Source organism: Theropithecus gelada, chromosome 14 (genome assembly GCF_003255815.1).
Source record: "Theropithecus gelada isolate Dixy chromosome 14, Tgel_1.0, whole genome shotgun sequence".
NCBI lineage: Eukaryota > Metazoa > Chordata > Mammalia > Primates > Cercopithecidae > Theropithecus > Theropithecus gelada.
The window spans coordinates 5,855,315-5,923,975 of NC_037682.1; the positions used below are offsets into that span (position 1 = coordinate 5,855,315).

General features: G+C 57.1%; 1 protein-coding gene across 1 annotated transcript; it reads right to left on the minus strand.

Moving 5' to 3' along the window:
- Positions 1 to 22,052: 22,052 nt before the first annotated feature.
- On the minus strand, positions 22,053 to 60,242 carry TPCN2 (two pore segment channel 2). The gene is made up of 25 exons (XM_025358397.1): positions 60,017 to 60,242; positions 54,728 to 54,792; positions 54,027 to 54,103; positions 53,472 to 53,649; positions 51,225 to 51,341; positions 45,951 to 46,057; positions 44,986 to 45,058; positions 40,960 to 41,062; positions 39,555 to 39,620; positions 39,026 to 39,090; positions 38,426 to 38,526; positions 37,755 to 37,836; positions 37,463 to 37,549; positions 32,677 to 32,796; positions 32,485 to 32,544; positions 32,259 to 32,387; positions 31,319 to 31,368; positions 29,805 to 29,904; positions 27,875 to 27,946; positions 26,610 to 26,686; positions 26,145 to 26,226; positions 25,967 to 26,049; positions 25,307 to 25,388; positions 24,776 to 24,870; positions 22,053 to 24,131 (listed from the first exon to the last, which is right to left on the minus strand). The coding sequence occupies exons 1-25, from the start codon at positions 60,123 to 60,125 to the stop codon at positions 24,053 to 24,055; spliced, it is 2,259 nt and encodes a 752-aa protein (XP_025214182.1). The 5' UTR covers positions 60,126 to 60,242; the 3' UTR covers positions 22,053 to 24,052.
- Between the last annotated feature and the right edge of the window lie 8,419 nt (positions 60,243 to 68,661).

Genomic DNA, 68,661 nt, shown 5'->3' on the forward strand with positions numbered 1-68,661 from the left:
TTTTATTGCTATTTTTCAGGTGGGGGTGGGTGGGGAGGAGTCGCACTCTTCGCCGAGGCTGGAGCGCAGTGGCGCGATCTCGGCTCACTGCAACCTCCGCCTCCTGAGTTCAAGCGATTCTCCTGCCTCAGCCTCCCGAGTAGCTGGGACTACAGGTACCCACCACACCTGGCTAATTTTTTGTATTTTTAGTAGAGACAGGGTTTCACCACGTTAGCCAGAATGGTCTCAATCTCCGGACCTCGTGATCTGCCTGCCTCAGCCTCCCAAAGTGCTGGGATTACAGGCATGAGCCACCATGCCCAGCCTGATTGCTATTTTATTCTGGGGGAAACACACCAAAGTAGGGATGTCAGAAATCATTTGTGCCTTTTTAGGGCAGACGCCCATAGTAGGCATGAAGACTTCATAGTGGAGGGTTCACAAGAGGATTGAACTCCCAGAAAAAATAATGAAGTGTTCACATCAGAGCCCGAGGGAGCCAGGGAGGCCTCCACAAGGGCCCGAGCCCTGGCATCAGGGGAATTCTCCCCACCCGCTGGGGAAGGCGGCGGCCCACCCAGCCATGGCCCAATGGCCAGGCGGAATCAGCACACTGGGCTGCGCTATCTGGGGCCAGAATTCGGAATGCCACACGTAGCAAACAGTTAATGATCAACTGGTCACCCCATCCAAAAGACCTAAAACTAATAGAGCTATAAAATGTGTAAAATATCTGCCCCCGACCAGACCAGACAAGACAGCTTAGGGCAGTAAGCATTTCTCTGCCTCCCCTTTCAATAACCTTGCACTGGGAGGCAGGCCATGGGGCCACTCCTGTGGGAAAATTTTCCCGAAGCAAGCCATTTGGCCAGAAACGCTTCCCATGCTCTCCTCAGCACCCCGTCCCTGGCCACGACCCCTCTCCCCTTGCAGCCACCGCCGAAGGGACAGATTCCTTCTCAAGTTGCACATTTTGGGAAAGCTGGAGTGTTTTAAATGGAGCATGTATTTACCCCTTGAAGGAGAAAGAAGGGCGCCAGGGGAGTGGACCTCCCATCCATGCACAGGCCTTCCCTCTCCTGTCCTGACACAGAGAGTGACTTCTGCTAGAGCTGCTGACTTCTGCCAATTTATATGCTAATTCCAGAAATGATTCTTCCTACATTAAATAAAAGCTGAGGAATGTTCCAAAGGTCTGAACAGATTGTACCATTAACAGACAGAGGAGAGCTGCGCAGGCCCTGCCCACAGGAGTTTTGAGCGTGTGAACTTGTGTGCAGCTCACACTCTTGCCTCATTTTAGGCGCACGTGCTCCTTAGGCTGACTTGCCAAAATAAAACTGCTTCGGCATCCAAAGCCTCCCCGTGCCCATCCTGACCTTGCGGTCCCCTTTCAGAGGAACCTGAGAAAGCAGAGACTGCAAAACAGAATTGGAAGGGGGCCACATTGAGTTCACACCCCGGAGTGATCACCTGACCCTAAGTGTGTCAGCATCGTCAGAGTATCGCCCCCCTGACCCAGTGCCTGAGCCCCCCGCCTCCTCCACAGCCTCTTCATGTTGCCCACCAACCCCTCCAGACACCAGTTTTCTTTCTGTTCTTCCCACTTCAACAAGCCCTTCCTTCTTCAGGCGCTTTGCACATTCTGTTCCTCCCACTGGGATTGCGCTTCTCTGCTCCTGACCAGGTCACCCTGGCTCATCCAATTCATCTCAGCTTACTTGCCAGAGAAGCCCACTCTGAGCACCAGGTGAGGGGGGCCTGGATACACACTCTTAGTGAGTGCTGTACCTTCCTTCCTGGTGGTCCTCACAATTCCAGTAGAATTATTTGTGTAATCATTTCTTCAGAGCTTCCCAGCCTCCTGAGAACAGGAACTAGGGTCCATCCTGTATCCCTAGTGCCAAGAAGAATGCTTGTCATAGACTACAAAGAGGGAAGTTTGGATAGATATTTGGGGAATGTTTGGATGGACGGATGTTTGGATGGATGATGGATGGATGATGGATGGATGTTTGGATGGATGGATGGATGTTTGGATGGATGAATGGATGAATAGATGGATGGATGGATGGATGGATGGATGGATGGATGGATGGATGGATGTTTGGATGGATGATGGATGGATGATGGATGGATGTTTGGATGGATGGATGGATGTTTGGATGGATGAATGGATGAATAGATGGATGGATGGATGGATGGATGGATGGATGGATGGATGGATGTTTGGATGGATGATAGATGGATGATGGATGGATGTTTGGATGGATGGATGGATGGATGGATGGACGGATGGATGGATGGATGTTTGGATGAATGGAATGGATGGATGGATGGATGTTTGGATGGATGGACGGACAGATGGATGGATGGATGGATGGATGGATGGATGGATGGATGTTTGGATGGATAAATGGATATTTGGATGGATGGATGGATGTTTGGATGGATGGATAAATGTTTAGATGGATGGATGGATGGATGGATGGATGGATGGATGGATGGATGGATGGATGGAAGGATGGACGTTTGGATGAATGTTTGGATGGATGGATGGATGTCTGGATGGATGGATGGATGGATGGAAGGATGGATGTTTGGATGAATGTTTGGATGGATGGATGGATGGATGTCTGGATGGATGGATGGATGTTTGGATGTACGGATGAATGGATGGATGGATGGATGGAAGGATGGATGTTTGGATGGATGTATGGATATATGGATGGATAGATGGATGGATGGCTGAATGGATGGATGAATAGATGGATGTCTGGATGGATGAATGGGTGTTTGGATGGATGGATAAATGTTTAGATGGATGGATGGATGGACGAATGGATGAATGTTTCGATGGATGGATGGATGAATGGATGGATGGATGAATGGATGGATGGATGGATGAAACGGATGGATGGATGGATGTTTGGATGGGTGATGGATGGATGGATGGATGGATGGGTGGGTGGATTGCTAGATGTTTGGATGAATGTTTGGATGTCTGGATGGAGGGACGGATGGACAGACGGACGGACGGACGGACGGACGGATGGATGGATGTTTGGATGGATGGATGGACTGACAGATGGATGAACGGATAGATGGATGGATGGATGGATGGATGGATGGATGGATGGATGGACGGATGGATGGATGGACAGATGGACGGATCAATGTTTGGATGGATGGATGGATGGATGGATGGATAGACGTATGGATGGATGAATAGATGGATGGATGGATGGATGGATGGATGGATGGATGGATGGATGGATGGATGGATGGATGGATGGATAGATCAATGGATCGATGAATGGATGGATGGATGTTTGGATGGATGGATGGATGGATGGATGGATGGTGGAGAAAATTGGTCATCCCCCAGAAAGACAATTGTCTTGGTAGAATAATTTATATTTTCTGCTTTTCTCCCCCTAGAACTCTACAAAGATCTCAGTCAGGGATCCCCACTGGCTGTGTCCCCCAGTCGTAGCCTCAGAGATAGAGAACTCCACCAGGCCAACCTCTTGGTCCCATGTTTTCCAGCACTGTGCACTGCTCACACAGTTCTCTCCTAGAACACCTGCACTTCCAGAAGCCCTCTCTCCCAAGGACCCCAACCTTTTCCTCCAAGTAGATGCTGGGGCGCTGCTTCTGCCAACTTCTCTCTCTTCCATGCCAGGACACACTGACCTCAGCCTCACACAGGCCTGAGCCCCAGGCCAGGGTCGGCCACTTCCTAGCTGATGACCCTGAAGCCACAGACTTTCCTCTCTGAGCCTCGGTTTCCTCATCTGTATAAACGGTCTCATGAGGGAAAGTGGGAAGGATTACATTTGATAATGTGTGCCAGATGCCAGTACTGTGACTGAAACAGGAGGTGATTAACAAAGTAACACGAGGATTGATGTATTGATTGATTGATCAGTTGATCAATTTGAGACTCTGAAGGGAGTGAGTGTTCTTCAAGGCAGCCAGGTGGGAGATGCCTTTAAACACGGCAGAGTCTGGCAAACAGTGGTGCTGCCCTGTCTTAATCTTGGTCAACACCAACACCTCAGCTATCTCCCACCTTAGAGTGAACAAGAAAATGGCCACATCTCCCAGGCCTTGATCTAAAGAGTTTGCAGTGCCCAATTAAAGTGATCAGTTGTCTCGCTTGCAGACTCAAAAACACCTGGAGCCACCCCTGCAGATCCTCACTTCTCCACTACACAGCTCAAAGGCCACGGACATCCCAGCCATCAGAACTCAGAACGAGCCTTAACAGAGTGCATTGGATCTCATCCTTCCTCCACTCGAACCCCCAGGAGTTCCTCTGCTCCACACAAGGCCCCTTCGGGGAACCTCGAGGAGCTGAGCATGCCCCACCTCAGGGCCTTGGCACATGCTGCTCTGTCCCGAGGTCTCCACTGGGATCCCTGCCTCCCTTTCCTTGGGTGTGTGTTCCTTCATCAACCAGACCTGCCCTGGCCTGGCCTAAACCTTCACTGGAGCCCACCACTACCTGATGCACCAGACACTTTGTCTGCTTCTCCTGGCCACCCCGACTAGAAGAGCCCACTAAGGCAAGCACTTGGGCCTGTCTTGTTCACAGCCGCATTCCCAGCCCCTGGCACCCAACAGCATTCAGTAAATGGTAGTTGAGTGGATAAATGAATGAATGAGGAGGTATCCGTTCATTCATTTCATACTAATACTAATTAACAATAATAATAGCAGGAGCTGGCTCTTCACAGATGCTGGGATTCAAAGGTAAACCAGACATAGTTCGCATTTTCAATAATCAACAAATGTGTAATTGGCCAATAAATAAGTTAAAAAGTGATCAGTAAATGCATGATCATAGACTGTGGTGAGACTCCCAAAGGGGCAGGGGCAGGTGCTTGGATGGGCACCAGGGAGCTCCTCCCCCAGGGAGTGGGTCTGAGACCTGAAAGGCGTGTGAGAATGAGAAAAGCATGTTGGCAGAACAAATGTGTACAAGTCTCCTGCAGCTGCTGTAACAAACCATCCCAAACTGGATGACAGAACAACAGAGACTTATTTTCTCAGTTCTTGGGACCAGAAGTGCAAGATCCAGGTGTCAGCAAGGCCGCCTTCCCTCTGAAAGTGCTAGGGGAGGGTCCTTCCTGACTCTTCCAGCTCCTGGGGGCTCCAGGTGTTCCTTAGCTGTGGCCGCATCACTCCAGTCTCTGCCTCTGTCTTCGTGCATCCTCCTCCTCCTCCTCTCCTTGTCTTCACCTCTTCTCTCATGAGACACCTGGCATTGGATTTTGAGCTCACACAGATAATCCAGGATGATCTCATCCCTTACCTTAATTTCACTTGCAAAGACCCTTATTTCCAAAAACGTCACATCCACAGGTTCTGAGTTAGGATTTGGACATATCTTAAAGGGGTCATCATTCAGCCCAATCCAAACATCCTGGACAAAGGCCCTGAGGCTGGGAGGTGTGGTGCTGGCCAGTGACATGGCAGGGGTGGCAGGCCCACAGGAGCCTGGACAGCGTGCAGGGGCTCGTGTACACAGGGCTGGGGGCCAGGGTGGAGGGCTGTGGACGGCCATGGCTGAGTTTCACAATGGGGAGGGACATGATCTGATAGCTGTTGTGGGGCAAAGATAGAGCAGAGAAGGCAGCAGTGGAGAAACAGGTGGACCATCAAGGACTGCTATAGTCCTCCAGGTGTGTTGGACGGGGGTGACTCAGGCAGGGGAGAGGGAACGAGGAGAGGCAGACCAAAAATGTTCTTGGAGGTTCAAATGGACTTTATTGATGACTGCAATGGGGTAGGGTGGGAGCATCAACGCTGAGCCCAGGACATGGGCATGAGCAGGGGTCATAGAGGCTTCTCCCAAGATGGGGAGGAGGGTGTGACCAGGTGTGATACTCTGGGCAATCCTGAGGTGTGATACTCTGGACAACCCTGAGGTGTGGGGGCCCTATCTCACAGAGCTGGGATAAGAAGAGGCTGAATCGTCTGAAGCAACATTCAGGCGGGGCTGTGCCTGCATTCACTGTGGCATCCCAGGCAGTATGGTAGTCAGCAAACCCCAGTGCTTAGCAAATCCCAGTGCTCAACAAATCCCAGTGTTCAGCAAACCCAGGTGCTTAGCAAACCCCAGTGTTCAGCAAGTCCTGGTGTTTAGCAAACCCTAGTGCTTAGCAAACCCAGGTGCTTGGCAAACCCCACTTCTCAGAAAATCCTGGTGCTCAGCAAACCCTAGTGCTTAGCAAACTCAGGTGCCTGGCAAACCCCACTGCTAAGAAAATCCTGGTGCTCAGCAAACCCTGGTGCTTGGCAAACCCCACTGCTCAGAAAATCCTGGTGCTCAGCAAACCCTAGTGCTTAGCAAACCCAGGTGATTGGCAAACCCCACTGCTCAGAAAATCCTGGTGCTCAGCAAACCCCACTGCTCAGAAAATCCTGGTGCTCAGCAAACCCTCACAGCACAGTCCCTGGATGGCAGAGCTTTTCTTGGTGTTTCTGGTATAAATACTGCATTCCAGGCCCTGGGGTTTGCACTGTGAGAGACCCATGGACCTGCCCCAGGTGAGATCTCAGTGCAGCAGCCACTGGTCCTCTCCCAGCAGTGTGGGCTGGGCCACTCCTGCCATGCCAGGTGTCAGCCTCCCCAACACCAGGGGGCCTGATGCCGAGGTCTCCACAGGGCCTTCCCACTTTAAAATTCTCCGACTCCCAAAAGATCAGGGACTTTCCAATCTAGAAAATACCCTCATTGGATGGCCCTACCCATCCAGCCATTAGCTCGTCAAGCAGGCCAGGCACTCCCTGGGCTGCCCAACTCTCCACAGACATCAGCCCCAATACCACCTCTTGGGTACGAAGCAGACACAGCATTACCCTCCTTACTCCTTCTCTGTCTGGACCAGTTCTTCCTCTTCCCTCCCCACATCCTGTTGCAATCATTCATGCTCGGGGATCCTCCTCTCCCCAGAAGCTGTGGCCTCTGGAAACCCCAGACGCTGCCATTTGTTGTCCCACCTGGCTCTCTGTGGCTGGGCCCCCACACAGCCAGATACAGATGCTGTCCCCTGCCCTGGTCACTCAGCAGGTGAGGGCTGGGCCCTGGGAGCCTGGCCTCTGTGTAGCCCTGAGTGGGAAGATGGTAGAAGACCTGTCCCCACTGGAGCAGTTCACCAAGGACAGGAGGCTGGGACAAGCTCCCTCCGTCCCCTGCCCACAGGATCAGAGAATCACCCAGAGGCACCTTCCCACAGCGCCTCACTGGGCAGCCGGGCCTGGGAGCCAAGGCCAGCAGGCCTCAGGGGACCTGGACAGTTTGGTTTTGCTTGGTGAATCTGGACAAACTGGAAATGTAAAGGACTGCACTGGACGTACCCAGCTGGGCAAACTGGAAGTGCTTCAAAGAGCTGGGAGCAGGGCCGGGCAGCCGGTTCACACAGCCACGGCCAAGCTCAGCCCATCACTCAGGCCACCTGCCGGAGGCCCATGCACCACCTTGCTGCTGCCCCTCCCCACCGCCAGTGGTCAGGGACCCTGCCCACAGAGCCCCTCGGCAGCAGAGAGCTCCGGGCCAGCCAAGTGCAGGCCTCCTCCGCCGTGAGATATTAATCAAACACATCCTGATAGTGATCAATGGAGGGCCCCTGGCAGCGCTGGGCTGGCCAGCCTCCAGGCTCACCCTCCAGAGGCAGGAACGCCGAGGATGGCAAATGTGATCTTTGGCAAGGGACAGCACATTGTCTCACCGCTGTGGGAAAATGCTTAATGCGCAAACATTTCCTTAAAACGAGCTGACAAGGAAACGTTCAAGATGGCCTTATTAAAGATAATCATCCTGGCTGAACAGGACAAAAATAGATTAAGTCGCTTCCGAACTCTGAGAGCAGGATACGTGGCCCAGCGGAGCATCTCTAAACCAAAGCGGGTGGCGGCGGGGAAAGATTCCACGGCTTTCCCTTGGGTTTCACCACTTGCAAAAAGCTTCCCAGTCAGCTGGTGGGGAAGCTCAGCCCCTCACCCCACCCCACCCCACCCCAAGTGCAGGGCAGGCGCTGAGCCCCAGGCTGGCAGAGGCAGGGAGTGGGCTGCAGGCGTGGAGGGGCAGGGGGGCCGGAGCTGCACACAGGAATGTCAGGGCCTGGCTTAATTTCTAAACCTGCCATATGGCCCTGCGTCCTGGGACCCAGGCTGGTGGCCAAGGAGGAGCCCTGGGGCTCGGTCCACAGCCCTCCAGGCCGGCTGCACAAAGCCATTTTTCAAAGGTGTTTCCCAACAGTCTCTCTCGAAGGAACTGCCCTTTGAGAAGCTGTCTTGGGCTCGAGCCAGGCAGGGATGTCTGGGGGCTCTTGGCAAACGTGGCAGCCGTCCCCAGATCAAAAGTGCCTTTCTTGGTTGCTCACTGCCTCTCTGTGCCAGGTGAATGAGCTGTGGGGGAACCCGGGGCCGGGCAAGGCTGGAGTTGTCTTACCCAGACTCAAAGATGGGGGCGGGGGGCTGACCACAGGTGCGGTGTGCCCCACCAATCCATGGAAACCCCAACCCACGGGGCAATGGCTCACATTACAAAAGACCCATGGCGAGGCCCCTTCAAACCGAAGCTCCCCAAGGACATGGCACTGTTTGTTCAGGGATCATTCGCCATGTGACAGAGAGAAGCCCAGACCAAGGAAATGTAAGGCCAGAGGGCTCACAGGCCCTGCCAGCTGACGTGGCCTCGGTCTAGACAGAGAGACGGGCAGAGTGGGCATAAGGGGGGTCCGTGAAACCAACCCAACCTTCATTCACCCACCACGGGGGCCTCCCTTCTGGGCAGAGGCAAGTGCTTTCAACCCAGCAGGTGGGCGCTGGCAGCTCCGCTGTCACACAAGCCCCTGACGTCTTCTCGCTGCAGACACACTGGTGGCAAGGGCTTGTGCGTGGACGCGCGTGACCCGACGTCCCATCAGCCAGTGTCCAAGAGAAAGAATCCAGGATGCCGCTTACGCAGAGAGCCCTGCACGCGCCACTCCCAGTTTCCCGTGCTGCCAGGCTGGGACCAAGTCCACCTTGGATATGTGGCTGGCAACTGTCATCGCTACCAGGTTCATCTCACTGGCACTCACTCCCTGCCGCCCGCCAATAATGCCAACAAAACCCACAGTGGAGCCAGGGTCTCGGGGGAAAGAAGGAAGATCTGCAAGGGCCTCCCCGACCACCTCCAGATGTCTGAGCCCCAGAGCCGACTTGCACGGAGAGGGATCAGCATCGAAGGCTGGCCCCAGGCCAGGCATTTGGGAGGGCTTTGGGCCCATCTCCCACCTGTCCTCGCCTTAAACCAACAGGGCAGGGACTGTGGTTATTCCCGTTCTGCAGATGAGGCACCCAAGGCACAAAGAGTCTGCACAGCCAGCGGGTGGAGGCAGAGCTGTGGCCGCCCCGGGAACATTTCTGAGGACACCATTCCTGGCCCCGTACAAACCCACTCTGTTGTCTCCATTGGCTTCAGAGAATCAGCAACTGATGGCCAGTGCAGCACAGAGAACTAATGGGCCCATTTTACAGATGGGGAAACTAAAGTTCAGGCAGGTCCAATAATTTGCCCAAACACCAAACAGCTGAAAATGGCAAGGCTGGGATCAGAAGGAAGACTCGATGCTGGAGCCTCCCCGGCCCCCATCCCTTCATTTCTGATACCTGCACCCCACTCTCTGGCCTTCACCCCTCCCAGTGCCTAGCAGGCGGCCATTCAAAGCAATGCTGGGTTCCGTCCCTCACCGTAAAAATCAAACAGCTGCCTGCTCATGAATGCTTGTGAGACAGAAAACACCTGGAAAGGTAGAATCGTGTGCCCCCAAAATTCACATCCACTTGCAATCTCAGATGTGACTTTATTTGGAAATAGGGTTCCTGCAGATGTAATTAAGTTGAGGTTATATTGGAGCAGGGGAGGCCCTGAATCCAATGTAATGGGTGTCCTTATAAGTAGAGAGAAATGTGGACAGAGACACACAGGGGAGAAGACACGTGAAGGGGAGACACAGAGACTGGAACGATGCAGCCACAAGCCAAGGAACGCCAGAGCCGCAAGAAGCCAGGAGCAGCAAGGAGGGACACTTCCCTCGGGCCTTCAAGAAGGCACACGGTCCTGCCAGCACCTGCACCTGGGACTTCCAGCCTCCAGAACTGCAAGACAGCACATTTCCATCGTCTAAAGCCACTCGGGCTGTGCTACTTTGCACAGAAGCCCCAGAAAATCAGTACAGCATCCAGCGCCCTGCAACTGAGCCACGGGGCTCAGCTCCCACCTGTTCCTACCACATTATTGGCCAACTGAGGATGGGAGTGAATTTTGTTCTGGAACAAATCATAATAATAAATGCCAGAACTCTCCACCGCGGTGCACACAGGTCCCCAGAGCCTGGAAGGGTGGCCTCTCTTGGGAGCATTCCTGCTTGCACCAGTCAAGTGGGTGGCCCCTCTGTAACCTCTACCAGATTCACTTTTCCCCCTTTCTCCCGTCCAGCCCGGAGTCCACCTCCTGGGGCCGCTGCCCCCGTGCAGGTGGGAGCAGAGCTCGCCATCCTGCCTGCCCCGTGGTCAGGTGGAGCCACTGACTTTCAGTTATGTGACAGGACTACTCGCCAGGTGGAAAGCAGGACCATCGGCCCCGGCGCCCCCAAACACATTCTTGGCAACTGAAACAAATGCCAGAGGTGGAGGAGCTGGGCAAGATTGCCTCCCAGAGGGGGCATGCTGCTGGGCGTGCGAACCCTTCATCAGACCACAAGGAGCCAGCGAACGTTTGATGAGGGCCACGGAGTCTCGGGCCCTTCTGCCTGGGCCGGTCCCATGTCCCGCTTGAGTGGTGTGGGTCAGCAGCTTTCCTCCAGCCCAGCCATGGCCATTGTTGCCCACCTGCCACTTCTCACGGGAGCAGGGCCCCCACTCCCCCTTCCCAGCACTGCTGAGAGGTCTCCTTGCCTCCAGCCACAGAGCCCCTGATGCGTCCCCGCCTCCTGGCCAGAGCGCAGGCTATGCACCGCCTGTCCCCACAGCTGAGCTAACACCGCCACCTTCGGGCACTCAGACCGAGACAATATCCCCCACCCATGTTCTCCTGTCCTAACTGGGTGACTCCTAACCTCAGACAGTCCCCAAAACAAATGCAATCCCTTTTGCCCATCAGAGTGGCCACCACCACCCTGGTGCCTGGAGGCAGCCAGCCCAGGTGTGCTCAGGGGTGAGCGTGTTCCAGGATGTTTTGAGCCCCAGCTCCCTCCTCTGTAAGTCAGAAGGGAGAATGCATGAGTGTGCACAACACACTTCTACCCAGAGTGTTCCCACTGCGGCCACCGACGGAGGTCCAGAGTCCCCCAGGCTCTGCTCTGATGCTGGCCCAGCACCCAGAGTTTTCTTTGATGATTTTTCCAGGGCTGTGCCAGAGGCTGGGTGGGCTATGTCAAGGAGAAAAATCAGGGAGGGGTTGGGGGCGGAGCTGACAGATGGGCAGGGCACCTGGGGCCCAAGCTGCTGCTGCACTCAAGGAACAGACACTGGCGTGACCTCAGCTACTGCCCGGCATGTCTGGGCCTCAGTTTCCCCTCTCAGTCCTCCCTGCCCTGTCCACTTCCAGGAGGAGGGGCTGTGGAGTTCAGGGGGAAAGGGGCAGCTGTCCAACTTGACCTCTGACAGCTCCCTACCTATTCCCCCTCCTGGGACTTTGGCCCTGTCTGCAAAGCACAACCCCCTTAACCGGTGGCCCACTGCGGTGGAATGAGTCGCATACCCACAGAATCGCAGTGTCTTTTGAGCACCTCACATACCTGGTGGGACTGACGTGCCCCACCCGGGGAGAAGGGAGTCTCAGTGTCCCCACAGTGGCCGGCAGGTGGACAGACCCAGGGGCGGCTCCAGCCCCACCCAGAGGGAACCCCACAGCCAGAGAAGGCTCCATCGGCGCCCTGCACTCCAGGCGGCCGGCTGGCCTGGTGACGGGAGCCAGCCGCCCACCTCATCACACCCTCTCCCCACTAAAAGCAAACTGCCCTCCCTCCTGGCTAGAATCTAACAAGTGTTGGTTGTCACTGCCACCATGCGGATTCCCCTAGGGTCCCTTAGGCAAGGACTGCAAGGTTCCCAGCACAGGCCCAGGAAGGCTGCCAGGAGGAGGAGTTCCTGCCGGGAGGGGACTCCCCCTGCCCTCCCAGGCCTGGTGCTGAGCGGTGCTAGGAGGGTACCAGGGCCTGGGCACCGGGTCTCCTGCCACTAGGCTCTGCTGCCCTCCGCTGGCTTACCCAGGAACTGCGTGTACCCAGGGTAGCATCTCCAGGTGTGTCTAGCCTACCTGCTCTACCTGGCCCTGCCTCTGGACATCCAGGGCTTCTGTCGCAGGCCCTCACCTGTATGCAAATTATGCTCTGAGGGCATCTTGTGGGTTACAAGGTGCCAGCGTCGCCAGCCTCCTGCCCCAGGTCCAGCTGGAACGGGCTCAGTCATGCCTGCCCTCCACTGCTAGGTCTGCAATGCAGATACTGCTTCCCTGGTGCACACTTGGGGTGGGGCTCGCTATTCAACATCACCTGGGGCTTCTCCAAAAGGTGATGACGTCACCCCTGAGACAAGGTGGGCATTGGGACCCAGCATCTATGTGGGACCCAGAGGGAGGAGGCTCGCAGCCCTGCCAGGAGCCCCTTCCCCTCACTTCCACCCCATCTCACACACCAGGAACCTGAGGCCAGTGGAGAGAAGGGGCCACAGTGCCCGTGCCCACAGAGCTGGGCTCATATCCAAGACTGTGTCCCCTCCAAGCCCAGCTCATCACTCTCTGGCCTGCCAGTGATTGACAAACCAGTGGACCAGCCGGCAGGCCTTCTCTGAGGTCTCCTGGACTGCCTGCTCCTGGAGCAATACCCAAGGTGACTGATGCCCCATGCGGCTGGAGCACTCCCCACCTGGGCAGGCGGTTTTGCACCAGCACCACCCTGCCACGCCTGTCCCATGGACCCCCCACCCTGGGCCCAAGAAAGGTTGTTCCCAAATGCCACAGCCCCCTGAGAGGTCACAGGGCATCCCTCTGCCCAGCTGGTACCCCCAACCCAGGCTCGGGCAGCATTTGAGGCCACCGCTCCAAACAAAACTGAGAGAGAGGGGGGCCCTGGGGACGGCCCCAGGCTGCAAGCCCTCCAGAGGCTCCCGGAACCCAGGGGCTCAGGCCTAGATGTGTTTCAGAAGCACCCCTGGGCCGCTTCATGGAGAAACAGCAGGGCACAGAAGCATAAAATCATTGCACTCGCTCCATGTAGCCTTGGCTGCCTGGAGGTCGCGATGTGAGGTCTTGTGGAGCTCGGCACCCGGAAGCAGCTGCTAATGAGCACAGTTCGGGGCTGTGCTGGTCTCCTCCATCCACCACAACAATCACCACCGACCAGTGCTCAGAACAGCAGAGGTTTCTTCTCCCACAGTTCCGGGGGTCAGAAGTCAGGGCATCGGTACGGCCGTGCTCCCACCAGGGGGCTCTAGAGGAGGGTCTTCCCTGCTTCTTCCAGCCCCGGAGGACTCCCAGCATTCCCTGGCTTGTGGCCACATCACTCCAGTCTCTGCCCTCTTTGTCTTCACGTGGCCTTTTCTGTGGTCTCTGCATTCTCCCTTCTTATAAGGCACCAGTCATTCTATCCAGGGCCACCCCAAATCCTGCATGGCCTCCCCTCAAGGCATTTAATCTAATTACATCTGCAAAGACCCTGTTACCCAAATAAGGTCTCATTCGAGGTACCAACGGTTAGGTCATACTTTGGGGGATCCCTGTTCAGCCCACTACAGTGATGCTAATGCTGAGAGGTGGTTCTCAGCGTGTGACCCCCAGCCGGCAGCATCAGCGTCACCAGGGAGCTGGTCAGGAGCGGAATTCCCAGGTCCTTCCCAGGCCTCACACTCGGAACCCTGGTGCGGGGCCCAGCGGCCTCTTCCATGAGCCCTCCAGGAATCCCGACGGACACTAACGTTTGGAAACCACCGGAACAATGCCGGAAAGCTCCCCCCCACCCCGCCTTCCATATGTACTGGTGAGTGTCAGCTTTGGGGGGATCGGGTGCCATGCTATCAGCTCATTTATTGTGACCAGGGCTTCCAGGACGTTCCATCCAGGAGCACTCACAGGCCCACAGCCAGCTGTGAGACAGGAGGGCGAGGTTGATGCTGGGACAGACAGAACAGGTGGTAGGAGCTGAGAGGGCGTTGCTCTGATGGGGGAGATCAGGAAAGGCCTCGTGGGGAGGGGGCTGGGCCGACCCCATGCACTCCCTGTCGCGGCTAAGCCACTAAACTACACCGGAGCTGAGGTGCAGCTGAGCTTGAAATCAGAACTAAGCTACCCCCGACATTACCCTCACAAAAGACAGGCAGGAGCCCTGTATGGACCAACAGAAGGCTCGCCCATCCCGGGCCTGGGAACTTCCTGGCACTCCCTCCAATACGAGCACACCACAGACCGCAGTCGTGTTCCTGAGGCCTCTGCCCCACCCCGAGCAGAAGGCACAGCTGCCTTCAAATCACACGGCCGCCGCAGCCGGCATCTCCACGCGTCCCTGCTCAGCCCTGCGCTGCAGCTGCACAGGCCTTGCTCTGTCACACCTCGGGGTCTGGGATATTCTGTTAACTGCTGCTCAATGTAATCATTTTCCTTGGATCTCCATGGATTTGGGGCTGATTTAAACACATTATGTGAGGCGGGGCGCAGTGGCGTGGCGCTTTGGGAGGCCGGGACAGCCAGATCCTTTGAGGCCAAGAGTTCAAGACCGGCCTGGCCAACACAGTGAAACCCCATCTCTACTAAAAATACAAAAAAAAAAAAGTCAGGCGTGGTGGTGCACACCTGAAATCCCAGCTACTCAGGAGGCTGAGGCAGGAGAATCGCTTGATCCCGGGAGGCGGAGGCTGCGGTGAGCCAAGATCACGCCACTGTACTCCAGCCTGGGTGACAAGAGCGAAACTCCGTCTCAAGCAATAATAAAATACTAAAAAGGACAATAAAAGGAGCAAATGCCCCACTGACCCACCATTCACAGGACACGTTCATATGTGTGCAGTGTTGCTGCTCTGCAAACACACCTGTAACGGGATTTAAAATGGGCATTTCCACCCGAAAACTGGAGATGTGACATCCCAAGGCAGGAGGCCTCTGGACATAAGAATTTACAGAGGAAATGAATAAAAACCAGCTCCCGACCTGTAGGTCTCTTCACCCTTCACCCACTGGAGATGAGAGAACACCCAGAGGGACCCAGAAAGTGGGGTTAGTGCAAAGGGTGTGGCCACTCCACCAGCCAACGCCCAGCCTGGTGACAGGGCTCAGGGCCACCTGGTGGCCCCCACATGGAGATGGTGCCTGATGCCACAGCAGCCCAGCCATGTGGGGGTGGGCTGGGGAGGGCACCTCTAGCCTCCAGCCAGTGGGCCCAAGAATAACTGAGGCTGCCGGGATCCAGGTGGGGACCACGCGGGAGGGGCAGAGGACCCTGGCATGAACTATTTGAAGACTGGCTTAAGGACCCATAGGAGGACCAGGGTCCCCAGTGCCTGAGGTGCTGGGCCAATGAAGGGCCCAGTAGAGGACTGACAGGAACCCAGGGAGCCCGATTCAGCTGGAGGCCACCCGCATCAACCGACGTCAGAACCCACCTCCATCGACCCAGGAAAGGAAGGCCCCTCGCCGCTGACCTCTCCTGCCAGTGCCTCGATCGGCAAATCTGGAAGGAAGAGGTGCCAGGAGAGAGGAAGGAAGTGGCCAGATCCCAGGACTCCCGTCCCAACAGAGTTCCCATGAGTTCCACGGCTGACCCACAGCCCCCTCCTTCCCAACATGCCTGGTGCCCCTCACCTGGCAATGGGAGGGCCCGGCTGCACCGGGGATGGGTCCTGCAAGCAGGCAGCAACCACGGCCTCGAGGGTCCCTCGCCCAGAGCATTGCTACCGGAAGCTCCGCCTGCTGCACCCCACACTGCTTCTCCCTCCCTCACTCTTCACTCCACTCTGCACTTACCAAGGTCATTACCACGGGACATGGGAAAGGAGAGGGGCCATATGCCCACCGCCATCCTGAACATTGAGAGCTAAGGACTTGAGTGTAGAGAGGCTGGTGGTCCACCCAGACCGCAGTCGCTATGGCTGAGCCCAGGCCTGGAAACCCAGGAGCCACCCCATGGGAAGTCCGTGGCCACAGCTTGGGGCTGCAGGCAGAGGGGCCCTGGGCTCACGCTCCACCTTGCCACCTGTCTGCATGGGCCCCTGAATCACCTTGTGCCTCAGTCTCCTCACCTGCGAAACGGGGACAATGACCCCACATGCAAGGGGCTCTAAGGGTTGAAGCCGGTGGTTGAAGCTCACAGCCCAGGTCGCTGGCTCGGCTTCCTCACTGCCATTCTCCCAACAAGCCCACTCGCCTCCTTTTCCAAAAGACAGGATAGGAGCCAGGGAAAGCCGATTTCAAGTCCAAGACCAAGGCCAGTAGCAGGCAGGACCCAGGCCAAGCCTCAGACTCTAGGCCGAGTGTCACCTGCTACCTTCCACGGTGACACACAGAGCCACTGGGACTGGCCACCCTGCCGTGGTGGGCAAAGGGCCGTCCTGGGAGTTGCATCTGATGCTGCAGCATTGATTCAGTGAGTGTTTATCTGGGGCTAGGAGAAGCCAGGCACACGGAGCTCACATTTCCACCCAGAGGTACCAGGTGGTCAAAAGCAGAGAAGGCTGGGGCCGGGAGGAGCAGCAGCAGCACCATTCGCCGGCCATGCCGTCTTGGCAGGTTATCCACCTTCTTTGAGCCTCAGTTTCCCTATCTGTCAGTGGGTGACTCTGTAGGATTAAACACATCCATCCGCCGGCCGGCAGGTAAAGGGCTCCGGAAAGCACCTAGAGGCCAGCAGGCCCCCAGCAACATGACTTCTGTCACTCCCAACCAATTATCACTATTATTACTCTCCTGAGATTCCTTTCAAGGGAACTAAAACACAATGGCCATGTGTTCCCTGCCTCCAAGACTAGAAAGTGCCTTCACCCCCTTCACCCCCTGGGCCTCCCGCCATGAGCCTTCAAAACACGCAGACGACCAAACCGAGGCTTCTGTGGGTCCTGGCTCACATCCCAATGTCTCCCAGCATGGTGCTGGGGTCACCAACGCCGGGTGGTGGCCTCCTCCAGGCCTAGCCCACCAGGCACGTCTCCGCCAGGAAGGGCCGGGCTGACCGACAAGAAGACCCGTGCCTCTTCAGGTAGAAACCTTTTCCCTTTTCCCAAAGGCCCTTAGGAAGCTCCAAGCTGGCTTGGAGTAACAGCAGGTCTTCACGCTTCATATCCAGCCTCTTCCTCCTCCTCCTGGTCCCAGCCTTTTCTCTGTCGTCCCCCTGGTACGTCCAGGTGAGAACGTGAGCGCCCCGTGCCTGGCTCACAGTAGCCCCAGACAAACACTGACTGCGTGCTACAGCACCAGATGTCAGCCACCTTCTGTTCTTTCTGGCATTCGATGGCACAAATAGCTACAGATTTCTCCACACCACAGGGCCTCGCAGGGGGAGTGGAGGGGCTCGAAAGCCCAGGAGCATGGAGCTGTAGGATTGGAGGCATCAGCCGGGAGCTACCAGACCCCACAGAGGCCGGGACCCCATTTCTGCTCTCTTCATGCCCAGGGGCTCTTGCTGGTGTCTGTGCCCCTGGGAGTGGCAGGGTCCGGTCAGGCTCTCCACATCCAGCCGTGCACCCTGCACACACTCCAGAGCCAAGGCAGACGGGCCAACGTCTTGCCTGGCTCCTGCCGGCCCAGCCACACGTCCACCAGTGTGGCCAGGGGCACCGCAGCACTGAGCAGCCAGCGCTCTTCCCTGATTCCCCCACCGAGACGCTGGGTTCATTCCAACCACTCAGAGAAGGGGCCGTTCTGCAGCTGCTCCTCCCAAAGCACTGCTGGTTTCAAACTGGTCCCTAGCAGCTCTGGGTGCTCCTTACAATTTACTGAAAGAAAACAAGGCAAGGAGGGAGGGAAGCTGGAGCTCCTAGGCCACCCGTCCTCCACATGTGGCCCCTGCCAGCAGCAGCACCTGGAACTTCTCACACATGTACATCCTCAAGCCTGGCCATCTCCATCAGAAACTCGGGGGCAGAGGCTGGGAATCTGCGTTGTCAACATTCCCCAGGGAGTTCTGACGCATACTCAAGTCAGAGACGTGCTGGCAAACACCCAGCACTGCGCAGGTCTCAGCTTCGGAAATAAGAACCACTCTAGAATGTTCACCATGGACTTGTGTTATCGGGCCCCCACCCACCTCACCAGTGTGCCCGTCAGCTGTGCTTAAAAAGGCCACAACCCGCAGGGCCTGGGAGGCAGGCAGGCAGGCTCACCTGGCAACAGGTGCTGCTGGGGCCTAGGCCCAGGTGTGGATTAGCCAACTGTGGTCGGAACCAGGGAGGCACCCAGGCCTACACAGACCCCCCCGACAGGTGTGGGTCCCACCACCCTGTGAGGCTCCGATTGAATTACTCAGAAGAATAGCTGCCCCACACACACACACCCTGACACGTGATTCGAGGGCTGGGGAGAGGCGCACAGGAGGCTGTGCCCGCTGCCCTGGGCCGTCTGCTGGCTGCTTTGATGTGAGGAGTGTTGTCTGGGCTCCACGCCTCCTCTTTGATTTTTAGGAGCGGTGCGGTGTGCCCAGTCCCATTCGGTGGTTTTTAAGCAAGAACTGTTCTAACCTTTTCCTAAGAACCACTAATTATCTCAGGCAGGAAACCCAAACCAAGCCATTCTGGCGGTAGGGAAGATTCCCCCTGCTGTGCCGAGCGGGACAGAGACCACATGAAAGGCCCCAGCCTGCTTGCTAAGACCCTGATCCCAGGCCCCAGCAACAGACTGGGCATGGATCTTGGACCCCATCCAGCCACCTGCACTGGGGACAGCACATGGGAGGGAAACTGGGAGAGGACCCTAATGGCCACTGAGGGCTCCCACTGGAGACACCAGGCCTGTGGGGCCGGCAGAACCACGGCTCTGGTCAGCCCTGTGCTTGAGCCCTGGGGACAGAGGACCCGCCAGCCCAACCCAGCCCCACCCTGCCTCTGCCCCACTGCTGCCCCTGGCACTGCATGTCCTGCCACTGCCCAGCGACGTCCCCGTAGCTGACCCTGCCCGGCCTTCTCATTCCTGCTTTGTCCCTTTTCTGGCTGCACCCCAGGTCTTCCCCATCAGTCCACACAAGATCCTCCCACGTGAAAACCACCACAATATCCCCTTTGCAGCAAGATTCCCTGGGGGAGCCGTCCATCCTCCCTGTCTTCAATGCCTCTCAGTCTCCTTTTAATATCTGGCACGTGCAAAACGACACACGTACACGTGTATGTTCCAAAGGTTAATACCATGACCATGAGCCCTGCTCAGCTCCGCCAGGACAAGAACTTCCCCCGGAACTTGCTCATGGCAGTCAGTTCCTTCCCATCCCATCCCCATTTCCCCAAGAGGTGGCCACTCCCTGGACCATAGGCTTCCGGCCGTCTTGCGTTGAAGTAATCTCATCACTGACGTATGCGTGCCTGCATGGTATGTTGTTTAAACCTTGTTTTTGAAGATTACATGAATAATACTGTGCCATGTGGAGACTTTCAGAACTTGTTAACCCCACAATATGTTTCTAAGATGTTTCCAGGTAGCTGTTTGCAGCTGGAGTTCATTCATGTTCATGGCCGTGTAATATTCCACTGTCACCAAGCTGCAGTGTACCTGTCATTCTGTTGAGGACGTTTCGGCTGGCAGGTGTGTTGCTAGTACTGATACAGGATCACTCTGCCAACTGTCTTCCAGTGCACACACGCAGCAGTTTCTCTTGTCAGTGTATCTAGCAGAGAATTACTAAGATACGTCCTATTCAATTGCAACAAATGACACCAAACAATTTTCCAAAGGGTTGTTTCAGCTTCGTTTGTCTCCAAGGGTAAACATGTAAGTACCAACAATTAAGATGGTCCAACCTCTTCCACTTTGACCATGGAGTGAGTGAAATGTCGTGTTTCAGTTTCATGTTGCATATTTCTAATAACTAGTAAGATGGAGCACCTTTTGACATAGCTATGGAATCTGGTGTTTGCTTTTCTGGGAAAAGCCCAACTTTCTATTGCTTTGTCTGTTTCTTCCTAATTTGTAGGTAGTTTTTATGTGGTCTGGATATAAGTTCTTAGCCGTATCAGTTACCAAAATCTTCTCCCAGTGTGTGGCTTGCCTATTAGGTAGCACACAGGTGACCCCAGTGATCCTTACCCTTACACAGTCTCCTCCCGTGAACACGTCACTCCCGGGCTTGGGCTGTGTTAGGTGGCACACAGGATTTTAAGGATGGACAGCGGTCCTGGTGGGTCTGGCCTAATCAGGTGAAACTGTAAATGGCCCAGGCTTTTCTTAAAGAGATTCAAAGGGCAAGTGGGAGTCAATGTGAGACGGCTTCTTTGTTGCTGACTTTGAAGATGGAGGGGACCCTATGGCAAGGAATGTGGGTGGCCTCTAGTCCCCAAGAGCAGCCCCCGGCTGACAGCCAGCAGGAAACAGGGACATCAGCCCTATACCTGCAAGCAACTGCATTTGGCCAACAACCCAAGTGAGTATGGGAGCAAACTCCCCCGGAGCTCCCAGAAGGAACCCAGCCCACTGACACCCCAATTTCTGCTGTGTGACACCCTGAGCGGAGGACCTACCAAGTCGTGCCTGGATGTCTGACCTGCAGCCTGGAGCTAAGAAATGAGGTTGTGATAAGCTACCAAGTATGTGGGGACTTGTTACACAGCAAGAGAAAACTACCATAGTCTCTATTTACTTGTATCAACAGTCATGGGCTTTAATGAAGTTTTATAGTTTTCTGTATGTAGGCCTTGAATATCTTCCTTCCATTTATTTTTAGAAACCTTAAGAATTTTTAATCTTAAATATCCTTTAAAAAATGAATATAACTGAATTATTGAATATAATTTACAAGCGTACTGCTAGTATCTAGAAAAGCAATTGATTCCAGTATATAATCTCATGGCAGGCCAGGTGCGGTGACTCACACCTGTAATCTCAGCACTTTGGGAGGCCAAGGTGGGAGGATCACTTGAGTCTAGGAATTCAAGAATAGCCCAGGCAACACAGAGATACCCCATCTCTACAAGAAATGAAAAAATTAGCCAGACCTGGTGGCATGTGCCTGTAGTTACAGCTACTCAGGAGGCCGAGGTAGGAGGACTGCTTGAGCCCACGAGTTGGAGGCTGCAGTGAGCCATGATCACACCACTGCACTCCAGCCCAGGTAACAGAGCAAGACCCTAAAATAAATACATGAATAGGTAATAAAGTAAAAACTTTTTAAATCTCATAGAAAACAACTGTGCTGAATTCTTACTATTCTTAATAATTTTGGCTTTTGTATGTAGACATATTTGAGAAGAAAGCATTACATTTCTTCTACTGCTATTTCTATGTACTTGCATATTTATTGCATCTTAATGAGCCAGGACCCTCAGCAGCACGCAGATTTTGCTGTTCCTGATTGTAAAGGCCCTGACAGTGACAACTTCCATTTGGAAAGCTGTTTGCCGGAGGTTTTGGCAGGAGGGCGTCCACACAAGAGGGGCACACAGTGTGGGAGTCAAAGCCCCAGTCAGATGAGCAGGGCCTCTCTGTGGGGAGTGGGTGGCAGTGATGGGAGGCTGGTGACATGCAGGGAAACTGACCCAATAATAGATTGAATAAGGAGAATAAGAACCATTTCCAGAAAGGGCCTTAGAACTATGGAAAGAGAGAAAGCTGGAACATAACCTGTGGTGCTGGGCTGAAATCAGAGGTCCTGGTGTCATTCTCAGCTGTTAACAGATGAGAGAGATGGAAGTACGTGCACATATCCTCTAGCTCTGTCCACTAAGAGCTCCCGTGCGCAGCAATCCGCAACAGCCAGGAGCACCCCTCGCACCCACAGCCTGATTCCTGGTGCTGCTCTCCATTCAAAGGAACAGGGCTCCTCAGAGCCGGGGCTCGCTCCAGTCAATGAAAGGGAAAGGGGCAGCCAGGTGTAAGACAAGGCTGGAACATCTTTTTGCACCAGAAAGTGAAGAAACAGCTAAAGAACTGTAGGTACATAACAAAAAAACACAAAAGGCAGAGGAAGGAGCTCTCACGGGTCAAACAGGCAGGACCTGAGCCGGAGAGTAAACATCGTAACAGACCACAGCCCTGAATACAAGCTGGGGCCAGGTCCCCACAGTGGGAGCAAGGAAGGAAGGAAAAAGTAAAGGCAGTTTGACGGGGATGGGATATTGGCATCGCTTCACACTACCTCCCCACTCATTCATTACAAAGGGTCGTTACTGGGCAGTGGAGAAGCTGACCGGGGCCACCGTCACCAGGCAACAAGCGAGAACACCAACAGGAGGCTAACTGTATCCGGGCAACCCCCGCCAGGAGGCAGCGTCCCTCCTGTGACACTCCTAGATGAAACGCAGACCCAGAACCTACCACGAGGAAACCTCACATGAACAACCTGGGAGCCACGGGCTTATCTCCAGAAGTGCCAAGGTCGTACGAGCCCCAGGGAGACGGAGCCACCGTCCAGGCGGATTAAGTCACCATGACCACAAAGCCACGTGCAACTCACTCCTAACGCGAATGCGGGCTGGACACCGTCCCAAAGCACAGAGGGTGCAGGGCCAGAACGGCAACCACTCGAGTGATTCAGAAGGAAGCTTCTCTTGACTTGCAACTTTTCCCCAAGTTTGTGGTGGTTTCCATATCGTTATTGTTATCATTCGACATGAGTAAAAAGGAACTCATGACCTTCTCCTTGGACTTGCTCCTCTCCCCAGTCTCAATACCAACCACGCTGTTGTTCGCGTCACCCCCTCCCCAGCCACCCCACAGGGGCTACGGCGTGGGCTCAGCACCTCTAAAGGAAAAGCAGATGAAAGAACTTGTGCCTCCCAGGCAAAAACGCACAGTGCACAGGCGACCCTGGCAGGGCCCATCCCTTCCTGGTCCTGCTGAGCTCGGGCACGGACCGGGCACCGGGCTCCGTGTGCAGTGTGACAGGGAGTGGTGTCCCCGGAGTTGTTTCTGGAAGTTGCTGGGTCCACCTTGCCTTAAAAATAGTCAACCAAATCCCATCCCACCACTAGATGGCACCCAAACCTCAGCAGAAAGGGGGCGTGGGTTGGCACCTGAGGTGAGAAAACCATTGGTCAGTCTGGACCTGGAGAGCTTCAAGTGGCAACAAGGCTTTCCACACACTGCTCACTTGCCCCACCTCCCCACTCCAGGCCCCCTGCCACACACCTGAGGACACAGGAAACAAGGTCACCATTGGCTTATACATGCCCTTGAGCAAAACAGAAAAGGTGCCCCTCCTGGCAGGTAGACGGCGTCCCCCACCCCCAGGATACGCCTCACAGCCACGTGCCCTTGTGCAGTGCACAACCCAAGCAGCTTTACTCAACACCCCACTCCAGAGAAGCAGGACTAGAATTGTGCTGAAGTTAAGAAGGACAATCCCATTCTTCGCAAGACTTACCGATGAAAATAATTGGCAATCAGACCCCTAAAGAAACACACCCAGTCACACTCACGCAAGCCACGAAATAATAAAACACGGTCAAGGTTCTCTCCATGTCAAACCACCAGCATCCCCACCGGCATGCCCCGGAAGTCTGCCGGTTAACCTGTGCGGGCCCTGGTCAGGCCTGTGGTCCCCAAGGGCCACCAGCAGCAAAGGCACCCGAAGCTGCAGGGGACAGGGGAGGCCGCTGCTTCTCGCTCTTTTGTCTGTAAGGTCCCTGTGGAGTGGGCGAGGGAATTCTCACTGAAGCAGCTATAAAAGAAAGCGGAGCACACAGCGCCTCCCGGAAGCACCAGCAGCTGTTCTGTGGATGGCTGTTGGGCCGCACGCGAAGGACTTGATTCCTGTCTCCAGCTTAGTGGTCTATCAGAGGAAAGGTCTCTTCCTGCTCAGCTGGCCACAGCATGGCCGCCTCTTCCATGATGGGCACCTGTGCAGGCCAGCCTCTCTCTCCTGCTGCCCTGGCTGGGACGGCAGCCCGGATGTCACCTGCACAGCTGCAGGTGCGGGTGCTGGTTCAGCCTCTCCATGAGCTCATCCTCCCTGGGCTCCTCCAGAATATCCCTGTGGAATTGAGGAAAGATGCACACAGGGGCCTCTGAAGGAGGGACACCCCAGCCTGCTCACAAGAACAAGGGAGCAGAGCTTAGCAACACATGCAAAGTGAGGGACACAGAGACACGGGGACTCAGATGAGCCTCAGGATGGATGCGGCCCCTAGAAATATCTACACGGCATTCTCAAAAGCCCGGGGGGCACATCTTCCCACTGGCTGGCAGGACCGCAGGGCTTGGCTGCAGCGACTCAGCAGCCCCTCGTGGAAGGCACAGCCCCACAGCAGGCTGCCTCTGGGAGGTCACCTTTCCGGACTAGTAGAGGAACCATCTCAAAGCTGCCAGGAGAAGAGATGGGTGCAGTTTCCTCAGGTCCCCTGTTTACATCCAACAGAATCCAATGGACGCTGAAGGATGGTGCCTTAAATATGCCCGAGCAGGACAGGACAAAGGATATGACCCCGGTGGCAGGAAGAGGAAGCCTCCCGATCCCAGCTCTGAGCTTCTCCCATGCAGCACAGGACCAAAGCCAGATAACCGGGCGGAGAGGGAGGAGGGCCATCAGGGCCTGCCGGCCACCTTGGCCCCTCCACGCCCCAGCTCTTGGCTTCACACCCCAGGGGGCCACACAGAAGCCCTTCCCCACTCACACACCTGAATGGGAGCTCCACAGTCATCTGGTAGGTGGCCTCCGCGGTCCCAGCAAGTGGCTGCAGGTGGCTCTGGGGGTCCCACTTGTGAAGGAAGTTCTGGCAAGCAGGAGGGAGTGGCCGGTGAGTGTGGGCCCCGAGTGAAAGCAGCCTTGCCCCATCCCCAGCCCCTCCAGGGTCAGCCACAGGGCACCCACTGGGGGGGCTGAGCCGTTCACTCTGGACACCCAGGCACAGGCCCCACGAGGCTGCTGGCTCCTCCTGGAGCCGACGTCCAAGTCCCTCCTTCAGCCCGACCTGGCGGCCTGAGAATTCCCACAGCCCAGATGTCAGGAGCGTCCCCCAAGGCCCCAGCAGCCAGGGGAGGCAGCACTGAGCCTCACAGGAAGGGCTCAGGCTCACTCAGGACCCGCCTAACCCAGCACAACTCTCCCATCAAAGTCCCAGGCAGGCCTGGCCAGTGGCCTCAGGCCCATCGAGAGTGAATTAGAAACAAATGACCACGGAGAACAGCCTGGGTGGGGATCTCTGATACCTCCAGAATCAGCGCCAGAAACAGGTTGACCCAGATGACAGACGACACCAGCCACCACAATACAAAATAGATCTTGGACCACCTGCGGAGGACAGAGGCCCACCCCGTGAACCACGATGAGCAAAGCAAGAGCACTTGATACAGACACCGCTGCTGTGTGGTCAGGACGGCTCCTAGGCATCCGGTCCACGCACGCCATGATACAGAGCGCGCTACTATTTCCACCTCAAAACAACCCAGCCGAGGCCTAGAAATGTGCAACAAGCTGACGAGGTAGCTCAGCCAGCAGGAGGCAGTGCTGGGATTAAAACCCAGGACCATCGCTGGGGCCAGTCTGAGCTCAAGCTCAGAGCTGAACTATCTCGTTCATTCAGCCTTCCCGGGGCTCCCCCACCCCCGTGGAATCCCTCAGAAGCCCCAAACGCACCAATGGCCTCCAGGAGGTGTAAACCCAGAGTCACTGGCCACCATCCTGAGAGTCACGATGTGGCTATGCAGGGGGCAGGGGCAAGGCCAGCCAGGATGCCACTCTGGCTGACTTCCCTGTCAAGGCCCGAGTCCCTGTCGCAGCCACGCTCCGGGCATCTAGTGCAGCGTGCCCGGATGTAAGGGAACCCCCAGGCTGCACGGAGAATCACCACCGCCCAGACGGGGACTCACGGGCCCGAGTAGCGCCGATAGGCATCCAGGAGCACCTGCCAGTTGTTCACCACCATCAAGTTCCACAGAGTGACCAGGGCAGCCTGCAGGGGCAGAGACCAGCAGTCCAGGAGGGCCCAGGAGGTGGGGAGGGGAGGAGCCCAGGGAGCAGGGCGCTGGGGCAGGGCGCAGGGCTCACCGCAAAGTCATCGAAGTTGTTAGCCCAGTACTCCAGCTGCTCGAAGCTCCCACAGGGCGCCGAGCCATTGGCAGAGGCCAGGCTGGGGGTCACAACACACCTGGGTCAGGGGCGGGGGCTCCAGATTCTGAGGCCTGACACCTTACAGCCCCTCCTCTGCTGGTGTGCTCAGCCTGGCCTGAAGGTCCAAACTGGGGTACAGAGGGTCAGGGGGCAGGGAGAGTGCTGCTCTGAGCAGGCCATGAGAAATGTGTTTAGCAGACTCCAGGCAAGGGCTCCTAGCAGAGGCGCGGAGCGGAGGTGGAAATCGGAGATCGGGAAAAGAGGGTGGAGGGAGGAGATGAAGGAACTGGGAGAACAGCCTCCCCTCCTGAGACGCTGAGCCCACCAAGGCCACCGCCAAGGCCTCCCACCCACGCTGGCACCCCTGAGACACTCCCCATGGCACCTCAGACCCCACCTCACCTGCTGTTTCCAGGGGGAGCCACAACGACACCTCGAAACAAGCTGATCCCAATGACAGCAAATTCGTAGTAGACCACCTGGGGGCCAGGAGCCAGGGACTGGTCAGCCCCACCCATGGGCGCACCTGCCCCCACCCCTCCCCGCCCTCAGACAGAACCACAAAGCCAGGCTGACGCCTGTGAGGCCAGGACCCTCTGCCCAGAGCTGGGATTCCAGCCTGGCTGCTACTTCAAAACACATGCAGCTGGCCTCCCCCAGGGCTGCCAGGTCCACAGACACAGTGGGGCTCAGGCAGGGGTGGTCACGGAGCTCCTACGGGAATACAGGTACCCTGGCAGCCACAGTTAGGGGACAGGCTGCCGGCCCACCCCAGGCCTATCCCTAACATGCATCAGTAGAGAGCAGAGGGGTACACGCCTGGGCTAACCTGGTCCCCTTTCTGGGCCTCAATTTCCTCTGCTATGCAAGTTAGGGGGCTGGGCAGACAGTGCCTGAGGCAAGATTCTCTTCCCGGCGTCTATTTCCAGAGGCACGAGGCACAGCTGGGGTCCAGCTCAGAGCACCCCATGGCCCCAGAGACACCTTCTCACACCAGTGGTCTCTATGTCAACGTGGTCAGAATAAAATGACAAAACTGCCTGAAGTGCGGCCAGGCTTCCTGCAGAGGGCGCCTCCTGTCACTCCACACGAAGCAGCTCTGGGGCCTGCCTGGTCACGAGCCCCTCTCCTGCCCAAGCCCGGCCACCAGGCAGAGCAGACGGGCTCCTCAGCTGGAAGGCTGGCCAAGGGGAGGGGCCGGGGCGTCCCACAGTTCTTGCTCAGCAAATGTGGCTGCAAGTCCCTGAAACCCCTCTAAGAAAGGAACCTCGACCAAGTCCTCATCCTAGGGCTTGTGTGGGCTTTGGGGTCCTGGAGGCAAAGCCCTGTGCCTCTTAAATTTCTGTCATTAGTTTCTCAACGAGATCCACAACCCAGAAAACACGAGAGACTCAAAAGTTACCAAAACCCTCTGTGGCATGGGCGGGAAGCATGCCCACGCAGCGCCACCAGCCACACCGCCCTGAGCGCCCTGCTCTGCGAAGAACGGGAGCCTCTGGCTTCCTACCGTGACCCTGTACTCCCCTGGCCTCGGGAACCTGCTGCCGTCCAAACCCAAGAAACTTCCTGCCGACAGAGCAGTGAGCCGGCCCGGCACTGCCTTCCGCCAGCCTCCCAGCCTCCCACTCCAGTGCATATCCCACCGCCAGCAGCAGCCTGGGACTCACCACCAGGATCCCGCCAAACGCACGCATGTTCTGTACCAGGCCCACGACGGTACTGGCCACCACAGCCATCGGCTGAGGACAGGAAGAGAGCCAGCCCTTACTCCTCCTGGCCCCGCAGGGGGGGACACCATCCCGGCCCACCACCCTGACCCTGACGGAAAGGCAAGATGGGGCAGGCCAGTGACCACCAACCCACACACACCTGGACCCACAGCCACCCCACACGCCTCTACACACCCACACAGCCTGTCAGGCCCCCACATCCACCCATACACACCCTCGCACCCCCGAACACCCACATCTACCCACACGCACTCACACACGCTTGCATCGCCCACCCGCACGCACTCACTCACCCACTCCTGCATCCCAACACCTCCAGCCCAGCCTCATTCAAGCACTGACTTCAAGTCCCTGTGGGAAGCCCTTCTCTGCCTCCCAACCCACTGCGGGTGGGTCAGCTACTCTGTGGCCTGGAGGCGCCAAAGCAATGCAGAGGTAGAGGTGGCAGGACCACCCGCAGGAACTGAGTCTGAGAAGGGGCCTCTGAGAACCAGCAGGGAGGCCCCAGCTCCAAAGAGCCGCTCCTCCTCATCACAGGGTAGCTGGGAGAAAGGCTTTCACATCAGCCGCATCAACCCACCTGAGGAATCCAAATTACACAACACAGCTAAACGCCACAGTGGAGACCAGTCAGCATGGACGTGTGCACACGGGCGAGTCATCGTGAGCATGCATATACTCACGTGAGAGGCCCTGGGAAACTGCGACTTCAAGCAAAACGGCGTGATTCCAGGGCCTGCTGTGCGTCATTTCCCTTAAAGTCACAGTTTCCAAGAACCTGTGGGTGGCACTGAGGCCTTACTGTGGATGTGTGCACACACGATCATGCGTCTTATACAGGCATAGGTTCACATGGATGTCCGCATGCGATTAACACACGGTGATACGGGGGTGCGTGTATATATGAATGTACGTGTGCATGTGCATGATGTGCATTGTATGATGTGTATTGTGACTGTGTATAATCATGTGTGCCTGCGATTGTGTGTGCATGCGTGTGCATGGTCACGTGTGGTTGTGTGTGAGATCACGTATGCACGGCTGTATTCTATATGTGTATGATTGTGGGTACCTGTATGGTTGTAATTGTGTGAACACGTGTGCGTGTGTGTGTGTGTATGAAGGTCCCAGCACAGCAGCCCCCTAGGAAGGCTCAGGACCCCTGAGCTGCCTTCAAGTGGGACATACTGCCAGGTGGGACAGGTGCACAGCTCAGAGGAAGGATGAACGGGGACAGAGGAGGGACCTGGACACTCGGAAGAGGGGTCTTAGGACATGGAGCCAGGAGCAGCGAGGCCCAGAACCCCCACCTCTGCCTGCCCGCACTTTCAAAGTGCCCACTGCTCCCAACCGGTGCATTAAGAGAAACCAGTGCTCAGAGATGGTCATGAGCCACCTGCACCCGCATTAAGGAATCCTGGAAAGGAGCTCTCTGGCCAGAGATACCGCTGCCCTCATTACCAGCACCCTGGGAGCCATGGCAAAGACCTTTCTGGAAACCTCAGAGACCTGGGGGAGCGCTGGTGTCCAGGGCTCCAATCCCAAGGAGCTCCTGCGACTGGCCAAAGCACTGCGCCCTCCGCACCCTTGCCCGCCTTGCTCTCCCCACCCAGAAATGCAGGGCTGGGCTCTCCTGCTTCTAATGACCCTACCCCAGCATCACAAGAACACGGCAGAGAGCTTAGGGTGCAGTCAGGGAGCCCAGAGTGACAGGCACAGTCCTCGGGCCCTTCCTGCCCCAGGCTCACCCACCCTGGAGCAACGCAGCAGCGGGAACCAGGAGGGCGGGGCGAGCACGGGGGTGGGGCGGGGCGAGCACGGGGGTGGGGCGGGGCGGGGCGAGCACGGGGGTGGGGCCGGCACGCACCTTCATGCTGGGGATGATGCGCAGGAAGCGGAACACGATGAGCATGTTCAGCATGCGGGTCATGTCCCACAGCGACAGCAAGCCCAGCATCTCCGGCCTCCTGGGGAGAAACACGGGGGGCGGGTTTGGAGGGGCCCAGGAGTCCCACGGGGAGGAGACAAGGAGACTCCTGGGCTCCTGGACAGAGGCGCAGGGAGGGCAACGGCACGGAGGAGAGTGCACCCCACAGCCAACGCCGAGCAGAAAAGCCTCTGCAGGGCGGTGAGAGGGCGGGGCCTGGGCCACCCACTGCTCTGCTTCCACCTGCAGCCCGGGAGCGACCCCCATTCCCCCAAAACCTTCCCACCCAGTCCTCGCAGGAAGGCTGCAGCCCTCCTTCTATAGAGACCCTCCGTCCACACGGGAGGGCACGGAGGCTCCAGACACTGAACTTGCTCCAGCTCAGGCCCCAGCAGAACTGGTTGAGCCAAGTCTCCTGCCTTGGTTTCCTGCGCTTGGCGGGTCTCGGTCTTTCCATGCTTTCATTTCTATTGAAACTCAAACCCATTCTCATCCAGAGTGTCAGCCCCCCAAGGTAATGACTTAGACCAAAGTGCAGCTGGCATGCTCAGTGCACGTGAAAGACGAAGCCACGCCAGCCCCATGGTGCAGCACGGTGGCACTGCCTGCCTTCCTAAGTCCTGGGGGGCTTCCTAGGGAGGTGACGGAACAGCAAGCCTCTGCTGTTCACCATCCTCACCCCCTCCAAGCGATTCCCAGCTGCTCCCTAGGCAGGGGGGTGGATAACAAAGCACACACAGACCCAAGGAGCCTGGCCTAACCACAGGGCCGAGGCTGGCACGCTGGGCCCTGTGCCCCACCCTTCCTGTCTCATCACGGGCACACCGGAGCCACACTGCCAGGGCAGAGCAGCCCGGCTGATGGCCAGGGCAGAGTCCCTGCCCAGGTTGTCTCTTCATGGCCAGAACCCTGGCAGTGAGGAATCAGCACACTGCATCAGAGTTCAGCGAGCCCCAGGCCCCTGGCTCCACTATTTTAAGGGGGCTAAAGTGACATCCAGAGTGGGAGGTGATGACTCAAGGTCACACTGTGAGTTGGGGGCTCTCCCAAGGACCTTCCCTCCAGCAGAGGGGCTCAACCCAACCCCAGTGATCACAGGCCCCCTGAGACCTGAGCCAGGGGCATCTCCACTGCCAGTCCCCATCATGTGTGCTCGGAGGGGAGCCCACTGCTGCCCTGGAGGGCATCTCCGAGGGGAAACAACGGCTTCCCTCCACAGCCTGCAAGCGCCAGCTTCTGGAGAGAGGACGCCCAGAGCAACGGCAGGGCCCTGCCCCGACACAGCCTCTGCTGAGGGATCGGCCCACCCATTCCACCATCATGGGGTCTGCCCTAGAGTCAGAGCAGACCCGGTGGGCAGGCCTGGCTCCCTGGACACCACTGAGACCCTCCCAGGGGTGCTAGGTGGTGGTGCTGTTTGCTGTAGCCGCCCTCGGTTCTGCCCAGTCACATACCAGCCTGGGCGTGGCAATCGGTACACAGCCAGAGTTGAGATCTCCAAAACCTTTAATTACAAAAGAAAAGAAGGCTTCGCTACAGCAACACTAATCTGGGCGGCCCTTAAAGGAAATATAAAGCTCATCTCTAACACATTCTCCCCAAAAGGGGCTTTTGGGGAGAAACCAGAGCTTGGTCCTGGACCCCGTGGGTTGGCTGCAGATGTCGGGACTCCCTTCAGCTGGAAAGAAACCCTGGCCTCAGGAATCGGGGGACTCAGGAACCGGGGGCCTCAGGAATCGGGAATCGGGGGCCTCAGGAATCGGGGGCCTCAGGAATCGGGGGACTCAGGAATCGGGGGACTGCATAGATTGGGGGCAGGGATGGCAGAAAACTACTGAGTCAAGGACAGACCGCAGGGCCCCTCTCAAGCTTCTCTTCACCTGCGTGCCGAGGGGCCTGCCAGCTACAGCAAACGTCACTCTGATGTGGCCGCCTGTGACACACACCCCGAGGGTGACATGCCCTCACTCCCACGGGGTCTGGGGAAAGGAAGTGTAAGCGTTTCCCGAGAACACCCTGGTGCCTGAGAGCCCCCGGCCCCTCGCTCCACCATGCTGAGGTCACACCGTCTATCAGTGACATTAGAGGCTGTGCCCCAGGCTGGAGTCGCTGGCCAGGGCTACGGGTCCTTCAGGGCCTCCCCTGGGGGTCAGGAGTGGCAGCCTGCCCCCCATGACACTCAGACACAGTAGAAACCCAGCCTCCTAGAGCCCCCACCGGCTACCCACTGAGCAACTCGGCCAGAAGGGAAGCCAGCCCTCACCACTGAGAACAGAAACCCACCTTCCCACAGCCTCTGGTCCTCAGGGGAGGCCTGAGATGGGCCAGCACAGAGCCCAGGTGGCGCTCACCCACCCGCCCAGGAGAGGCCGGCCTCGGACGCGCCTATTTTACCAGCAGGACAATGGTGAGGAGCCCATCAAACACGTTGCTGGGATAGGACAGGTACCCTCGCAGGCCCAGGGCAAAGACCTTGAGCAGCATCTCCAACAGGTAGTACACAATGAAGACACAGTTGAGAATCTAAAGGGGCAGAAGAGGCACCCAGCATTGGGCCCCAGGGCTGGCAGCCCTGCCCAGCCTCGCCCTGGCCCTGACAGGTGGGCAGCTCAGAACTTACCCCCAAGACAAAGTCATCACGCTCAACAGGCAGCACATCTGCATCCAGCACCAGGAACACCTGCAAAGGCAGAGCAGAGGGCTCACCGGCTGGCCCAGCACAGCGCTGGGCGAGGCAGGCGGGGCAGGCTCCCGTGCAAGGTGGGTGGGAAAAGGCACTTCCAGGCCAGCTCTGAGGCAAATCCGCACTCACGCAAATGGACACCAGGTTTGCCAGGGCGATGAGGTTCCCCAGGTAGTCAAAGTAGTAGTGGCCAAAGAGGAACTGGGCACTCTGCAGAAACGGGGACTGGTACTCGGGCCTCGGCGGGTGCTGGGTAAGGAACACACGCGCTCAGAAGCACAGTCTAGCAGCCGTGGCTGTTGCAGCCAATGCTCATGCCCTCTTATTCTGGGATTAGATTTTTTCCTACCTCATCTCCCATTCTATCTATCCAGTCACAGGAAATAATCCCAGACACAGAAACCGCTTTATACATTGAGGTGTTCATCTCAGTCGTCTTTGTAACACCCAAAGAGAAATAGAAGCAACTGAAATGTCCACTGAGGCTGTAAGGAAATCATGCTGTGATATTAGAGTCACCTTAAATGTATGCAAAGTGTCACCCTGATATTTAAAAACAAAAAAGCTGTGTGAAAAAACACACGTAAGTGATATGCTCAGAGCTACAGAAACTTAGCACAGAACCGACTCCTGTATGGTGGGCTGGCAGCGGCAGAAGGCAGTGAGGGGCAGGCGGGCAGCCACTGCCACCGTCAGGATCCTCGCGAGACCCAGCACTTCCCACGCTCAGCAGCCTCCTTGAGACACGTCCATGTGTGCACGAGGTCGACAACGGGAACGGCCTAAATGTTTCTCAGCAAGGGGACCTGCACCTGCCGTCCCACACAGGGGCCACTGACCACCGGCGGCTATTTCATGATAATTTCGATGCAACGAAATTCAACACTCAGTTATTCAGTGGCAACAGCCACGTGTCAAGTACTCCACAGCCGCATGTGACACGTCGCTACGGCTCATCCCCCCAAAAAATCCATATGAAAATGGAGAGGGCGAGAAGACACGGCTGCATGAACAGGCAGGCTGCGGAGTGAAAATCGCGATGCTTCACGTATACGTCAAAGAAGAACAAAGCAACTGTTTCCTCAGGTGCCTACAAATGCCTGAAATTACACGGGGAAAAGTCTGGAAGGAAAACACCAAAATAGCCAGTTGAATAGAGTGGCTACTCTCGAGTGAGATCCAAACTGGCGGTGCCAGTGATCAGCGAACTTCCTCTCGGCTCCCGATATCCTCCTCGACACACACTCTGCCACAACGGCAGGGTCCCTTTCAGTGTCTCGTCCGCAGTGAGAGGGAGGTGAGGCTTTCTCAGCGGAGGGGCTGGAGGGACATGGCAGGAGGGCAAGTGAGGGACACCGCAGGAGGGCAAGTGGGGGACACCACAGGAGGGCAGGAGGGCAAGTAGAGGGACACCACAGGAGGGCAGGAGGGCAAGTGGAGGGACGTGGCAGGAGGGCAGGAGGGCAAGTGGAGGGACACGGCAGGAGGGCAGGCCCCCCTGTGGTTTCCGGATGCTGCAGGGTGGATCGGGGTGTGGTGTGAAGCACATGTGGACGCTCTCTGTCCCAGACACACAGTCCCCGGGCGACCTACAGCCGCAGCCTGACCTCCTGAAAATTTCTCAGCTTCCCCCAGTCCTCAGGGTGGAAACCAGTGCCCAAACGCCACCTGCCCGCACTGGCACACAATTCCCTCGGCAGGACAATGCCACCACCTGCTCACAGCCTGAGCCTGCTGCACCCGGGAGGGTCGCCTCCTGCTTACCCAGTGACCACAGACCAACCGGAGCCCAGGGAGACCAGTGAACATCTCTGCATTCCTGTGGATGAACCCACACCTTCTCTCAAGAGGTCTGAACCCCAGCTTTGGAGGGTCCCCATCCAGTTCCATCCTTTCTCACGCACTCCCCTCGGCCCGAGGACACCACACGGTTTCCTTACATCTTACAGTTACTCTTTTATCGTAGTTGCCACTTCCATATACGACACTTTCTGTTTAACCCAGACTGACCGTGGCCAAGAGAGATTTTAGCATTATCTGTATGTTTAAATTGTTACAGGGAGCAGGTGTTCATACGTTAGCTGTGTAACTGAGAAGTAACTGATATGACTAAAGTGGTTGTCTCTGGGTAGAAAGCCAGTGAGGTGGATTTTCCCACTTTCCTCTGTTGTCTATAATGAATGACGACTACATTTTTAACCCCAAAAGCTTCTTATATGAAGAGGAGACTTCTTTCAGCAGCAGGCAGGGCACCTTCCCTGGAGCTCGCCAGCAAGCACCAAACTACTGCCTGGCCACGGCCAGACTGACGCCCAGGCGGTGACCCCACACAGGAGGGCTCTCGAAAAGGCTGGCGCTCCCATGATGTCAGCCTGCCAAGAAAGCACCTCTTTGTGCTTCCAAAACCACAGGCTGCCCCAAATCTCAGCAATCCCAGAAGCATCTACCTTCCAAAATGGAAGCTCAGCCAGCCCTTCGCATCAGCGGGCTCTGCATCTGCAGACTGAACCCACTGCAGATCAAAACACACTCAGGGGAAACGGCGTCCATGCGGAGCGTACAGGTTTGCTTACCCGTATTCCCCAAGCTCCCACCGCATCCCTAGGTGCTAGGTATATTCTGAGTAGTCTAGAAATGGTTTAAAGTATACGGAAGGATGTGTGTAGGTTACCTGCAAACACTACATCATCTTACGTAAGAGACTTAAACATCCATGGATTTTGTATCCACATGGAGTCCTAGAGGCAATCCCTGCAGATACCGAGGGGCAATGGCCTCCCCTCTACAGTCAGCATTATTGAGGAAAGAAGGTGTCAGCAAACCAAATTAAGGATCTCGCAGCTCCCAAAACCTGTGGAACCTAAACTCCCATCTCAAAGCCCAGTACTCGGTGCCCCGGGAAGAGCATCGCTGGGACCTCAAAGGAGACGGCCGGGCTGGGAATCAGGCCAGGCCAGCCTGGTGGGCCTTCCCCACTCCTGCGCGCACACGAGCCCGCTCTACTGGGTCACGGCCAAAGCAATCCATCCACTCTTCCTCCACAGCATCACGGGAGGAGGAACTCCTTTCCAGGTCTCATCAAATCCTGATACCGGAAAAGGGTGGGAGAGTCAGCTCTGGACAACCAGGACTCAACTGCACCCGAGGGAACAGCAACAACGGTTCAGGGAGAGCCCAGATGGCCCAGAGCACACCAGGAGCAAAGCCTGAGAAACGACAACCACCTTTCCAGAACCTTTAGGATGACTGGCTTCTCCCGGCCTGCGTCTGCCTGCCCCCTGAAGGGGCCGGATCACAGCAAACTAGCCTATGACAGTCGCTAAGAGTTGCTTCCTGAGCCCCAAACATCTCTGGCCCTAGGACAAGCACCATTATCTAGAACACTGCTTCTTAATTTTCTGTCATCTGAGGACCATCTCCACAGTTTCTGGGAAATCTGCACCTGCACCCAAAATTTATTTCATATCTTCAAGACAACCTTAAGTTGATACCACATTGCCCAGCCTTGTCCCAAACAGAGGTTTGATGGCGTGAATACTTAAAGTGCCGCCTGTTGATCCTCACCACACTCATCGCCCATGCCCCTAGGGGTTGGGGGGGCCACACTGAGGAATGCAGCCCTAAAGGGGATGCCCAAAGTGACAATGGGGACGAGCACATGCCACTCAAGCTCAGGTTGGGGCAGGGCCTGACTCCAGAGGTCTGGAAGGACCTTAGGAAAACATGATTTTTAGAGAACCACCTCTGACAGGGGCCTGCAGCCACAGAGGCCGACAGAATCCTGAGGCAGGTGACAGCTGCTGGGGGCTGAATTTTGTCTCCCTCAGAATTCGTACCTTTAACCTCTAACCTCCAGTAGCTCAGAATGTGACTATATTTGGAGACAGGGCCTTTTAAAAGGTAATTTGGTTAAAACAAGGCCATTAGTAATGGGCCCTAATCCAATCTGAATAGGGTCCTTTTAAGAAGAGGAGATGACACACAGAGGGATGACCACGTGAGGACACAGGGAGAAGGTGATGTCTACAGGCCACGGAGAGAGGCCTCAGGTGAGGACACGGGGAGAGGGTGGGATCTACAGGCCACGGAGAAAGACCTCAGGTGAGGACACAGGGAGAAGGTGATGTCTACAGGCCACGGAGAGAGGCCTCTGGTGAGGACACGGGGAGAGGGTGGCACCTACAAGCCACTGAGAGGGGCCTCAGGAGGAACCAGCCCTGTGACATCTTGGCCTCGGACTGACGGCCAGGACTGTGAGATGACAAATGTCTGCTGCTTCAGCCCCACCCCTGCCCCAGTCTGTGGTGCCATCCCAGGAGCCTGAGCAAACGAGAAAAGTGACCCAGAACTGGCAGGCGTCTGCGACTCCGCCTCTGTGCCCCATCCCTGTTCCAGGGTCCGGCTCAGTCCTCTGAGGCTGAGCAGCTGGAACCGCAGCCCCCGTGCTGCCCCCGCACTGCCTGTCAGCGCCTGGGCTGTTTCCCAGTGTCTCCGCCCCCCTGGCCCAGGCCTTCCGGACACAGAGCTTAGACGGCTGCTGAGGCCCACCTGGGAACTCTGTAAACCCGTGTCAAGGGTGAAAGACAAAGGCCTTGGAGAGGACCAGCATGCAGACCTCCTACGAAAGGACAGACAGGAAAAGGAGAGTCTGTCATGGAAATGGAGAAAACCACTTGGGAGATTTATTTGTGTCGGGCTGGGCTCAGGCTAGTTCCTGGGGTCTGGGGAATTTCATAAAAATCTCCCCAATCTCCAAGAGCCAAAGAGATCTCCATTCCCAGTTCCCATCCTAGGAGCCAGGACCCCTGGCAGGCGAATCCCGGCGCCCATCATTAGAGGAGTTCCCCAGGTGATCAAGGGCTGTGGAAACTGGAAGGCCCCCCCATCCGCCCTGGGCGGCCGTGGCCCCACTTACCTCTTTAACCACACTTCTGTCAAGCTCGTTGAAGAGTTTCTGAAACTCGTCAGCCGAGAGCGGAACACCGCCGTAGGAGCGCACCTTCTGCAGAGGAAGGAGCGCAGGTCAGCAGGGGCACCGGGGAAGGTGAACGCCCTCGGAGCTGAGTGCCCCCAGCCCCAACCCCACCCCGACGGGCTGTGAACGCTGCAGGTGACCTCAAGCCACACACGCAGTCCTGAAAAGGGGCTGCTGGCCCAAGTGCCCTCCCGGGAGGAGCCCAGAGGAGGCTGGGAGCAGGGGTGGGTACCTCCATCATGGCCTGTTTGTGGGAGCTGTCCAGCTGGACCTTCTGAAGCACCTGCAGCAGGTTCTGGGGCTTCACCCCAACTCTGCAGGGAAAACCCACAGCCCAGTCAGCACAGCCAGCTCAGCCCCGCTCGGAACCCGGGCCTGAGTCCTCCAGTCCTGGCGTCTGGCTTGAGCTTTGCCGTGAAGCCACTTTGCAGCCTGAGCCACAACAAGAGCCCCTGTAAGGAGTGTCCTGCCACTGCCGTCCCCCCAAGGAGGGGCAAACTGACTTCACCACTATGAGCAGTCAGGACCAGAACTTGCCACCGCAGTGTCCCTCAAGCTCTCTGCCCTCATTTCCAAGCAGGACGGTGGTGTGGACACCTGGCCCACGCACCTCTGGCTCTGCTGCCTAAGTCAGCACAGAAGGGGGACAAGGAGAAGGTCAGGCCGCTCAGCCCTTCACCAGCCCAGGGTCCCTGAGGGGCACGAAGATAAAGGCATGGACTCAGGGCAAGGATGCCGGGAACTACAGAGTGCCAGGGACATGGTGGTTTCTGTGAGTCGGGTGCCAGCCAGCAGCGGCGAGGGACAGGCCAAGCATGAGAAGCCCCTAATGAACACCCGGCCCCTGCCCAGCAGCCACAGCACCCACCCTCAGGGAGAAGAGGGTCCATGCTCAGCACTCACGCCTGAGGGAAGGCTCCTCCCTCCCCTGCCATGGAGGACAGGACTTCAAAGGCAGCCCGGGTCCCCAGCCGCCTCCGAAACAGCGAGGTCTGGAGAGATTTCTGCAAAGAGGAAGGCTCTGAACGGCAGGATCAGCCCTCCCCCGGCTCAGAACCCCCAACCCGTCCCTCCCCTGGGGAACAGGCAGAGGGGGAATCTGGGCAGCCTTGGAGGGGGCCCAGTCCCCCATGCCTGGGGGCAGCCCCTCATCCCCGGGAATGAGAAGATGGTCACAGACTCCCGGAACAGGCCACACAGGAAGGTGTCTGATGGGCGTGCTGTGCAATACACTGGGCCATGTTTCTTCTCTGTGTGTTGGGAGGCCCCCGGCTCCCCCTCAAGAGGGTTTAGGGTCTGCTGTCCTGGGAGCTGCCATCTCTGGCAGTGGCCAGAGCAACAACATATGTGTATCCCCAGCGGATCCACAGGAGGTGGCAACCCTGCCCTCCCGTCCCACCAGGAGCCTGGCCAGCAAGGGTCACCCAGCTGCTCAGCTCAAGCCACACCCCGCTTGGCCTCCCAGCAGCTCCAGGCAGAGCCAGGATGGGGGAGCTCGCTCACCATCAGGTAGCCCCGGAACTGGCTGTAGATGATGGCCGTCAGCAGGTTCATCAGAAACAGGCTTCCTTCAAGAGGAGACAGCCACGGTCAGGGGGCCACCAGCACAGCAGCAAAACCAACGCCAGGGCAGCCAGCACAGGACAGCACAGTGCCAGGGGCGCCCGTATCAAATGGAAATGTGGCCTGGCCAGCGCAGTCACGGGTGGGAGGACGACGAGGTCGACGGTGATGACAGAACAGAAAGCGTGGGGTAGGGGCTCCCTAGGGTGAAGCCGTGGGGTGGGGAATCCCTGGGGTGAAGCTGTTGGTGGGGGATCCCTGGGGTGAAGCCGTGGGGTGGGGGCTCCCCAAGGTGAAGCCGTGGGGTGGGGAATCCCTGGGGTGAAGCTGTTGGCGGGGGATCCCTGGGGTGATCTCTGGAGTGAAACACACGGATGTGAAGTTTCAGGTCATGGACGGAGCGGAGTATGCCGGTCCCTGAGCTCTCGGGATCCTGTCACAGAATGCTGGCCACATTACCTGCACTCACCTATCACGGTGAAGACTATGAAGAAGATGGCGTAGGCCCGGTTCTTGGAATATGCAGGAATCATCACTGAAAGAAAAAAGAAATAACGCAAACTGACAACCTCAGCTCCTGATCCCACTCCCATCCTGACCCCACACTATTTGCTTCTGCAATAGAAAGGAGGTCTTCACTGTAGAAAGGAGGTCTCCACTGTAGAAAGGAGGTCTCCATTGCCGAGAGTGTTGGCTCACACCTGTAATCCCAGCACTTTGGGAAGCTGAAGCGGGTGGATCACTTGAGGTCAGGAATTCAAGACTAGCCTGGCCAACATAGTGAAACTCCATCTCTACTAAAAAATGCAAAAAGTAGCCAGGCGTGGTGGCTCATGCCTGTAATCCCCGCTACTCAGGAGGCTGAGGCAGGAGAAACGCTTGAACCCAGGAGGTGGAGGTTGCAGTGAGCCGAGATTGCGCCACTGCACTCCAGTCTGGGTGACAGAGCGTGGCTCCGTCTGAAAGAAAGGAAAGGAAAAGGAAAAGGAAAGGAAAAGAGAAAAGAAAAGAAAAGAGGTGTCCTGGGAGGACTGAGAGGCCTTCCTGTCCGAATTCGATCTCTCGCCTCTGCTCGCACACCCTCCAGGACGGGGAACTCCCTACCTATCAAGGATGTCCCTCTGCGTGAAGAGCTCACAGCCTCCCTGCAGCCCTCCCCATAGACAGTCCTGCTCCCCCTGCGGTCACTTGCTAGGACTCAGAGGACACAAGAGACAGCACTCAGGGTCCGCAACATGAAAGGTACCAGCCAGGGTGGCTGGGCCACAGCCAAGCCCAGGACCGTGGCCTTCATCCTGGCCACACCTGCACCTGAGCAGCGGAGACTCCACCAGCATCACACAGGGTGAGCATCATGGCTGGTAAGACCCTTGGCCCTCACGTGCTGCTGCCCAGTGGCTCCCACAGCTGAACCTCAGCAGCAACAGGAGTGTGGGTGTGTGGAGCTCCAGCAGGACGGCACCGGGAGACCCCTCTGACCACTGACCTCCAGTAGGAGGGCACCAGGGGACCCTCTGACCACTGCCATCATCACCCTATGAAGAACACCAGCCACTTTCAGCTTCTCAGAGGAGTGAGACGACGAGGAGGAAGAGGAGACAAAGAGAAAAGGGAGGAGGGAGTAAGAAAGCAAAGGCATGAGACAGCAAAGGAAAGAAGGAAAGAGAAGGGAGAAGGGAGAGGGAGAAGAAAATCAAGACAAGGAAGAAGAGAAAGGAAAAGAAGGGGAGAAAGGAAAATGTCACCCTTTCTTCTCCACTTGTTGATAAAAAGGGCTCGGACACTCCCGCTGGGTGCTAAGGCTCAGCGACCCAAACCGGCCCCCCATGCTGGGCTCACCGACCCCCAGGGTCCCTCCCTGGCCCTGCACGCACCATCGGGGTTGTTGGCGGTGGTCAGCAGCACCAGGAGGGAAGTCAGAGACTCAGGCAGGTTCTGGAAGTAGGTCAGCCTCTCCCTGTCCTGCCCATCATCCTGCTGAGAGCAGAAGCGGCAGCTCCAGGGCGCCACTGGGTCCCCACCCCACAGGCTGAGCCCCAGGCCCCGGACCCAACGGGCTGGAACCATCCACCCACTGCCCAGCCTGCATCTCCCTGTGGCCTCCCAGCAGGCTGAGCTCATGGCCAGACAGCACCGAACTCAGGATCTCAGGGCGTAAGAGTGGGCACCCAGGGAGACCGCTCACCCGCACGGACATGGTGCCTGGAAGCAGGACGGCTCAGAACCACAGCAAAACGCCCTCGGCCAGCCTAGTGACCTCCCTCAGGCCACCTCGCCTGCTCGCAGCCGATTCTGCCATGCACTGTGCGGGCAGTGAGGCTACAGGGCAGGGGCGGGCAGGGGCAGGAGGGGCAGGAGGGGCCCAGGCTGCCACGGTGGGACAGGTTGGACCCTCCGTGAAGCCTACTCTAGAGGCTGTGTGTCAGGGCCCATGGCCACCCAGGGGACCCAGAGGCACCGTGCTCGTGGCAGTGGTGAATCACAGCCATTGGCAAGGGGGCATCCACACGAGAGTCCCTATCCTCTCTCCCTCCTGAGAGGGGTCCCAGCCACAAAACACAGCTGGCACGTGCAGGGTTTCTGCTCAGAAAGCAACTCCACTCGAGACTCTGGGCCCGGGGCTCTCACTGGGGCCAGGCTCGTGGGCACCCTCTGCCGATCAAGCCTCCAGACCCCCAGCTGGAAGATGCCCAGCTGGAAGATGCCCAGCTGGAAGATGGGTGGTTCCTGCAAACCAGACTGGTTGTGTGAACTGGATGGGCCGGTGGCACAGCGGGACTTGGCACACAAAGCACACAAAGCAAACTCTTAGGGATCGTTTCAAAGCCAGGAGCCCAGCTGCAGGCGAAGGGGAGACCTCGCAAGCAGGCCCTGGCACGGAGGTGCCTGTGACGGCCACTGTCTCTCACACAGGCCACCCTTCCGGCCTCAGAGCCACATCAGTAGCACCGAGGTCTGCAAGGTCTCACCTATAAAATGGCCCTGTCCCCTCATCTGCCCAGTCAGGGGCTCCCAAGGACACATGAACTAATTGATGGTGAAGACGCCACAGTCTGCTAAGGGGAGGGGGCACAGGGGCCACTGAGAGGAAGTTAGAAGGCAGGGAGCACTGTCAGGCACAGAGCCATGGGTAGGGACAGGCTCCCCTGCTGGGGAGAGCAAGGCGGGCCCCTCCTGGGCCTCAGCCCAAGCCAGAGTGGAGGAGCAGAGCGAGGCCTTTGAAGCCTGGAGGGCAGGCTGGCCTCCAGCGGTCACCGGGGACGGCAGGACTGGAGCGCTGGGCTCAGGCCTCCTGGGCCTCCCCACTCCCACTCCCACCCAGTCAAACCACCACATTCCCGAACGTAAAGCAACCCACCGAGCGCCCACTGAGCAAGGTTCCGGGCCAGGCTTCGAGTCAGCTGAGGAAGGTTGTGGCACCCACACCACCCAACGGATGCTGAGGTCCACAGAGCCGACAGAACGCCCCTGCCCTGGTCCTTCTCCCACCCCACACTGCGCCTCCCAGCAGGCCTCACGCTCCTCCTCTGCAGTTCAACCCCTGCTCGGGCAGACCCTAGGCGTGACCTCCCGTACCTACAGCCCAGCCCAAGCCACAGCTCTGCGAGGGACACAGAGGAGCCCTGGGCTCCCGCCCAACCTGCCACAACCAGCAACGATGGACCCGAGCCAGCTCACAGCCCCGACGTGAGAAACGTCTGTAAAATGGGACAGCACCATCACGGCTGCTGGGAGACCACACACCCCAGCACCAACCCTGGTTCTTGGAAATCAGTCCAGGTTGGAGCTTCACAACGAGCAAAGCCAGCAGAGGACAAGCAGGCTGGCTCTGGACCGTGCTCACAAGGGTAGCTAAAGCAAGGTGGCCGCTGCACCCCGCCAGCAGGAGCCGGCGATGCCAGCAAGGCCATCCGGAAGCACAGCCTGGCTACTGCCCCAGGCCAGGCTGGCAGGGCACGATGGCCAGGGAAGGAAGGCAGGGACAGGCCGGCCACCATCCCATGTTCCTCTCAAGTCCTGCCTCGGACAGGGATCCAGACTCCTGCCAAGACCACGACAAGCGCTCTGACCCCTCACACAAGGCACACCTTGCTCCCCAAGGGCCGCTCCATGGGGCAGAACCCCACGCCTAGAGGAGGAGCCGGCCCTTCCCGGTGCCTCAGGATGGGACACTCGGCTTTCCCAGGCGGAGGATCACACCCCAGCCTCAAGGCTGAGGCTCTTGCCACGTCCAGCACCCACAATGATGACATCCACCTTGTATGGGCTCTGGGAAACAGCGCCACTGCAGCAGTCACTGGACAGTCACACAGAGGAGGGCCTGAGATTCCGTCAGCCAGTTCCATCTCCACAGCCCAGCTGCCCCCGAATCACAGCCATTGGCAAGGGGGCATCCACACCAGAGTCCCTATCCTCTCTCCCTCCTGACAGGCACACAAACACATACACACAGAGACACGCACACACGAACACACACACACAGACACACAGACACCACGCACGCACACAGGCACACAGACACCACGCATGCGCACAGGCGTAGAGACACCACGCACGCGCACAGGCGTACAGACACCACGCACACAGGCATACAGACACCATGCACGCACACAGGCACACAGACACCACGCACGCGCACTGGCGTAGAGACACCACGCACGCGCACAGGCATACAGACACCATGCATGCACAGACATACAGACACCACGCACGTGCACACGCACACAGGCATACAGACACCACGCACGCACACAAGCGTAGAGACACCACGCACACACACAGGCGTAGAGACACCACGCACGCACACAAACACCACGCACGCACACAGACACCATGCACACATGCAGACACTACACAGCAGACAGACATACAGACACCACGCATGCACAAACACCACACCACACACCACATAAGACACCACACACACACACAGACATACAGACAAGCCACGCACACACAGACACCACACACGCACACAGACAACAGACTCGCACACAGACATACAGACACCACGCACACACAGGGCTCACTCACTGCTTCCGTCCTGGGTGAGAACCCGGGCTTCAGCCTTCCCCTTCTGGACAACACACAGCAAACCCCAACACGGCCACAAATGAACAGCAGCACAGGCTGAGCACTGTCCACTCCCACGACAAAGCCGCAGCGATGCAGCGTGGCCCCAGCCCCAAGAAGGATGGTGCCCTCGGCCAGGACGGGAGAATAAACTCGTAACACTGCAGCGGGGTAGGGAGACAGGCAGACGCCTCCACACAGCAACGAGCTGCTGCGCCCCGGGCAGCCACAGAGGAGGATACGGTGGGAGAGACTAGTGGCAGGAGAGGGCATGGGAGGTGAGGGCCCTCCCAATACACCAGCGCAGCCTGGGGGGCTGCAGTCAGAGAGGGTGCAGGGCAAGCCTGGTTGTCAGGAAGGATGAACGGGACTGGAGGAGAAACCAGAGGAACCACCCTCAGTGAAGGGCCTGGCGGGGAGGGCCGGGGAGGGGTGGGGAGACAGAGACAGGGAGGAAGGTAGGAGGGGAGGAGGACAGGGGATAGGGAGGGAGGGAGGGAAGTGGGAAGGAGGGTAAGGGAACTGAGTCAGGATGGGAGGGAGCAGGGGAGGGTTGGAGAGGGGCAGCCAGGACAGAGAACAAGTGGCCCTGAGCCCAGGAGACCCCAGGACAGACAAGTATCTGGGCAGTGGGGTAGTGGAGCACTGTGGCCACCCGAAGGCAGGCCCCTGGACCCCTGATGGGCCACTGCTAACTCCTGGACAGAGTTTGCACCTGGGTTAAGCCAGGGCAGCAGACACCGGCCCAGCCCCCTCTGTTAGTCACAGCACAGGGCAGCCCCATACCCAGACCCTGTTGGAACCACTGAGAAGGTAGGGTGCCCTACCTTCCCGCCGGCGAAGAGCAGCATCCCGAACATGGTGAACAGGCACAGGTGGATGGCCAGCAGCAGCCCGACGCTGGGGGAGAGCGTAGCACTCAGCCTGGGCCAGGCGGGTGGGCAGGCAGGACCCAGGGACACCTGACCTGCCTGCGGGGCTCGGTGACAGGAGCGCCCAGGAGTCTGCAGCAGCTGGGTCCCCCTCTCCCCGAGGGCCTTGCCTCATGCTTAGCTCATGGGGCCCAGAGGAAAGGCCTGGTCCTGCCCTGGCAGGGTCCCTTCTTTGACAGTGACCAATGAAACCCAGGGGGCCCAGCTGAGACAGCATCCAAGGGCCCAGGGCTCTCAGAGGGGGCCACTTCCACCCACCTGAGCTGGATGGTGAGGGGTCAGCACCTGAGCCACTAGGGACTCACGCAGCGTTGCCACTGGCAAGAGCAGAGGGTGACAGGGGATCGGGACCGGGGTGAGCTGAGGTGGATGGAGGCTGGGCTGGGGCACAGGGAGAGCGCCCCACGCTTCTAGTGGCAACAAGAGCCACGAGGGCTTCCAAGCAGGGGTGCTGTCAGGAGCAGCTCGGCTTTATGAAGTCTAGGCTGGCAACGTGCAGACACCATGAGTGGGAGGGGACAGCAGAGGGGAGAGGCAAGGCGCAGCCCCAGTGGGGACAGGGGACAAGAGGAGACCCATCGGAGAGAGTGCCCAGGGGACTCACAGCCTTTGAGCTGGGGCCACAGTGTCTGCAGCCCCGGGCCTAGGTCGAAGGCTGCTGGGAGGCCTCTGGGGAACTGTTGGAACCACTGAGACCCCAAACGTCCCCCCAGCGTCCTCCCCACACCGTCACCAGCCAGCCAGGGATGCGGAGCAGGCAGTCCAAGGTGAGACTCCTATGGGCCCCGCCTGCAACCACATGGCCTGGGGCAGAGAGAGCCGCTTCCCAGCCCTACGAGCCTGGGGCACTAAGAGCCCACCTGGCCATTTCCGGCAGCGACCAGTGGATGCACTTCAAGGTCTTCTTCATCATAGAGGAGTTCTGCAGCAGGAAGAAGGGGCGGAGGAGCCGGCGGACGCGCAGAGGCTGGAAGAGATCCGGGCAGCTGAGCACCACGTGCAGTGCTTAGTTCCACCCCCGCCAACCATCCCAGGTGGGCACACAGGTCAGAGACCCCGGTGCCCTGGGGGCCACTCTACAGTCACTGAGCTCGGAGTGGAGGGCCTGGCTCCAGAGCTGGCCTTGAGACCTGCTCCGGGCCGCATGATCCGCAGTCCTTCCCCGTCGCAGGCCTCCCCCTTGCCCATCTCCCAACTCCTGGGTGCTGCACACACAGGCTCCCCAGTCCTAACACCTGTCCCCATCCCTGTCCAAGGTCATCCTCCCCTCTGCCCACCCAGGACACAGTTGGAAGGGTGGCAGCCCCATGCCTGCCTTGGGACCCTCCTGCCTTGCCCAGCACACCTGGCCTCTCAGGGTACCATCCCCACCTCCTCACCCCTCACCCCTCAACCCGCCTCCCCTTGTGCCCCTGCCTCCAAGCCTTCCCCTCCCAGACACAGACCCTGCCCCCAGGAGCCCCACCTCCACACCCCCACACTCACACAGTGCCCTCCAGCCTCACTGCTCCCACACCCAACCCTCACACAGTGTGAACGTGCGTCCCCTCCAAATCTCATGTTGAATCTGACTTCCCGTGTTGGAGGCGGGATCTAGCGGGAAGGGTCTAGGTCATGGGGTGGATCTCCCGTGAACAGCCTGGCACCCTCCCTGCGGTAATGACTTCAGGTGAGGGTTCGCGAGAGATCTGGTTGTTAAAAGGAGTCTGCAGGCTTCTCTCGCCATGTGACACACCCGCTCCCCGTCTCCTTCTGCCACGAGTGGACGCTGCCTGAGGCCTCACCAGAAGCAGACACCAGCACCATGCTTCCATGCAGACTACAGAGCCGTGAGCCAAATAAACCCCTTCTCTATTAATACCCAGCCTCAGGTCTTGCTTTATGGCCATGCAAAACAGACTCACACACACTCACAGCCACACACACACACTCTCACAGGTATTCCCATCTTCACTGCCTTCCTCCTGGGAGGACAGAAGTGCCCACCCACAGTCCTGTCAACCCACCCCAGCCTTCTCAGTGTTGGTTCAATCACCACCTCCTGCTCCAACCACCACACACCAGTTTCTCATAGCTTCCATCATGCCACGTTTCCCTACCCTCCCCTCTATTCACCCACCTCCCCTGCTCCTGTCCCAGCCCATCCTCCCCTCCTGGCCACTGGGACCCACCTGGGGGTCCCCATGATAACCTTCCCATCCTGCCTGGCGCCCTCGGCACCAGACACAGCTACCTCGGTGCTCCCGGCTGCCCTGTGGGCCCCCTGCACTGCCCGATCCGCCTGTGCTGGGCACCCTGCCCCCACCTCCTCTCTCTGCCTCACACCTGGATTCAGTCCCATGAGTATCCCGTTTACACTTTGGCGCCTGTCAATCTCAAATCCACGCTCTCAGCTGCAGTCTCGCCTCCTCATCAGTGCCTTGTTTTAGAAACGCACGGCTGTCAGCTCCTTGCACAAAACCAAACGCTCCGACAGCTGCCCACGGCTCTGCCCATGGCCTCCAGGGTCCACAGAGCAGTCCCGGCCAGTCAGTCCAGCCCCTTCCCAGGCCGCAGAGGCCACGGTCCTCCAGCCGCCAGTCTCTGCCCAGCTGGCCGGCTCAGCCCCCCTGCCAACCTGCAGAACACTACCTCTGCCAGGGCTGCCGGGCTCCTCTCCGGCACAGCACCCACCACCCTTGGGAACCACTCTCTGCATCTGGCACTTCTGTGCACTGGCAGTCTCTCTGTCGCTCCAGAAGGGGGTCTCAGAGGACAAGAGACCTGCCTGTTCTGTTCACCACAGTCCACCCAGCAGCAGCACAGCAGGCCTTCCGGAACGTCTGCAAGTGACTGATCCCCAGCACTCACTCCAAGTGAATCATCACCCTCAAAAGGGACCCCAAGGCCTGGCGCAAGACTGAGAAGGCCAAGGGAACAGCGGTGAACAGAGAACGGCTCAGGGCTCTGGCTCCTGCCCTGTGCGCCCAGCTCACCCGGAACCCACTTGTTGCCCACTGGTTGGAAACTCCGGTTTTAGGGCCTGATAACAAAGGCTTCTCTCAGCCCCTCTACAGGCCAGGAAGACACTGAAGGTGCTGCTGGCTCCCCTCCCCTGCCCAGGAACTTGCACCCTCACCTGTAGTCAGACACAGACCACGGCACAGCTTCCCCAGACGCAAGAGCCCAACCCTGAGGGCCTTCCCTTGACAGCTGGGGCCGTGAGGCCTCTATGAGGATGGGAAGGTACATCCAGGTGACCAGCCTTCAAGGACAACCAACCACAATGCCAGTCAAGCCCCTGGGACCCTCAGACCCAAGGCTTTGAAGACAAACCACGTCCAAACAGCCCTGGCAAAGACAAAGTGAATGAGCAAAACCCAACAGTGACCGGCAGCCCAGGGGTTATCCAGCTCCCCCGGCCACAAGGCTGGGGGCACCCGGTCCTCCCTGCAAGCCGCCCAGTGCCTGTGCGAGTTCTGTATGACAGGACAGCTGGCCACAGAGGAAAACCTCAGGCCTGGTTTGCAGACGTGCTGAGTGACGGCCGGTCCAGCCAGAAACATACACACGCGCATTTCAGCCTCCATCAAGAAAGCGCCACACAGACGCGGCGGAAGGCAAAGCTCTGCAGTGGGCGGTCCCCTGCGTGGACTGGAAAGGGGATATTCCCAGGTGGAGGACAGGGGCGTGGAAAGAGAAGGGTGGAAGACTGGGAACGAGGTCTGGGAGGAAGCACGTGGACTGGCTGCTCTGAACAAGCTGCTCTGCACGGCACGTGGCGTGAGGAGCCGAGGCCCCACATGAACGCCCACCAAGGGCACCGCGGACAGGAGCCTCTCTGGCCAGGATGAGGCGTCCTGTGGATGCAACTGGGCCTCTTCCCTCAGCCACCCTGCTCCTAACTCCCTCCACCACACACAAATCGGCCATCACAACAGACACGGAGGCTATGCCTGGTGCCAATAGCACAGCCGCTCAGCCAGAGGCAGAGCCCGGCACCGGCCCAAGACAGCCCCCGGCAACAAAGGGGCCCTTGCCCATAACCGGCACTCATCTGTCCTCCCGGGACAGACAGGCGTGCAGGTTATGAATCTGCCTGCCCTGCCCCCAACGTCTCTGCCAGCACCATCCCAAAACTTGCGGAATGAACTCAGTGGGGCACTATGTCCCACTCACAGCCCTACAAATACCGCTTCCAGTGGAAGAGCGGGGGCAGCCCTGGCACGGCCCCACAGTAGCTGGCTGTGGGAAGGGTCCCAGAGCCTTTAGGAAGACTCAGCAACGCTGTCGGCTTAGGGTCACAGGGCACAGCACAGGCTCTGAACTGGAGGCAACTGGGCGGGGCTGTCTCTCCCCAGCTAGGACCCACTGGGACCCAGGCAAGGGCAATGGGAGTGAACATGGTGAAGAGGCACAGGGGGATGGCCAGCTTTCCACCTCCCACCTCGCCCATTCTGGGTCCCCGGTCTGGAAATACCCCTCCCAAGGTGGGGATGCTTCCACCAGGATACACGCTGGTGCCAGTGGTCTGGACCATAGCTTGTTCATGAGAAGAGGGCTGCTGTGCAGCGGGCTGAGCGGGCAGGCTGGCCGCTACCACTGAGAACAGCAAGGAGGGCTGGGTGGGGTCCTCTGGGGCACCTCTTACTCCTATGCCCCATAGGAAAAGTGAGCAAAGAACTCCAGCCTTCCAAAGGCAGGACCACCAAGGACTCGGGCCCCTCCGGGAGGAAGGTCCAGTCCCTGTGCCAGGTGAAAAACCAGGGCCAGCTGGGGAGCTGGCGGAAGTGAAGGGAGCACAGAGCAGGTGGCAGAAGAGATCCAGGAAGGGCCCACGGCCAGGTACAAAAACAGGCCTTTATTTGTTTTCTTCCTTGCTTGTAACATAGACCTGTGTCCCTTTTTCCTGTCTCCTTCCCCATCCTAATTTCATATAAGGATTCTTGGTGTGGCTTACAATTTAGCCTGTAAGTTACAAAACACGATACAGCTGCCACGACCGTAACTCAGAAATGGCGGTGGGAGGGCCGTCCCCGCTCCCCTTGCTGGGGCAGTCACGGGAGAGGCTCTTCCTGTGCAGGGAGGAGGCTTCGGGACGCTGCCGGGTCAGGGAGACAGGAAGGAGGCGGCCACGGAGGCCCCACAGCAGCACAGCGGGGCTGCCCTCCAGCCACCCTTCCGCTCTGCCGGGCTGTGGCCGCGACACCGCCCATTCCAGCTCTCTGCAGCGGCTACTCCCCACCAGGTCCTGCCAGCAGGGCCCTGGGGCAGGCGGACAGGAGACGCACTCACTAGGCTGCACCCAGAGCTTCCCAGCCTCCCCATCGGCACTGCTGGGACCAACCTCATTGAGCTTCTGGGAGGCACCAGCGCCCGCCGGGTAGCACCCCCTCCCAGAGGGCAGAGGGCAAGGTCCCAGCTCTATGGGCCCCTCCCCTGGGCCTCCAGGTGCTAACAACCCCCATCTCTCCCCCGTGTGCCCTGCCCAGGGGTGGGGCTGCTCCGGCGGTTCTGGTTCCACTGGGCTGCTTTCACTGTTGGTTTCTCAGCGCCTATTTAAGGCCCTCTGTTCCTTCTCTCCACAGGGCACCTGCGGGGCTCTGCTTCCCGACAAGACCCAGTGGATCCTGCTGACTCCGCACCCACCTCTTCCCGCTCTGTTCTCCCAAAGCCCGGGGGGGGCTTCCGGGTGCTCTGAGGGGAAACCGAGACGCTGCAGTGGAAAGAGCTGAGCGTGGCCGGGTGAGGGGCTTTCTCATTGTCAGGCCTCACAGAGCTTGGGGCTTGTGACTATGGGGCATGGTGAGGCTCTGGTGTGGCGCTCTCGTCGGGCGCTGGGCGGACGAGGCCCTCAGCTAGAAAGTGGAGAGCTGGGAGGCCAGAGTCCTGGATCTCACTCCCAGGTCCGCCCTCACCAACAGCGTGAGCCAGGAGGAACCCTGCGCCTGTCCAGCCCTCCGGGGCTTCATCTGCAAGACGGGAACAAGGCTCCCCAGCCAACAAGTGAAGAAGTGCCACGGGAGGTGGGCAGTGCTGGGCGGGTGGGCAGGATGGCTGGCGGGCTCAGGGCTCCATCCCAACATCCCTGTGGGCCTTGCACCCACACCACCCCCAGAGCTCTCCGCCTGTCTCAGGGCCGCCTCGCCACCTACCTCATGACACACGAGACTCAGGGACACGGTCCAGTCCACCAGAGACACCACCAGCACCACGAGGTAGCCCAGCAACCAAAGGTTCTTCTGGAAATGGGCCCACCCAAACAGGTAACCCTGCAAGAGAGACGGGCGGGTGAGCAGCAAGCAGCCCCACACACTGGCCCTGCAGCCAGAGAATGACGGTGCGCAGGGCAGGGACCGGACGACCAGAGCAGGGTGTGCCCCCACAACAGTGTGGTCCCCACGGGATGCTGAGCAGCGGTCAGGAGGCCCGAGCTCCCACCCAAGCCTGCTAGGGACTCACTGTGCAGCCTCAAGCAGCACCGAAGCTCTCTAACCTGGTCCTCATCAGTAACAGGAGGCTCCTGCCTGTTCTGCCTATGCAACCAACCACCTTGTGCAGGCTGAGAAGGCACGGAATGCATTCTGGAAAAGGCTAGAAGAGTACCGGCTCAGTGGGCAGGTCTCCGCCGCTACAGCAAGGCAGTTTGGGAAGTGAGGTCTGGTCTGTTCTTCCCTTACCTAACTGCCATTTCCCACCATCGAGAAAGTCCCCAGAGGGCGGTGGCTCACGCCTGTAATCCCAGCACTTTGGGATGCCAAGGCAGGCAGATCACTCAAGGTCAGGAGTTTGAGACCAGCCTGGACAACATGGTGAAACCCTGCCTCCACCAAAAATAGAAAAATCAGCCAGGCATGGTGGCAGGCACCTGTAATCCCAGCTACTTGGGAGGCTGAGGCAGGAGAATCACTTGAATCCAGGAGGCAAAGGTTGCAGTGAGCTGAGATCATGCCACAGCACCCTAGCCTGGGCGACAGACCGAGACTCTGTCTCAAAAATCAATAAATAAAAGACGGCCGGGCGCAGTGGCTCACGCCTGTAATCCCAGCACTTTGGGAGGCTGAGGCAGGCAGATCATGAGGTCAGGAGATCGAGACCATCCTGGCTAACACAGTGAAACCCCGTCTCTACTAAAAATACAAAAAATAAGCCAGGCGTGGTGGCAGGCACCTGTAGTCCCAACGGCTGGGGAGGCTGAGGCAGGAGAATCGCCTGAACCCAGGAGGGGGGAGGTTGAAGTGAGCCAAGATCATGCCACTGCACTCCAGCCTGAGCGAGTGCTGTCTCAAAAAACAGAGCGAGACTCTGTCTCAAAAAATAAATAAAATAAAATAAAAGACAGCCGCCAGAGGTCACAGCTTGCTGATGTACCCTCTCTCACCTTCTGACACATCTCAAACACACCAACCATTCAAAAACCGCTATTAACAACCTCTTGCCAGTTTCAGTTCCAGTTGAAAAACCCCCAGACCTGCTAACCACATGAGGAGCTAAAAAGGAAGAAATGAGAAACTGCCCGGGGCCTGCAATCACACACCCCGGCATCCAGCCACAACCCTTGGTCAGCACACAGCCCGCCCTGCCCACAAGGGACTACAGGGCAGCGCCGGGCAGAGGCCCCACGCGACCGGGAGGCCACGTGAGCCCAAGCCCAAGGAGTGGCAGGGCTGGCGCTGAGGAAGGCTGCAGCCAGGGCCTGATCTAACACCATGGGCAGGGATGTGGGGGCTCCTGAGACCGCAGCATTGGAATCACTGTTTGACAAAAATAGAACACGTAGCCTGCACCTCCCTGGAAAGTCACCAAGGCTCTGACAAGGCTCAGAAGCTTAGGTGAGCACCAAAGCCCCACCTCCAGCTTCTAGGAGGACGTGCGTCACAGGCAGAATCCAGAGTCAAACGTGCAGCAGCTGCTGTGTGCACAAGAAACCCCTTTCTGCCCCACGTCCGCCTCCTCTCCTCTTCTGTTTGGGGTGGCATGGTGAGCCTTGAGGAGGGACCGCCTGGGCCTCACTTATTCACTTGGGACCTCTCCTCACAGCAGCACTACAGACCCTGGACCGTTCTCAGAGGCCCTGCCAGCCTGCGCCACCCACGACGGCACACTGGCCTCAGTCTGCATGGTGGAGAGGGAGGAAAGCTGACAGCACACCGGGTTTGCATGGTGGGGAGGGAGGAGAGCTGACGGCACACCGGGTTTGCATGGTGGAGAGGGAGGGCAGCTGACACAGGCTCTGCCTCAGGCGCTTGCTTGTCCAAGAAAGTGTGCCTTCCTCACAGGGTCAAAGTACAAAGTCTGGGGAAAAGGCAGCTCGCTCCAGAGAATCAGCAATAAACCAGGACAGCAGCGGCCAGGCGCTGGGAGGCCAGGGCAGCACGTAGAGGGCCTGGCACCCGCCTCACCTTCACAGAGAGGTCGGCCGCAAAGACCAGCAGGCAGAGCACCTCGACACTCTCGGTCAGGCCGCAGGGCGGCTCCCAGGGGGCAGCGCGATAGCGCACGTCCGCCGTGCTGGTGAGCGAGGATGGGGTCTCGATAAAAGCCAAAAACAGGATCAAGAAGATGGTGAAGCTCAAAGTCCTGGAAAGGGAACAGAAACATGAAAACGCAGGAGTCGGCAGCCCTCGGGGCCCAGAGGCTGATCAGGAGCTTCCCCGGTCCGAAGCGCGGGAGCTGGCGCTGCCTGAGCATGGACACTCGTGACTGGGGAGATCACGAACCTGCTCAAAGCTCCATTGCCGAGGGCTAACCCCAGCATTCCAGAAAGGAACCCTTGTTGTCGAAGGAGCCTTCCATCACAGGCCGTCTCCTTTCCAGAGAGGATGATGGTAACCGCCCTATCTATGTAACAGGGAGCCTGCCTGGACCCTGAGACCAGGTGATCCCCAGGTAGGGGCCAGCCTCCCCCGCCACGCAAGCCGGCAGGAACCGTGAGTTCCACATGGGTGCGTTCTCACCGTTGGCATACGTTCGAGTAATACCGTCGGTAAAGCCACATCGAGCTGGCATCCACCCGGTGATTGATGGAGCGGTACTGGAAGCAAAAAGTCACATGAGGCATGACAGGGGTGCATGCAGGGTGGGCCGTGGCCCGAGCCCCACACCACACATGAGACAGGCCCAAGTCTCAGGCTGTGGATCACAGGGGACGCTTCAGCGTGTGGACATGGCCGGCCCTGACCCAGCAGGCCCACACCATCACAAACCATGAGGTTTTGCCCAACACACAAGACCTCACAGGCCACACACCCAGGGCAGGTGTGGGTGTGAGCAAACGCTCAGGGAACACTTGCTGAGGGCACGGCCATGCCTGTGTCTGCCTGTGAGGCTCTCCCTTCTCTGTGCAAGGCTGACCCTCCCATGCCCCGTGCAGCCGTGCCATCCTCCAAGACACCCCCACCCACCCAGGACCTAGAATGGGGTGGTCCCCAACAGGCCTCAGAACACAGTGCATCAAAGCAGCAAATGCGTCCAGGATGCAGAAAACAAGTTCTCTGGGGACTGACGGAGAGCCGTGCCCAGAGGCTCCGCCCTCGGTTCTCTTAAGCTACAGTCCAGCAACAGAGGTCTTGGCCCCAGTCAGTCTCCCCTGGAGGGGCGAGCCAGTTGGAGGGTGGCCACCCCGCAGGTCAGGCCACAGGGAGCAGGTGCCACCAACCTGAACAGCATCTTCGATGAAGACCACAGCCTGATCAATGCAGAGGTCCCACCTGGCCGCGGCACCTGCAGGCGGAGGGGGACATCAGGTGACCGAGCAGGATGACGTGGCCTCACCCTCCAGGACACCCGGGATCGAGGAAAGATGCCGGCTGCGGTTCCTCCCAAGGCCATGTGTAAAGAGATGACTCCACCCGGCAGTGGGGCTGCAAGTGCCTGCCCGGGGCAGGGACCAAACCAGGTAAGTGCCTCGGCAGCACGCGCGCAGGGCAGGCCCAGGGCACGGCGGCTCCGCCTGCAGCACACACACCCAGCAAGCCCGTGAGAAGCAGCGCGTCCTGCAGGGCCCCGGCGCCAGACTCGGGGTTCAGAGCCCGGCTCCTCCACATGCTAGCAGGAAGGCTGTGGCTGGCTCCTCCTCTGCCAAGTGGGGCTATTCACAGCCACCCACTCGGCTCCCCAGAGGGTACTGGGAGGTGCAACGCAGGAGGGCCAGAGCCCCCTGCCACACTCCCCAAGCACGCTCGGTACACGGGGCTGCTGTCAGTCCTCTTCTGCTTGGCCCGACCCTGGCTCCTGCACAGCCTTCATGAGCCAGGACACTGCACCCACTGTCCCACCCACCCCCATCAAACTAGACCTCAGATTCAACACCGACAGGGAGAACTGGCATCTAGAACCCGAAGGCACCGCCGTGAGGCTTCATGAGAGCGACCCAGGTTCCGTCCCCTCACTGTCCCGGCCCATGGGCCCAGGCAAGCCCACCCAAATCACTCCCAGGGTCAGAGCTTTGGGAACGCCCGGGTCCTCCAGCCTCTGCCGGTGCCTTCTGTGGTGAAGGGTGGCCGCCCGCCTTTACCAACAGCACAAGCAGGGTGGAGCCTCCCGACAGGCCTGGGCAAAGGCGGCAGTGGCTCCTGACTAGGAGGGGCCTTCAGGAAAAGTCAGGCAGCACAGAAGCCAAGGCCCAGCATCCTGGCCTGCTCACAAGCCTCTTGCCCGCCATGAAGCAGCCAGCGGGCACACCTGGTCAGTCACTGAGCCACTGCGGGAGGCCCGGGCCACCCACCCGCATCGCAGGCACATGCCACCTGTGTGGCCTCGCTGCAGAGCTGCTTCTCAGCAGGCCAAGGGAGAAGGAACGCTCAACCCGAAGCAACTGAGGAACCCGGAGAGGCTGACATTTCCCAGCCCAGGGAGAGGGCGAAGCAGCTGTCTTTTCAGTTGAGACTCGGCTTTTACACCTGGCCCCTTGGGGCCCACAGCTGCACCAAGACAATGTGGTGACACGGGAGGCAGCAGCAGAGGCCTCGGGAGGTGCTGGTCCCCAGGCAGAGGTCCAGGCCATGACCCGCCCACTCTGTTGGCCATCCCTAGGGAGGCAGCTGCCCCTGTCCTCCGGGCTCCTGCTTGGGGGCATGAGGTAGAGGCAGCTGGGCCCCAGACGGATTAGAGATGTGGGGGTCCCAGACAGAGGCAAGAGACCGGAACCTCACTGGCTCTGCTCGGCCCTGCTGCACTGCCGGAAGCAAGAGCCGTCCCTCCCTGCGGCTTTGGTACCCACGTGCACAGCCACAAGACCCACCCTGAGGACAGCCGAATGTCTCCCCAGGGAAGCGCTGAAAGTGGCTACTGTTTATGTCCCCTGAGCACATCCTGGGATCGCCGTGAACAGAAGCCACACTGTTTTGTTCCCTGCTGTATCTGCAGAGCCCAAAACTCAAGCACACAGGACTCAAAGCTGATTTATCCCATGAATAAACGAACAGCCCCGAGGGGAGCCTGGGGGGCAGGTGCTCTGAAAGGCCCCACCTTACCAAATTCCCTGGGAGAAGATAGAATCTCTACCAGGAGAGATCTAGTGATACAAGTTTCTTAGACAAGAGACAAGCTGCCGAGTTCCAGGGCTCACTCCAACCCCAGGACCATGGAAAGTGCTCACATTTGGCCGGGCGCGGTGGCTCAAGCCTGTAATCCCAGCACTTTGGGAGGCCGAGACGGGCGGATCACGAGGTCAGGAGATCGAGACCATCCTGGCTAACAGGGTGAAACCCCGTCTCTACTAAAAAATACAAAAAGCTAGCCGGGTGAGGTGGCGGGTGCCTGTAGTCTCAGCTACTCGGGAGGCTGAGGCAGGAGAATGGCGTGAACCCGGGAGGCGGAGCTTGCAGTGAGCTGAGATCCGGCCACTGCACTCCAGCCTGGGCGACAGAGCGAGACTCCGTCTCAAAAAAAAAAAAAAAAAAGAGAAAGTGCTCACATCCACCCAGGCCAGCCATCCCGGGCCAACAGTGGTGGGCACCCCTGGAACCATCCTGCACTTGTGGTTCCATTTCGCCTGGCTTTTTGGTTGCTGGTTTATAAAATTCTGGGTCTGGCCATCCTCCGTTTCACCCTGCAACAGCCCGAGAATCTTGCTCCAAACACTCAGAAGCACATCACAGCTTCCCCTGGGTCCCCACTATTCCAGGCCCACACTCCACCCTGGCCTGGCACTGCAGGTTCCCACATTTGCCGGCCCGCTTCTCTCCTGTCTTTCAACCCTCCGTGCCACTCATTCTGAACTTGGCTCTGTCAAGGCCATGCTCTCCAAAGCCTCCCACCCTTTACTCAGGTTGCGGCTTCTGCCAGGAGCACCATCCCCCAGTGTGTGGGTCCAGGAACTCCCTTGGGGCAGCTCGCCCCGCCTTGAGCTCATTACCCTGGAGGGCAATCACCTGTCCACATGCCATCACCCTACGGGGGGCTGGAGGGTTCTGCAGGGCACAGAGGACAACAGGGGCTGAGACGCTGCATCCAGCACACCAGGCCTTGACACGGCTTCCTAACCCAAGCCTCTGCCCCGCAACATCCAGGTCTGAGCTCCCGCTCCCCTCTTGCTCCAGGCTCCAGGCTGCACAACCTGTGTAGAGTCCCGACCAGCATCCTGTGTGACCCTGGGCAAGTGCCTTAACCTCTCGGTGCTCCAGGTCCTCATGGACCCCCACCCAGGAGGAGCTAAGTACAGACTGAATGACTTACCATAGCCAGAGTACTTTGCTAAGTGAGCCCTTCATAAGCACTCAGTTACTCTGAAAGCCTCTAGAGCATTGTAATCCCTTGTCCTCTTTTTTGATAATCAGTAAAACTGTGATTTTCTGACCCAGAAACAACAGAAAACAACTGTCCTCAACCTTTGACCCCGGCCCCGTCAGGTGGGGCAAAGTCAAAAGGACCCGACAGCAGGGTCCACTGGGGTCCTCGGGGCGCCCACAGCAGCAGCCCCCCACCACCCGTTGGCAAGAGACCAACCACAGGACTTGCGAACCAGAGCACAGGGCCTTCATTTCAAAGTCTGGCACAGGCCCCGGCACTGAGACTGAATGAGCCTTTGGGAGTCTCCATGGCTCCATAGTCTACCAGTCTTGCTGGAGACCCTGGCCAAGGAGATTCGGAACACAGAGCGTCCTGTCCACGTTCTCAGAAGCCCTGGCTGAGGCCACAGCAGAGGGACAAAGAGCGCTCCCTGAGAGCCTCCTCTCATCAGCCACACTGCCCAGCAGAGCAGGTCTCACCTGCCAGGGCCAGGACCTGCAATGATCACGGTGCTTACCCAGGATGGCCACTGGCCCCCACCCCAGTCCATCAGGCCCTCTGCTGAGGACAAACTCTGGATGCTCTCTGAATGCCCACAAGGCAGTCCCTAGTATTATCTCCCTTTTACTGAGATTCAGAAAGGTTAAACAGGGCCAGGCACGGTGGCTCACGCCTGTAATCCCACCACTTTGGGAGGCCGAGGCAGGCAGATCACCTGAGGTCAGGAGTGTGAGCCCAGCCTGGCCAACATGGTGAAACCCCATCTCTACTACAAATACAAAAATCAGCCAGGCGTGGTGGCGGGCGCCTGTAGTCCCAGCTACTTGGGAGGCTAAAGCAGGAGAATCACTTCAACCCAGCAGGTGGAGGCTGCAGTGAGCCGAGACCGCACCACTGCACCCCAGCCTGGGTGACAAAGTGATACTCCGTCTCGGGGAAAAAAAAAAAAAAAAACACAGAAAGGTTAAGCAACTGCCAAGGCCACACAGCCAGGGTAGCCCCAGAAAGGCGCCCAGAATCCTAGACACAAAGTCTGTGTTCCCTGAACGCTGCCATATGCTGGGCGTCTCATCAAGGGGGCTGCCAGAGCTGCTCCCTGCAGATCTCCCTTCTGACTGGTCCCAGGAAACACCTTAAGAACTTCCCAGAGGAAGCTTCTGAGGTGAGCAGACAGGGTGGCCACCTCAGTCTCTGGTTTTTCATCTCTTGTCAGGGTCCCCTCCTTGGCCCCCCATTACTCCATGGATGGGCATATGTCACCGACAGTGGGTGGCACCAGTATTCCAACCCAGTTCCTTCCAGACACAGGAGGAAAGAAGGAAAGACAGGCCAGAGAAGGAAGCGGCCAGGTGTGAATTCTCAGAGCGATTCGAGCAGCAGCCGCACTAGCACAGAGGGCTGTGACCTTGGGCAGGTCTCAGGGCCTCTCTGGGCCTCAGTTCCCTCATCTATAAAGTGAAGCTAAGGTCCTTCCACCTCTAATCCAGAACCTAATTCCCCTGGTGTCAGCGAGGGGCGGACGCACCCCACCCTCGGGGGGATTCAGCAATCTTCAGACCAGGACAAAAAACAGGAACAGCAGGAGGGAGTGGGGAGGGGACTCTGGGCTGGCTGAGAGCAAGGCGCGGAAGCTGTCACCGTCTAGGGGGCCCACCCCAGCCCCACAGGAGGTGGGACCGGGAAAGGCACCCTACAAAGAAAGGACTCCTAGCTCCCAGCTGGTTCGAATCCCACCTCTGCCACTTACTGGCTGTGTGACCTTGGGTAGGGTAACGCCTCTCTCTGAGCCTCTGCTTTTCCCAGAAGAAACGGGAAAAATCAAAGTGCTGCCTTCTCTGAGCCAATCAGGCGACCCTCGGGAAGTATGGGGTCTGGGCCCGCCTGGGCACACGGAAGGTGCCTGCCTGCCGCAGGGGGCCGGTTCCCTCGGGGTTGCCCACGGCTGGGCGAGGGCCTCTCCGCTCGGCTGGTCGGGATCAGGAAGCGACACGGAAGCGATCCCAGCTCTGCCCTGACCCCGGTCCGGGTCCGCAGGACGCAGCCCACTCGCCCTCAGAACACCGGCTCCCCTGGCGCCCGGCGCGGCCCGGGCCCCGCTCGGACTCGAACCTGTTGGGGGCGCGCCCGGCGGGACGCTGGGTGCTGCGACAGCGGGACCCCCACGCGCGACCCCGGTCTTCCGGGCCAGTCCCCTCCCCGGGTCCGGGCGGCTCACCAGGGCCGACTTGGATGCTGCGGCAAGTGGTCAGCCCCGCCGGGCAGTCGCCGCCACCGCCGCGGGCCCGGCCCAGCAAGGGCTCCGACTCCGCCTTGGGTTCCGCCATCCGGTAGCCCGCACGCGGGACCCGACCCTTAGAAACTCAAGCCCTAAGAGCGCCCAGCTCCACTGCGCAGGCGCGGAGACCCCCGCCCCAGGCGTTCTGGCCGGGGAGCGCACGGCACTGTGACGCAGGGGATCCCTGCACTCCCAGCCAATGATAACCGGGCCAACTGCGTAGGGCGGAGCTTAAAGGGCCCCGCCCCTCTGGGGTGGAGCTCAGCTTCCTTCCACCCAGGGCGGGGCAGCGCTCTGGGGCTGAAGGGCCCAGTGCTGGGGAGGAAATACGTTCTCAAAGGATTGTCTTTACGGCCGGAAGCTTCAGCATCACCTGGAAACATTTTAGAAATGCAAATATTTGGGCCCTTCTAAACCTACTGCATCAGCACCTCTGCGGGCAGCACCCAGGAATCTGTGTTTTAACAAGCATTCGGGGTAATTCTGATGCATGTGAATATTGAGTACCTGGGGTGACTGCAAAGGACTCCCCCAAGAATGGAACTGGAGTTTACCCTCTGATAGTGAAATTAGGAGGATTCAGTATAATTAAGGGAAAAGTTTAAAAACACATGACACACTTAAAAAATAATTACAACATATATAAAAAGTGTTTTCAACATTAATGCATTAAAGACCTTGTATTCGTTTTCTATTGCTACAGTGAGAAATTACCACAAACTTATAATATAAAACAACTCCCATGCATTATCTTTCAGTCCTGCCGGGCAGGAAACCAGCAGCTCGACTGGGTCCCTGTCTCAGGGCCTCACAAGGCTAAAGTCAAAATGTCAGCTGCCGTGGGCTCTTATCTGCAGACTTGGGAAAGCCCACTTTCCAGGCTCATCCAGGGTATTAACAGAATTGTGTCCATGGGCCTAGGACTGAAGCCCATGTCTTCTTGCTGGATGTTGGCTGGTGTCATTCTCAGCTCCTAGAGGCCACTGCATTCCTTCCACAATGGCTTGAACACCTCCATCATCAGAGCCAGCAAGCAAGAGCACACTGAAGACGCTTCAAGATGTAGCAAGATGCCTGTAATCCTAGCCCTTTGGGAGACCGAGGCTGGTGGATCACGAGGTCAGGAGATCGAGACCACCCTGGCCAACATGGTGAAGCCCTGTCTCTACTGAAATACAAAAAAATTAGCCAGACGTGGTGGCACATGTCTGTAGTCCCAGCTACTCGGAGGCTGAGGCAGGGGAATCGCTTGAACCCGGGAGGCGGAAGTTGCAGTGAGCCAAGATTTCGCCACTGCACTCCAGCCTGGCGACAGAGCGAGATTCCATCTCAAAAAAAAAAAAAAAAAAGATGCTGCAAGATGCTTCTCTGTGACTTCCCCTTCTGCTACGTCTCTTTGTTTTCTCCCCCGCTTTTGGGGAGGGGGGAGAGGGTTTAAAATAAATATAACATAAAATGTACCATCATAACTGTGAAAGGAAAATAAATCTGAGGACCCCAAAGTCACTAAGCCAAAGGGAAAAGTCAAGCTGGGAACTGTGTTGGGCAAACCTGCCTCGCCTTTTGTTCTTTAATAAAACAGCTACAAAGATATAAAAAGCCACATACCTCCCTCACAACTTGCCCACTAGGAAATTTTTTGTGGGCCCCAAGAAGTTTACCCTAAAACGGTTCTGTTGAATTTTGCCGTGACAATGTAAATTGGTAGCTGGTCTTCACAGGTTCTGAACAAAGGATGGAACTCTTAAGTCATCCCTCTGCTCGCCTGATTGCTTCCTCTGGTATAAAAATGCAGATTCACTGAGCCAGACGAAGGCATAAGTGACTATTCCTCTACCCCCGCAACCTGTAAATTGTGTGTTTCAGTGAAAGGCTGATCAAAGACTCAAAAGAATGCAACTTTTGTCTCTTATCTCTGCACATATTTTTAAAATGTCTCCCTCTTTCCCAATATCCACCCTTTCCCTTTTTTTTTTTTTTTTTTTTGAGACAGAGTCTTGCTTCGCTGCCCAGGCCATGGTGCAGTGGCGCAATCTCAGCTCGCTCAGCAACCTCCACCACCGCACCCGGCCTCTTTCCCCTTTAAAGATTGAAGTCCTACAAATCATCCTCCGAGGAAAGCATAGACCTGCCTCCCAGGCACTCCTTAACCTTGGCAAAATAAACTTACTAAATAGATTGAGACCTGTCTCAGATATTTTTAGTTCATGAAACTATATTTAAGTGTACAGCTCATTGATATTAAATACGTTGATGATGCTATGCAACTATCACCTCCAGCTCCAGAGCTCTTTTCATCTTGCAAAACTGAAATTCTGGACCCGTTAAGCACTGACTCCTCACTCCCCCAGCCCTTGGAAACCACCGTTTTCCTTTCTATCCCTACGATTTTGGCGACTCAGGATTCCTCATATAAGTGGAATCCTGCAGTATTTGTTCTTTTGTGACTGGCTTATGTCATTTAGCCTAAAATCCTCAAGGTTCATCCATGTAGCATGTGTCTGAATTTCCTTCCTTTTTAAGGTTGAATAATACCCCACTGTATGTATCCATGACATTTTGCTTATCCATTCATCCATGGATGGGCACTGACTTGCTTCCGCCTTTTGACTATAGTGAACAATGCTGCTGTGAACATGGATGTAGAAATAATTTGTCAAGACTCTGCTTTCAGGCCAGGTGCGGTGGCTCACACCTGTAATCCCAGCACTTCGGGAGGCCGAGGCAGGCGGATCACCTGAGGTCAGGAGTTTGAGACCAGCCTGACAAACATGGTGAAACCCCCATCTCTACTAAAAATACAAAAATTAGCCGGGCATGGTGGCGGGCGCCTGTAATCCCAGCTACTCAGGAGGCTGAGACAGGAGAATCGCTTGAACCTGAGAGGCAGAGGTTGCAGTGAGCCAAGGGCTCGTATGATTATGTCAGAGGCATTCGAACCAGAGCGACTCCATCTTGAGTGAGGACTAGGAAAAATGAGGCCGGGACTTGTTGATCTGCATTCCCAGAAAGTGAGGCATTCCCAGCCTCTAGATGTTCACAATTAAGGGAACAGATTGATAATGTTTACTAAATAGACCTAGACTTGGGAGTGTCCTGATATCCTGATATCTTGAGAACAGAAGCATTCCTAATTTTGCTTTAAAGAGAATAATACCGATCCTTGCAAAATACAGTAATTAAGAAAATTCTTTATCACAAACCCTGTTAGCAGAACACATGTCCTCATGATCTTTGATCTTTTATCATCCTATATATAAAGGAGTGTTGTACCTAGGGTGGATGTGTTTCCTCCTTACTTTCCGGAACATCCTAACTCTGTCTATGGAGCAGCTGTTCTGTCACCACTTTACTTTCTCTTTTTTTTTTTTTTTTTTTTTTTTGAGACAGTCTTGCTCTGTTGCCCGGCTGGAGTGCATTGGCACCATCTCGGTTCACTGCAACCTCTGCCTCCCAGGTTCAAGTGATTCTCCTGCCTCAGCCTCCTGAGTAGCTGGGATTACAGGCACCCGCCACCACACCTGGCTAATTTTTGTATTTTTAGTAGAAACGGAGTTTCACCAGTTTGTCAAGCTGGTCTCGGACTCCTGACCTCAGGTGATCCACCTGCCTCGGCCTCCCAAAGTGGCAGGATTACAGGCGTGAGCCACTGCGCCTGATCTTTTTTTTTTTTTTTTTTTGAGACAGAGTTTCACTCCTGTCCCCAGGCTGGAGGGCAGTGGCGCGATCTCAGCTTACTGCAACCTCCACCTCCTGGATTCAAGCGATTCTCTTGCCTCAGCCTCCCAAGTAGCTGGAATTACAGGCACACGCCATCACGCCCAGCTAATTTTTGTGTTTTTAGTAGAGGCGGGGTTTCACCATGTTGGTCAGGCTGGTCTCGAACTCCTGACCTCAGGTGATCCACCGGCCTAGGCCTCCCGAAGTGCTGAGATTGCAGGCACGAGCCACCGCACCTAGCCTACTTTACTATCTTAATAAACTTGTTTTTGCTTTGCACTGTGGACTTGCCCTGAATCCTTTCTTGCGGGAGATCCAAGAACCGTCTCTTGGGATCTAGACCAGGACTTCTTTCTGGGAACAGTTACACTGGGCTCATCAGATAATCCAGGATGATCTCCCTAATTTAAGATCAGCTCATTAGCAACTTTAGTTGTGTCTACAGAATCCTTTTTGCCATCTCATCTAACACAACCATGGGCAGGACACCAGGAGTGAAGACCATGGGTGCCAAACTTCTGCTTCCTGCAGAGCCTTTAAAATCCCATAAATTCAGCCTTAAATTCCGCATATGGGAAAAGACTTGAACCAGAAGTTCCCAAGAAAGAGGAAATATCAATGAGGAACGCCTGAAATAAAGCTCCATCTCATTAGGCTACAAAGGGATGCAAATTAAAGTAACAATGAAATCACTGAACTCCTAAGTCAGCACATGTTTAAAAGATGACACAGCTCTGGGGAACAGAGTGGAGTGGAGAGAGATCCCAGGATGTGGCCACAGGTTTGAGTTTTGTTCTTTGTCTGTTTTTTGTTTGTTTTTTTGTTTGTCTGTTTTTTGTTTTTTTAACAAGGAGCATACATTTTAAAACGTGAAAAGAAGTATAAGATATTTTTATTTCAAACAAAGGAAATAATAGATGCATGCAGCTCTCTGCAAAAACAGCACATCTCAATGAGTTGTCTTGATTGCCACTAAAGAATTCCCTTGATGTTTGGGTACACAGCCCCAGAGGCCCTAGTGGAATGTGGTTCCCAGTAAGCAGTTACACCATGTGGAGCGTGATGCAGGAGGGAGCTCAGAAGGGGCAGAAAAAAACGATGGGGGCAGGGCCCAGCGAGGTCCCGCAAGAGGGCGCTGAGACTGAGATGGCAATGTCCTGCCGCTGGCACAGCCAGAATGGGGCGCGGACGGATGGCATCTGGGCTGCGTCCCTCACCGGCGTTCAGTGAGTCTGTCACCACGTACTGACGGGTGTCGGGAGGGAAAGCACCATCCTCACAGCAGCCTGGCAGTCACCATTTGTGGGTGTTCTGGGCCCTGGCTTAGGGACCGGTCACCCAGGGAGCAGTGCTAGCCTGGGAGTAAAACTAGAGAGACACAGCCAGGCACGGTGGCTCACACCTCTAATCCCAGCACTTTGGGAGGCCAAGGAGGGTGGATCACTTGAGGTCAGGAGTTCAAGACCAGCCTGGCCAACATGGTAAAACCCCGTCTCTACTAAAAATACAAAAATTAGCCGGGCATGGTGGCCCACGCCTGTCATGCCAGCTACTTAGGAAGCTGAGTGAGGCAGGAGAATTGGTTGAACCCAGGGGGCAGAGGTTGCAGTGAGCCGAGATCATGCCACTGCACTCCAGCCTGGGCAACAGAGGGAGACTCCATCCCCAAAAAGAAAAAACTAGAGAGACACCAGCCCAACCTCTGCAGGACCTCAGGCAAGTCACAGCACTTTTTGGCTGCTCAGTTGCCTCTTCCGTGAGGTGGGGGCATAACAAGCCCAAGCCCCCCGTGCGGAGTGAAGGAGGTCTTCCCAGACACACATACCTCCATGGCTGAGGTCCAGACCCTGGCTCCAGCTGCTCCTTCGGGACCAGTTGCTCTGCGAGGTTGACCAGAAACTGCCCCCTAGCCAGCCCTGCCCAGCAAGCATTTGCTGAGCGCCTCGTATGTGCTGTGCGCTCTTCTAGGTGCTGTGGATACAATAGATGGGAGAGCAAAATGGGGATCTGCTGCTGGCTCTACTGCTTCCACGCCTACACTGGCCCAGCTGTGAGATGCTGGGCGTATCACCCCCTCTCTGAGCCTCAGTTTCCCCATCTGTAAGGTGGAGAGAGAATTGCACCTCACACGGCTGTTGGGAGGATTCAAACAAAATGACATGTGTCAGAAGCGGGGCCAATGGGAAGCACTTGTGAAGGGGGCACCCTTCCAGTAGGCACAGTTTGAGTGCCCAGCCCCATCCTCAGAGCTCCTTGTCTGTCTGGTCCAGCGGAGGAGACTGAACCCAGAAAGAGGAGGCTATGACTGCATTTCCCAGACCCAGAGAAGAAGGGGCACAGACTCAGTGGCTCTGGCCACCTCCCCTTCAAGGCTATACAGTCTAGAAAGGCCCCCACAATCCTTTTAGGGAGGGAGAAACTGAGCCCAGAGGCAAGAAGGGCTTGGCCAAGATCTCCCCTCATCTGCAGCCGAGGTTGTGTGAAGCCACCAGTCCTCCTGCCTGCCCCATGCCTGGGTCTTTCTGGTGCCCCAAACTGGGAGGCAGTTCTACATTGGACTCGAGGCAGGGCAGTGACATCCTTTGACCCTCTCCCACCTATCCCCTACCCTTATCTTTCTCTCTCCTTTCTCTTCCACCCTACCCACCACTGTTCCTCTTCCCCAACCCAGAGAAGAGAGATAACCCTTCCGCAGTCCCTGTTTCGGTGATGGCAGAAGTCATCCTAGAACCAGGGATGCTGGCCGGGCACAATGGCTCACACCTGTAATCCCAGGACTTTGGGAGGCCAAGACAGGCAGATCAGCTGAGGTCAAGAGTTCGAGACCAGCCTGGCCAACATAGCAAAACCCCATCTCTACTAAAAATATAAAAACTTAACCTGGTGTGGTTGTGTGTGCCTGTAGTCCCAGCTACTGGGGAGGCTGAAACAGGAGAATCACTTGAACCCAGGAGGCGGAGGTTGCAGTGAGCCAAGATTGTGGCACTGCACTCTAGCCTGGGCGACAGAGTGAGACTCCATCTCAAAAAAAAAAAAAAAAAGAACCAGGGTTCCTGGATCTCCAGTCCCCTCAGGCCACTGGACACAGGGCTACAGCAAACAGGTCACAAAGTCATTCCTTCCCTGATGGGCGTGCTGCCTGCATAGAGGCTGGGGGTAAGGCAACAAGGAGCTAGGGACGGGAGGGAGCTATGGGTGGCAGGCAGTGGGAACCCGGATGATTCTGATGCGCAGTCCCCTCGGCAGGGCACAACTCACCAATGGAAGTGGAAGCACTTGGCTATATCCTATAGGCTGCTGCACCCAGACAGATGTAACCCTTCCTTATTCCTAACACTGAGCATGTATACTATGGCTTTAGAATTATGGTCAGCTCAATTAGCTCAGTGCTTACCAAACTTCAGTCATTGTCCTTCCACCCCTTGCTGTTTGCCATCCCACACCCATCTGTACCTCCGTTTATCTTACAGTTCTCTTCAAATTGATTTACATTGATTCATTTTCTCTACTTAGTTTCATTGTAAGTAATAAACACTAAAACTCAATTTGATATGTTAGCTCTGTATTTCTAAGAGATGTTAAAATAAATATGTGTATTAGTTATCTATGGTCATATGACAACCCCAAAACCTAGTGGTTTAAAACAATGCTGATGATCTCCTAGTTTTTCTTAGGCAGGAATCTGAATGCAGCTTGGCTGAGTACCTCAGACTCTGCGTCTCCCAAGAGGTTGCAATCAAGGTGTCAGCCAGGGCTGCAGTCATCTCAAGGTCTCTGACCTGTTTTTACTCCCACCTCTGACACCAAGTGTCTGGGATTTTTTCCCCACACATCAACCAACTCTCTGGACATCAAGTGAGTGTTCTACGATTCCATTTAATTCTGACACTATCTTCCTGGAGTTAATGCACATCCCACATGTTAAGGGATCCCACAAGACTGCCCCCACTTCAGATGTCAATTGAAAGTCCAGTGTCTCCTGCACTAATGACAGACCAGCTATAAATTGAAGGTTCCCACAGTCTCCTCCTCAAGGTAAATAATTTGCTAGAATGGCTCATAGAACTCAGAAAAACAGTCTACATACCATTACACGTTTATTGTAATGGATTCAACTCAGGAAAAGCCAAATCGAAGAGATGCATAGTCAAGGTATGGGAGAGGGGCTCCATGCCCTCTCTGGGCCCACCATCCTCCCAGAGCCTCCATACATGCACCAAACCAGCTCTCTGTATTCTGTTGTTCTCATGAGATCTGATGTTTGTATGGAGGTTCCACCACACAGGCGTGATTGACTGAATCAGTGGCCACTGGTGATTGAACTCAATCTCTGGCCCCTCTCTCCTCCCTGGAGGTTGGGGGTGAGGCTGAAAGTTGCAACCCTCAATCACATGGTTGGTTCCTCTGGCTACCAGCCCCCAGCCTCCATGAGTCACCTCCTTAGAATAAACTCAAGTATGGTTGAAGAGGGCTTATTATGAGTAACAAAAGACACTTCTCTCACCCATTTCACTTAGGAAATTCCAGTGGTTTCAGAAACTCTATGCCAGGAACCCTAGATGAAAACCAGATATACACTCTTTATTATATTACAACAGCACAAAGCTGCCCTAGGGAAGGGTCCTCTTCCAAGCTTGCTCAGTGGCTGTGGGCTAGATTGAGCTCTTCACCGGCTACTGAACTGAGAGCCTCGGTTTCTTAGAGGCTGTTGCCCAAAGGCCTCCCTCAGCTCCCTGCCATATGGGCCTCTCCACAAGGCAACTCACAACACAGTGGCTGGCTTCACCAGAGCAAGCAAACAAGAAGAGCCCAAGAGAAGACCAACAAGATGGAAGTCACAGTCCTTCCAACCTAATCTCGGAAGT

Coding starts and splice junctions, on each gene's coding strand:
- TPCN2 (XM_025358397.1), bottom strand. CDS start 60,125: ATGGCGGAACCCAAGGCGGAGTCGGAGCCCTTGCTGGGCCGGGCCCGC. Junction 54,793..60,016: donor CAGCATCCAAGTCGGCCCTG/GTGAGCCGCCCG, acceptor CTCCGCCTGCAG/GTGCCGCGGCCAGGTGGGAC. Junction 38,527..39,025: donor AGTTCCGGGGCTACCTGATG/GTGAGCGAGCTC, acceptor TCCTCTTTGCAG/AAATCTCTCCAGACCTCGCT.